This window comes from Mesoplodon densirostris, chromosome 15, assembly GCF_025265405.1.
Source record: "Mesoplodon densirostris isolate mMesDen1 chromosome 15, mMesDen1 primary haplotype, whole genome shotgun sequence".
Classification (NCBI taxonomy): Eukaryota; Metazoa; Chordata; class Mammalia; order Artiodactyla; family Ziphiidae; genus Mesoplodon; species Mesoplodon densirostris.
In genome coordinates, this window is record NC_082675.1 from 24,133,379 (window position 1) to 24,201,227 (window position 67,849).

The following is a 67,849-nucleotide window of genomic DNA, read 5'->3' on the forward strand; positions in this document are numbered from 1 at the left end:
TTTAGGAACTGCTTGCCAGGATCAGAGCAGGCAGATTGCAAGTCCCAGCTCCAGCATCAGCCCAGGCCATCCTCTGCCTTCCTTCAGCCAAGAAGATGAGCCCTTCAAAATAGAGTCCCCTAAGTAGGAATCCAGCAGCATACAGGGCATTCCCTCCAGGGTCCCGAGTAGTTTCCTCCTTGGCAAGTCACAGGCCTGGGTTCCCCAGGACCATCTCCTATCTGAGGAGCAGGCTGCTGTGGGCTGGACTCCTGACCAGCTAGCACCCGAGCAAGAATCGGTAACAGCAGCTCAAGATTGCCGATTTTACTGCCCTCTCCCCAATGGACCCTGGGGGACAACCATACCCTGGAGACCACCAAGGCAGCAGCTCTCCTAGGAACCTTCAGGTTTAAGAGACTGTCCCCACCATTACCCAGTTGATTCCTGTGGCCATGAACCCAAACGATAATGTGCACATGAATCCCCTGAGAATCTTGTTAAAATACAGATCCTGATGCAGTAGGTCTGTAGCAAGGCCTGAGACTCTGCATTTCCAACAAGCTCCTAGAAGATGCCAAAGCTGCTGCTCCGCAGACCACACTTTGAATGCAAAGCTCCAGACCACAGGCTGATCAGAAGGGCCTGGAAACCAGAAAACAATGTTGAGTAAATGGAAACAACATGAGTTGTTGGGTCCCCTCTTTCTACCTTGAAATTTTATAATCTTGATACCCCTTCTGATGGCCTCCCAATAAAGTCCCCATTTAACTCAGGTTAGTCTAGGAGGTTTCTGGTATTTGCAAACAAAAGAACCTTTCCTAATATCCAAAGGTAAATCCTCCAAATAGGAAAGGGTGACTCTTCCTCATTCCATCGTTTATTTTACAGGCCAGTTCTTCCAGACCCACCACCAGAGACTGGCTAGACCCACCTGCTTCTTAAAGGGACCAAGTCCCCTTTTGGGGGGCTTCTGATCATTTAAATCTCCTTCAACAACACAGAAGAGGTTTTCAAACATTACCCCGGGGATTCTTCATTGCCCTCTCTCAATATTTTCCCAGAGACCTGAGGCTCCTTTGTGGGCTTCAGTCCCTTGATTGCCTCCCAGCCCCTAAGCTGTCTTGTGCATTAATTAGCTGGTGACTAAATGCTTCCTAATTGTCAACTGGCTCCCACCCACACTTGCATCAAGGAGTCATGGGCATCCTCCAGGGAAAGGTCTTTTGTGAGTCCAGTGGTTCACTTTTCCACAAATGTGGGCTGAACTTCTTCTGTGGTACCAGGTCACATTTGCAGCCCTTGGGACTCGGTGGTGAGCAAGACAGACTTGGTCCTTGCCTTCAGAGCTCACATCTAGTGGGAGCCAAATAGCAACACAGGGACTTCCCTGGTGGCGCAGTGGTTAAGAATCCGCCTGCCAATGCAGGGGACACGGGTCTGAGCCCCGGTCCAGGAAGATCCCACATGCTGCGGAGCAACTAAGCCCGTGTGCCACAACTATTGAGCCTGAGTTCTAGAGCCCATGAGCCACAACTACTGAGCCCATGTGCCACAAGTACTGAAGCCCACGTGCCTAGAGCCCGAGCTCCGAAACAAGAGAAGCCACTGCAATGAGAAGCCCGTGCACTGCAATGAAAAGTAGCCCCCACTTGGGCTTCCCTGGTGGCACAGTGGTTAAGAATCCTCCTGCCAATGCAGGGGACACGGGTTCGAGCCCTGGTCCAGGAAGATCCCACATGCTGCGGAACAACTAAGCCCGTATGCCACAACTACTGAGCCTGCACTCCAGAGCCCGAGAGCCACAACTCCTGAAGCCTGGGCACCTAGAGCCGTGCTCTGCAACAAGAGAAGCCACCACAATGAGAAGCCCGCGCACCGCAACTTAGACCCAACACAGCCAAAAATAAATAAATAGAATTAAAAAAAAAAAGAGTAGCCCCCACTTATGGCAACTAGAGAAAGCCCAAGCGCAGCAACGAAGACCCAACAATGAAGGCCTGATGCAGCCAAAAATAAATAAATAAATTTATTTTAAAAAAATAAAGAAAAACAAACAGCAACACATAAATTTCAGATAATAACTGCTATGATTTAACAAATAATAAAAATACAAAAGGATAATACAATACAGAGTAATGCCTGAAGCTTCAGATAGGTGCGCTGGGAAGGCCTTTCTAAGGAGGTGACATTTGAGTTGAGACCTGAATGGTACTCAGGAGCCAGCCAGAGTGATGATGAGGAGAAAGAGCTGTCCAAGCAGAAAGCACGGGCAAGATCAAAGGCTGGGTGGGAGGGACCAGCTTGGCCTGTCTGAGGAACACTCACTGCATCCTTTCAGCCCCCAGGGATTCGGGAGTCAACCAGCAGGTTGGAGCTGGTTGTAAGAATTGGAGCAAAACCTTTCCTCTCCTCTTTTGCAGAGGCTGGGGGTGAGGCTTACTCTACATGGCCCCACCTCCAATCATCTGATTGGTCAGATTTCAGGATCCTGATTGGCCTTTGGTGGAAACTAGGGCGCTCTTTCTTCAAGGTTCCAAACTCCACAGTCTTACTTCGGACTTAGGACGGAAGCCCTCGGAGGGTCCAGTTAGGGAGCACGCGGCTTCCCCTGGGGAATCCAGGCCCAGGACTCTACAGAGAAACAACAATGCAGATTGCCATGTGAAATTTCTTGATTTTTAAACGTTAATGATAAGTTGGAAAAGCTTTTTAAAAACTGTGCAGGCCAAACACGTGCCTATAGGCAGGACCCGGCCCCCGCACCCCCACCCCCACCCCCCGCTGCCCGGGGCGGTGCTGTGGGGCGTGGCGAATGCCTCGTGGTAGAGGTGATGGAGAGAAGGAGTCAGGAAGGACACTAACTACATCCTGGATTCTGAAATACCCTGCCCTGGAGGAGGAACTCGCTGCCACAGACACATACTGAGCACCTATTGGTGCAAGTCTCTGTGCTAGGTTGGGGGGTACAAAGCACATTGTGAGGCTGCACCCTCCTCCAGGGCAGGGGGTTGCCTAGCGCAGAAGACCTGGGTTCCGGTCCTGCCTTGGCCTCCTGTAATTACCATGAGTCCTTGGGTTAGTTCATCAGCTCTGGGATTTGGCACATAGCCTTATGTTGATAGCAGGTTAACTAAATCAGGTGTGGGCAGATTATGAAAGGCCTTGAACGTCTAGGTAGGGAGTTTGGGCCGGATCTCATAAGGGGGTGGGAGCCACTGCAGGTTCTTGATCAGGAGAGTGATATTCCAAGTAAAATATTTTAGGAAAATGAATCAGGCCACCTGTGCAGAGAGGAGAGGGTCACATACAATCCAGGTGTGGTATAGTGAGACAGTACCTGGGTTTATGCAAATCAGATCTTACCACCCCTAGCTCAAAAGCTTTCGGTGGCTCCCTGCAGCCCTCACAGCAAACTCCTTCCTTCTTACAATGGTCCAAGTGCAGGACCATCATCCTGGGTGTATGACCTGTGCAGTTGCACAGGGCCCCACGCTTAGTTTAATGATTTACTGTCACCATCTTGAAATTCCTAAAGGGGTCTCATGTTTTTGCTTTGCATCAGGCCCCACAAATTATGTAGCCAGTCCTGCCCACAGGGACTGGCCCCTGCTCCCCTCTCCCTTCTCATTTGCACCCCGCTTCTCCCTAATCCTTCAAACTCCAGTTGCTTTAGTCTTCCATCAGTTCCTGGAGGTTGTTCCTTCCTGCCTCAGGGCATTTGCACAACCTGTTTCTTACCTGGAACACCACTCCTCATCCCAAGACCAACTCTTTCTTCAGCAAATTTCTTCTTATCCTCCAGACCTGAGCATAATTACCTCCTGAGAGACAACTTCTCTGACCTCCCAGGATTATCTCTTCAAATACAAAAGTTTAAAAATAATTTAAAGTAGGCCCCCAGTAGAAGCTCCCATAGTGCCACATGGTTCTCACTTCAAAGAAATGACCGTAATCTGTAATGAAAATTTTATATGGCGCTCTGTTCGCTGAGTCTGTCTCCACCTCCAGACTGTGAGTGCCACGATGCTCACGAACCTGTCTGCCTGGCTTCAAAGGGAGGCTCAGAGATGGGTTAAACGGGGTGAAAGGAGGGGAAGCCATATCTCACCCATCTTGGACCTTTCCTTCGGGTTGCACAGAAATTTTCATAATGCCCACACACACCCAGCCCACACACCCAGCAGGGTCTGCTCTGGTCCGGGCCCTGGCCTTTCCCCAGCTGGAGCCCATTAGCTTCAGACCCTCTTGCCCCGTTCCCAGTGATGGGACAATCCTAGAGGTGGGTTGGGAAGGGGATGCATTTTACAGAGCCAAGCTTTAGTCTAAAGGAAGCAATAATGAAATAATTTCAGACCTCTGACAGCAGAACAGCCATGGGTGTTTGGGGGCTCTGTGCTTGTAAAGGCTTGAGTAAGTAATATCCAATTGGGAGAAATTTTCCTTCTCTTAACCAAGTAAATAAAACCATTCATACCACAAGAGGTAGGAGGAAGGGACAGAATTTGCACAAAACATAAAAATTTGTTGACCCTGGCAAGATGAGAAAGAGCATCATGCCTGCCCAGGTGGCTCACATTTATTAAGTAAGTGCCATGTACCAGGATCTGAGCTAAGCTCTTGACACACGTAAGCTCCTGAATGCTCACCCTAACCCTGTGAAGTTGGAACTATTCCCCTCCCCACTTTGTGGATGAGGAAACTGAAACGCAGAGAAACTGGGTAACTAGCCTAATGTCACACAGCAAGGAAACGACAGAGTTGGGATTTGCACCCAGATCTGTCCAACTCCAGATCTGTTCTGAGCCCTTCACTACCACAAAACAGCTACTCATTTGGCTTGCTGTGTGGTTTTGGGCAAATTTGTCAACCTCTCTGAGCCCCATAATCTTTTTTTTCTTTTTCTTGAACCCATGCCCCCTGCAGTAGAAGCACAGAGTCTTTTTAAAAATAAATTTATTGGGCCTCCCTGGTGGCGCAAGTGGTTGAGAGTCCGCCTGCTGATGCAGGGGATACGGGTTCGTGCCCCGGTCTGGGAGGATCCCATATGCCGCGGAGCGGCTGGGCCCGTGAGCCATGGCCGCTGAGCCTGCGCGTCCGGAGCCTGCGCGTCCGGAGCCTGTGCTCCGCAACGGGGGAGGCCACAACAATGAGAGGCCCGCATACCGCAAAACAAAAAAATAAAAAAATAAATAAATAAATTTATTTATTATATTTACTTATTTTTGGCTGCGTTGGGTCTTCGTTGCTGCGCACAGGCTTTCTCTAGTTGTGGCGAGCGGGGGCTACTCTTTGCGGTGCGTGGCCTTCTCATTGCTGTGGCTTCTCTTGTTGCAGAGCACGGGCTCTAGGGCGCTCGGGCTTCAGTAGTTGCAGCACACAGGCTCAGTAGTTGTGGCTTGCAGACTCTAGAGCGCAGGCTCAGTAGTTGTGGCATATGAGCTTAGTTGCTCCGCAGCATGTGGGATCTTCCGGGACCAGGGCTCGAACCCGTGTCCCCTGCATTGGCAGGCGGATTCTTAACCACTGTGCCACCAGTGGTTAAGAAGCCCGAAGCACGGAGTCTTAACCCCTGGACCGCCAGGGAAGTCCCAAGCCTCAGATTCTTCACCTATAAATTGCCCCTTATTTAAGCCACTCTGTGCTAGGTACTGCCTGACTCCTCACGGTGCCTGGTGAGGGAGGGAATGTGGCAGAGCCAATGATTTGTGTTCTTCAACCTGTTTCCTCTTCCTGGGCCCTACAGTTAGCAGAGTCATGTGACTACATTCTGGCAAGTGAAAATTACATGTCATCCCTGGGCCAAGGCAATTAAGAATGGGTGAGTCTCTTGATTTTTAGTCTCCCTTTCCACATGCAGAGGATTCAGGAATGGATTCCAGGGAGCGCCTCTGGGAGTCACTGCCTGGAAGAGAGCTGCCTTCCAAGGCAGATGGGTTAGGAGACCCCTGACCTATATCAGACTTTGCATGAGTGAGGAATAAAGTATCATTGGGTTAAGCCACTGAGATTTTTGTTTTGTTACAGCAGTTACCATTAATTGCACTGAATGAAAATGTATCAGTTATTAATTTCCATAATAATGCTGCATAACAAATCACCCCAAAACTTAGTGCCTTAAAACAGCAACCAGGGACTTCTGTAGTGGTCCAGTGGTTAGGACTCCATGCTTCCACTGCAGGGGGCACAGGTTCGATCCCTGGTCGGGGAACTAAGATCTCACATGCTGCACAGCGCGGCCAAGAAAAACAAAACAAAAAACCTCACAAAACCCAGCAACCATTTAGTTAGCTCATGATTTCATGGATTGGCAATTTGGTCTGGGCTCAGCTAAAGGTTCTTTTAGTCTTAATTAGCTGATTAGCACAGCCTCAGCCAGGGCAGCTCATTACTGTTCCAGTGGTCTCTCATCCCGGAGCAGGATAGCTCAGGCCTGTTCACATGACAGCTGGGAGGATTCCAAGAGAATGGGCAGAGGCTACAAGACTTCTTACAGTCCAGACTCGGAACAGGCAATGTCACCTCTGCTGTATTCTATTGGCCAAAATAGGTCATATGGCTGAGCCCAGGTTCAAGGAATGAGGAAATAGGCTCTATCTCCTGATGGGAGGAGTTCCAAAGTCACACTGCAAAGGGGCTTGCATACAGGGAAGCAAAGCACTGAAGTTATTTTGCAACCAAACTACTACAGGAGGTATTAGTGCCCCCATTTGAAACTTCCTTCCCAGCTTCAGGAAGATGAAGTGGCTAGTGAATGGAAGAATCAGGATTTAAGCAAAACCCGAAGCTCTCTTCATGCCCCAAGCTTCCCGTATGACTCCGAAGACCGGTCCTCTTTGGCCAGAAGGAACCTCCCCACCTCTGCTAGCTGAACCAGGAATCCAGCACCCTGGCCTCCCAGGGAAGGGGCCCCCAAATCTGGATCTCACTCTGGCCTTTGGAAGAACAGGGCATCTTTTCAGATATTTGAGTCTAGGAAACACCTTGAGCTTCAAGCCTTGAGAAGCTGTGACTGCAGTGACCTGGGGCTGGCAGAAAGGCCTTCCCCTCCTGGCCTTTACACATCGGATGGCCCTAGAGTCCTACTTCACTCTGTGACCCAGGCAGAGCCCACACCCTCTCTGTGCCTCAGTATAAGGATGCAAAGTATAAAAAGAAAAGTGCTCAGCCTCTGGAATCACAGCACTGGGCTCAAATCCTGACTCACTTGTTGTCGATCCTGGGCAAGGCCCTTTCACCCTCTGAGCCTCACATTCTCTTCTATAAAACAGGTGTGAGAGAAGAGGAGTCCCCATCTTGGGGGCTGTTGTGAGAACTGAATGAGAGAATGCACAACATAAATGCATGATGTAAATGACCTACTACCCCCAAGGTGGACTTAATAGCTGGCAGGTGGTGTTAGCATCATGTCAACCAAACCCCCATTTTACAGAGGAGAAAACAGAAGCTCAGGCAGGTGATGTGACTTGCCAAGGCCACACAGCTAAGGAGCAGTGATGTCACCAGTGATGTACTCAGGTCTATCTGATTCCAGAAGCCAAGGTCTTACCCTCTCTAGAGTCCTAGGTTTGAGTTGCCTCTTGCAGCCATGTGACCTTGGGCAAGTCCCTTTTCTCTCTCGGTCTCATTTTTCTCATCATCTAAATAAATGATGATCTGCCTATGATGCCTTGTGCATATTCCTCAAATGGGAAAATACATGGAAAGTGCTTAGCACAGTGCCTGGGACAGACTTGTGTGCTCAGCAATGAGAGGCTGCTATAACAGTCAGGGACAAGTTGCTTAACTCTCTGTGCCTTGGTTTCTCTATCTGTCAGATAGAGCTAATGACAGACTTATCTCATTGGGTTGTTGTGAGGAATAAATGAGTCACTGTGGGCTAACCTCAGCACGATGCCTGGCACATGGATGCACTTCATAAGCACTTGCTATTATTTTAAAAGTTCAGAAACCTGTTCCAAGCTAGCATGAGATGATGGGGATCCCAGCCCCCCACTGGCTGAAGCTCCAGGCACTGCCTTTGCTACCATTCAGCTATTATTAGGCCCAGCGTCCTCATCTCAAATCCAGATGGGGAGCTAGAAGGGCGGGAAGGGCTGGGCCTGGCTGGCGGATGGCTGGGAACACTGCTGGGAGGCCGGTTTGGGTTTGGGCCCCACCCTGCCTGCCCTCCCTCGCCTGCAGTGGGTCCAGCCGCCACGTCTACACTTGGCTCTGAGGTCTGCACCAAACACTCCCTCCCACCGTGGCCGCCTCCTCTGGGAAGGTTCAGAGCATTTCGTGGCCTCAGCACTTTTCTGCCCGCCCCAGGGAGGCCAGGCCTGCGTAGAAACTACGAATTGGACACTGCATGCCTCTGGAGCCTGCAAAGGGGTCAACCACCCTCCTGTCTAAAGGTCTTCATACCTACAATGAGGCCTACTGGGTCCACCAAGGGGAAAGGGTCCACACAGCTGGGTTCAAATCCCAGCCCTACCACCAATATGCAGTGTCAATGTGGACAAGTGACTTCCCCCTGAGCCTCAGTTTTTTTTATCTATAAAATGGGTATAATCTTAGCACCTACCTCACATGGCTATGGTGATGTATAAATGAACGAATGGCACATAGTAGGGACTCAGTATGTGCTAGTTATTGTTATTTCATGCTTGAGTGTGCCAGGCCCTGAGAGGGAAACAAGGATTTGGGGAGGCTGGGGATTTGGGGTACCAAGTGGCTCCACCTCCAATTGCTGTGTGACCTGAAGCCTGTTCCTTGCCCTCTCTGGAACTCAGATTACCACGAGGTGGGCATCTAGGACTCTATGATGCCACAATTCAGCTGCTGTGCTCACAAGTAGTTAAGAAATATGACAAGGCCCCATGTGGGCAGAGATCCCAAATGGCAGGGTACCATGGTTAGGAGCAAGGGTTCTGGGGAATTCCCGGGCAGTCCAGTGGTTAGGACTCCACGCTTTCACTGCTGGAGCCCAGGTTCAATCTCTGGTAGGGGAACTAAGATCCCGCAAGCCACGCCATGCAGCCAAAAAAAAAAAAAAAAAAAAAAAATCAAGGGTTCTGGGTTCTAATCCTGTGTGAGGTGCTGGTGTGGCTTGGCCTTGCTGAGCCTGTCTCCTCTTCTGTATAATGATGGTTCTACCTTACAGCGTTCAAGCTGTGAGGTTCATGATAATAACAAAACTGCCACTCATGTGTTTTTATGGTTCCAAACCACTGGGCAGCAATTATACAGGGCCGCTACCATAAGCCTAGATTACGCCAGGCATCAGGGAACTCCCAGAAGTGATAAGAATTCCAGGCCGGCCCATCCAGAACCCTCTCCTTTTTCCATGAGGCTGGTCTCCTGGGGTTCATCACACCCCATTGGGCATCTCAGATCCCCTTCTCCTTCCCAGGGCTCACTTGCCTCCAAGTTTCCTACATTGAAGAGTCACTCCTTTCCCATCCTTCAGCACCTGGGGCCAGGCCCCCTTCTCCTCTAAGGCCAGAAGTTTATCTGACACTGTCGCTCAGAGAACACAGCAGCTGGATGACATCATGGAGGAGACAGCCTTGCCAAACTGGTTTGCCAAACAGATCCCCAGCCCCACTCCTGTGGCTGCTGACCTTGGGGGCCTCCAGTTCTGCCCACAAGAGAGAGGGTCACAGCCCTTGGATCCAGCCAACCCCAGCAAGAACCAGTTCTCCTCCAGGGTCCCCATGCTCCAGCCTCGCCTACTTGACTTTTCCCCAGCAAAGTCCTCAGAGTCCTACCTGACTTCCTTTGCTCTCATGCTGTGCCCTCTCCAGGTTGCCTTTCCCCACCCCTTTCACATGCCAAACAGCAAGTGAGGGCTTTTTCTTCACAACTTTTAGAGTCCAGATACCATCTCTCCCCCTACCCTCACCAGGCTGTGAGACCCCAACAGCAGGCCCAACTCCAATCTAGCTCTAACCCCTCCACACCTTCCACTGCCCAGCAGGCTCTGGACCCCTCACAGGCCCAAGGTCTTGGCCTTGGCTGGCCTCACAGCCACTTGTGAGCACATCCCAAGGTGGGGTCTCCCTGAAAGTCTTGGAATTTTATGTTGTCTAGTCTGGTGGGGAAAGGGCTTAGAAAGCTCAGGCCACAACTCCCCCATCTTGCAGATGAGGAAACTGAGGCTCCAAGTGGAACAAAATTTTGCCTGGGCTGAAGCCGGACCTAAGACCCATCACTCCTCTTGCCTCCTGACCCCAGGACTGGACTTTCTCTGCAGGACCCCAGGGAGGGGGAGGGGAAGCCAGGGAGATTCAGGGATCTGGCACTGCCAGCTTGGTAAAAATATTTATTCTCAGACTGAGAGACTGGATCAAAATAATACCCTTGGCCCCTGAGCTGCTCCAGCCACTCCCCACTCTGCCAGTCCAGGGTTGGACCTGGAGAAATCTGGACCCTTTCTGGGAGGGCCTGAAGTGAGCCAGTCCAAGTTCCTCATTTTATAAATGGATAGACTGAGGCCCAGGCCACCCCAGTGCCCATAAGACATGTTCACCCTACTCACCTGTCACTCAGGGCCTTTCACAGATGAAAGGTCTTCCATCCCCATTTCCTGCTCCATCCACAGTCCATCTCTCCTCCTTTTCTCACTTACAAACCTCCTGGCCTTTATTCACACTGTCCCCCTGCCACTAATACTCTTTCATGTCTTTCTCCCTCTTCTCTGTGGGATGGATTTCTTTGCACCCTTCCTCAAGGATCAGTTTGCTCCTCCTCTAAGAAGTCTTCCAGGATTTCCTCCATCCTAGAGGCAGCAAGGTGGAAGAAAGGGGCTTTAGTATGGGGCAGAATTCCACTCAAGTTTGAATGCCATTACCAGCCAAGGTGCCTTCACTTCCCTGAGCTTCAGCTTCCACCTCTGTAGAATCCGGGTAATACTTATCTTGCACAGTGCTCAATTTGCAAGGGGGCAAACCCCGTGTCAGACATGCAATTGGTGCTCAGTAAACACCAGGACCCTCCTCATGGGACGTTTACTCCTTCCTGTGCTGTGGCTGCAAACTTCTCCAGAACCGCACCCGGACTGCCCTTTGATATTTGTTTCACCACTATCTCATCCCACCCCTTTCAGATAGGAAGGGAAAGCAAGTAGGTGTGGAGGAGGACCCCAGCCCTGAGGGCTTGATGGAGGGGCAGGACCCATGCTTATCTTCAGTACTACCAGGAACTAGTGAGCACGTGTGTGACACAAAGTCCTCTCTCAGAAACTCACCTGGGCCATTCCTCCCTCCTGGGGGGTGGGGGCAGAGCTAGCACGAAGCAGGCCATTCACTGGAGCCAAGAGACGCCACTCAGGCGGCTTACGTATGTGCCGCCCCAGGGGGCTGTTCCAATGGGCTCGCGAGGTTTGAATAGGACCGAGTTGGCTTTGGAGGGCGCTGAACCTTGTTCTGGAGAATAAGATGACGTCTAAGTTGGGAATTCCCTGGTGGTCCAGTGGTTAGGACTCTGAGCTCTCACTGCCAAGTGCCCAGGTTTAAGCCCTGGTTGGGGAACTAAGATCCCACAAGCCACGTGGCCAAAAATAAAAAATAAAAAAATAAAGTTTATTAAAAAGAAAATGACATCTAGGTTAACCAGAGAGGGCCTACATGGGGCCTGCTCAGGAGAAGGGGACCTCGAACTAAAGCCCCAAATTGGGCTCTGTTTGCTCCTCCTCCCATGTGACCTTAACAAGCCTCTTCCCTCTCAGAGCCGTGGTTTTCCCATGTGTAAAATGGGACCACCTCTCAGGGATGTGGGAATGCAGTAAGACGACACCTTTAAAAGAGTCTCAGAGTGGATACTGGCTCTCACTCTAGATGGGGGCAAGGTGTGGTAGTGGGTGGTCACAGAGGACCTGGACAGTGGGCCTGAGGGGCTCTGCTGGAGCAACAGGCTGAAATCACTTCCACACAACCCCGTATCACAGTGGTTAAAAGCACAGATTCTATACTCAGAAGGTGCTGGTAGGAACCACAGTTCCACTACCTATCAGCTGTTGTCCTCAACTGTAAAATGGGACAGTAATCCTGGGCTCAAATGGTCGTTATAGGGACTATATGCCTGGTACATGGCAAGTACAAAAAAATGAGTCTATATTATTATTGTTATTATTTGACAGACAGGATTCCAGACCCCACCTCCCAGGCTCCAACTCCCTTTGATGTCCATGGAGACCTGTGGGAGGCACCCTGACCTCTATCACAGGGGACAGAGTGGTTTTCTCCAGTGGGTCTGAGCTCTTGGGTCCCCTGGCTGATTCCTTATGTTGTCTTGGGCATGTTGGCTCTCTCTGGGTCTCAGTTTCCTCCATTTGTTGAATTCTGGGCTTCGTGTTCCCTATTTAACTCCACAGCGCTGCAAGAGGCCGACGCTGAGGGGCTTGGAAGCGAGAAGCATGACAGATAAGGTCAATATCTGTGCAAAGGTGTGTCGGCTGGGGAAGGGGAGTTGTGTGATTGACCCTGCTCCATCTGAGGTGATCCCTGAGGTACTTCAACGTAGGGTTAAGGTGCTGCCAGCCACTTAGTCCCTGCTCTGAGGTGACCCGGCCCAGGTGTGCCGAAAGCAGCCTGGGGGCAGCGGCCAAGCCAGGGCACTTGAAGCGAGGAGGGGGCGGAGTCGAGTGAGGGGACAGGGTCTCACGAACAAAGAGGAGGGCGGAGAGGGACAGTCCTGAAGGCTCCGCGAATAGTACGATCCCGGACCACTTACCGCGGCTTTGGGCGCCCTCCCTGACTTTGGCGCAAAGCTGCATCCTCCTGGTGACGCCCACCCGACCAGCGAAGGCCACTTGAACAGTGGCCCCAAGACTGCAAACCCCTACAACCTAGGCCCGTGAGGGGCGGGGCCTCTGCTAGGGGCGTGGCCGTCAAATTGAATTTCCCCAATGGGGCACGAGGGTGGGCGGGATCCTCCCCAGGACTGGTTGGCGCCGTGGCGCGGGGCGGGACCCGCGGGACTGCTGGCGCGGCTGGACGGGCGGCGCTTGCAGAATCCCGGGGACGGTTGCTGAGCGGGCTTGGCATCCCGGTCGCGGCGCCTTCCGCCTGACCGCTCCTAGTCCATCTGTTGGATCCCGAACGACCTAAACTGAGCCCGTACCGGACGGGCGGGCCGGACTAAGAGGTGGGTGTGCGGACCTCCGGGAGACAGCAGGACCCCCGACGGGTTCGAGGGTGGAACCCGGATAGGTGGACTCCCAGGGTTCTGGGACTCCTGAACCTGGGAGCCCCCACCCATCCACAGGGGCTCTAACCCATGCGATAAAGTTCTGAGACTTGGGGGAAGGACGCTCACGGACCTCCAGGAGGCTCTACGACCCCCAGGGGTGCTAGTCTGTGGGGGCAGAAACTCTGAGGAAGCTCCTACGTTCCTCTGAGACCCCTCGCAATCTTCGGGGGCCTCACACTGTGTGACAGGGAGCCATGGAACTGAAGTGGAGCAGCGGTGGGAATCCCTGAGGAGAAAGAGACTTCCCTGGGTGTCCTAGATTCTGCATTAGGGACCCCTGTCCCTCAGAAGACATGGGGGAACTCAGAGTGTCCACAGAACCCAAGTCTGGTGATTGCTAAGTGAAGGACCCCAGCAGAGGGCGGCTGGGAGGTTGCTACCTGTCCGAGCCTACAGGGATGGGAAAAGCAAGCAGCGACTTGAACAGGCAGAGTCCGAAGAACCCCCCAGCTGTGTGGACTAGGACCTCCCCCAGACCCATTCACCGGATGGGATGACTCGACAAGTGACTGTTCTGGAGAAGGGGAAGGGATGACTGAGTGATGAATCAACAGGAGCGGGGGCAATCCAGGGGCCATTTCAGTCACCATACATTAACTAAGCACCTACGGTGTGTCACGCTGTGGGTCCTCAAATTTCAGAAAGACATTAGGGCTGCAGGGGGAAGGAAAGAGCTACACTGGGAGGCTGGGCCAGGATTTAGGGGGCCATTTTGATAGGCAGTGATAGAGCAAGAGGGAGTGTCCTGAGCCCCTGAGGGCACTTTGGAAGGGGACTTCAGAAGCTAGAGGTGGCCAAGATTAAATCCATTCCCTGCCCGCTGGGTCTTTGGGATCCTCCTTCCCCCATGACAATCCTCTGGTCCTCTCCAATCCTGTTTGCCTAAGTCCAGAAGCTGGATGGATCAGTTTCTGAAGGCCCTTCCAGCTGGGGAACTGAATTCTAAGTGTGTGAACTGGCAGGAGGAGCCGGGTGCCTGGTCAGGGCAGTTGGCATCAGGGGGAGGGCGGGAAAGGGAGGAGTGGAGAGGGGTGTGTACAGAGGGGTGTGTACAGAGGGCTGTCCTCAAGAATTAGAAGACAGACTGTTACCTCCAATGGCTTAAGTTACCTGGGGGAATGAGAGTGGCAAAGGCAGCAAGGACTTGGATATGGGTTTAGCCCGTAGCCAGAGGTTGAGCTTTTGGGGTGAGTGGGGGCTGGGGAGGCCCTGGGGATGGGTGGGTGGGGCAGGAAGCTATGGAGTGTGGTAGGCACCCCCTGGTGGTGAGCACAGCTTGGGTGGGCCTTGCTGGGCCCTGGCTTCACAATCCAGGTCCCTACCCTCCCTGTTTGATGCTTAGATATGGCAAGGGCCCAGCTTAGGCCACACAGCAAGCTAGCAGTCCAGCTGGCTGGACTGGAACCAGGGACTCCTACTCTTGGTTTGTTGAGTTTTCCAGCACAGTACCCAAGGGCAGAGGGCACCTCCCAGCCAGGAGTCACATCACAGATAAGGATTAGACACCAATGGATAATCATGGGTTAGAGGGGGAAACTGAGGCACAAAGCCCAAGTGCCTGTGGTTTCTAGAGGCCCCAGAAGGCCTGATTCATGTCTGTCCCCTGCAGAATTCCCTGAGCTGATGTCAGCTGCCAAAGGCACTGGGGAACTCACCAGGAGGGGACGGACGGAGCTAGGGGCCAGCAAGATGGCGGACGAAACGTTAGCTGGGCTGGATGAGGGAGCCTTGCGGAAGCTGGTAAGTGGTTCCATTATCCCTACTATGAGGACAGACAAGACAGGCCAGAGAGGCAGGGCCTGTCCAGGATACCTCTCAGCTGACAAGAGGAGGTGATGGGGGAGGGCGCAGGAGAAGGGCTCCGGGGAACAGGGCTAGGCCTGTTCCGCGTGGCTGATGCAGAGGCCCTGGTGGCATGTGCTTGTCCATGCCAGGTGCTGAGGCCTTGTTCCTCCCAGCCCCCGACTGCCACCACCTGTTAAAATAGTAACTGGTGAGGACTCACCCATGTGCAGTCACAGGTGTGGGGAGGCTGGATTTGCCTCTCTCAAGCAACAGCCTGGGCAGTACCCACCCCTGGAGGCTGGCCCAATGATAACAGTAGCAACAATGATTAATAAGCCAGGGCACAGCAGGGAGCAGTCTGGGCGCTAAGCACACCATCCCACAGAATGGTTACGGTAGCTCCAAGAGCCAGGAGGACACTGTGGCTCAGACAGGTGAAGTCACCTGCCCAAGCGCACCCAGCTCGGAAAAGGGTGTGCCAGGATCCAAACAAACCCCAAAAGGGGTCATGGGGGACCAAGAGACCTGGATAAGTCAAGTCCAGAAGAGCCCATAGAGAGAGACAGGCCTTGGGGACCCTTATGAACACTGTGACTTCTAATCTGTCATTTTTCCCACTCTGAGCCTCAGTTTCTTTATCTGTAAAATGGGAGGTGGGGGGAATGTGTGTGAACATAATATCTAGGTCCTACAGTTGACATGGGGATGGAATGAGGCGTGGGCCCAGATCTTGGCATGGAAGAAGGATGGGCCCACTCTATCCCCTTTCCCCAGCTTCTTCTTGAAGCCCGCCCTCCCCCCCAACACACATACCATGCACAGAGAGGATGTGGGGCAATATAGCAGGGCAGGCATGTGCCCACCAGCAAGGGCAGTGTGCCCTGGAACTGGAAGAGGGGCCAGGGCTCCACCCCCCAGCCCCTGACCCTTGTCCAAGGGGTAAATTAAAGATTTACCTTCCCTGGGAGAAGGCAAATGACCCACCCCACCCCCATACCATTCCTCTGGAGGCAGGGGCTGGAGCCAGCTAGCTCAGCCCAGTCACTGGGCAGTGCCCAGCCACTGCCATCATCTACCCAAGGCACTCGGCCTCTGTGTCCTCGGACAGCACCTTAGACTTTGGGTGTCTGCCACCGCCACAGGCGCTATGTGCAGCCTGAGGGAGATGGGTTTCCAAAGGGTCCCATCACGTCAGCTCGACCTCCCATCAGGAAGTCAGAATCCTAATGTGGGTAGTGGAGAGAAAGCCAGGTCTTTGCTCATCCCCTTCTCTAGGGGTCCACTCTGAAGATCAGGGTTCTCCAGCCGCCACCCACCGCCCCATGTGGGTTTGGGTGCTGGAAAAGGGTTTCAGAGAAGCCGGAGCATTGGCTGTAGTCTGCCCCCCCAACCCCGGCCCCCTCCCTGGGAAAGGACTAGCAAGACCCCGCCCCTCGTCTCGGGACCCCGGAGGTCTTTCCCATTTCGGGACCGGGGTCCTCCACCGCCGGGCGCCCGCCATTACTGCGCCCCAGCGCTGCCGAGGGTCCCGCCCCGTGCGCCGGCCTCCTGGCAGGAACTGGGGCGTCCGGAGCCGGGTTCCTCCCCACGGGGCCGGGCCTTATAAGGGAAAGCTGACCCGAGCCCCAGCGTTCGGCCGACTTGAGGACCCAGGGACCCACTCCCAACCTCGGCTCTTGCACATTCCTGCGAACAGGGAGGGGGGCTGTGCGGGATGGGGACACCTGGGGACACGAGCACCACGTGCTCCTTCGCCACAAATTGGGACGCCCTCCGCCTCGGTCCCGGGTTCGAGATCGGGCTCCGACACTCACTAGCTGGGTGACCTGCGGAATCTGCTTAAGTCTGTGAACCTGGGTTTCCTCTCTGTAGCCGGGGATGTTAAAGCAGGCGGAACCTGGGCGGCTTCCTGTCCTGCTGGCTCCTGGCTGGGCGCCTTGCACGGGGCTGCGTGGGAGAGGCGTGGGCGGTACAGGCGGCTGCGGTCGCGGGGTCCGCGGGCCTTCAGCGCCCCCTGGCTAGGCCACGCTTCACTGCCGGCCGGTCCCCCATCGGTCAACTGGAGGCGCTGGGACTGAGCGAATGCCTGGAAAGTCTCCTACGTAGTGCTGGTGGGGAGTCTGAGGCCCAGGAAGACGCGGGGGCCTGTCAGACGCCTCCAGCAGCGAGGGTACAAAGTATCCGGAGGCCCGGCCCCCCGGGAAGAGGAAGCACCCTCTTTCCTCCCAGGAGAATTTCACTGGGTAATTTCGGAAACCCCCCCATCTCCTTCCCTTTCCCCCAGTGGACAATGGCGCTTTGTACTTCCTTCCCTCCCAACAACAGCCCCCTCCACTCAGGATGGTGGGGCCTGAGAGGACGGGGAACGCAGGACACACATCAGGGACACTGTGGGCGGACCTTTGTCTCCAGGCCTAAAGGGAAGGGTCATGCGGGAGAGTGACCAGTGGGATGAGGTTGTCCATTCCACAACCCTGCCCCACCCACTCGGGGGATCAGACAGAGGCTCCCATTTTCCAGAGGGGGACTCCCAGGGGTTGCAGAAGTGACCAAGTTCCCACATCAGGCTTTTTTCAGGGAGGAGAACCCCATCTCTGGAGCCCAGGGGGTTGGGAAGGGACACACAGGAGACAAAGGGCTAGTCATTGCGTCTCTGAGCCTCTTTACCCTCTGCACAGGAGGGGCTGGACCAGCTGTCCCCTCAAGCCCGGAATCTCCTAGTGTACCACGGAGGGCTCTGGGCCTGAGTCAAGGCCAGGACTGAGGGTGGGAAGGTGAGCCTTCTCCACCCCCCCCTCACATGATAGGCCCCCTTAAGCCCCAGGGCATCTCTAGTCCAGGCTGGAAGGGTCCCCAGTATAGTACAAGGATCTTCAAGGTACCCACCATAGCAGACAGACCCCAGCCACAGAGATATCCTCAGCCCAGGGAAGGCCCCAGAGTCATGGAAACCTGGGTTCAAATCCTGGCTCAGGTCACTTGACCATAAGCAAATCACTTCCCCCTGAGCCTCAGTTTCCTCATCTGTCAAATGGGAGTAATAAATTGCCTAGGGTTTCTGTGAAGTTAGGACAAGTAAGGGGCTCAGCACAGGATCCAGCACATGGTTTCTCAGTAAATGTTACAGATGCCTCTGGGTATCTTGTCCTCACTTGCCCTCACTTCTTTCTCTCCCCTCCTGACTGGCTGGAACCGACAATACATTGCTCTGCAAGGGGGGGGGGGCACCCCAAGTCACTGCCCCCATCCTCATCCACTGCCCTAAAGGGAAGCCATTGTCCCGTCTGACAAATGAGATGTTAACCAAGACCAGGGATGTTAAGGATATGATCCTGACCATGCAGCCAGGACTGGATTGGGGCTGGAGCCAGCTGGGGGTCTGGGCTTGAGCCTTCCAGGGGCCCTCCCATATCTCCTCAGGAATGTGAAGACTGAAGGCTCCCTGGAGGGCTCTGTCACTTGTCTCTACCCTCTTCAGACTGGGACAAGTGAGCTCATGGCTAAGCTGGGTCAGCCCACACTCCCTGCTGAAACCATTCCCCCTCCCACCAGGCTCCCCCGTGGAGCAGGAAGGAATGATGGGAAAAGAGGCTAAAAAGGAAGGGAGTAGAGGGTTCCTGGGCCTACCCCTGGATGATTTGGGGGTGGGGGTGGAGGCGGAGGAAATCACTGCCTATACTTGCTCCCACCTGGCGCACACCCACACTGGAGGCTTATCTCTGCCATTATTTTCCTGGGGGCCCTGGGCCTGTCCTCTCTCCCTTGAGCCACAGAGGCTCTGTAGGGGGTAGAGGAGTGAGAGGGGCAACATGATTGGCTGACTGCCCAGAGGAGGTGCCCTTTCCTGGACCTGGTTAGACCAGCCACCCCCAATTTCCCAGGGAGTGACAGGCTAAGAAGCTGGTGGGAGCACCTGTCCCCCATGGACGCCCTCTCTAGGGCCCTGGGTGGACCCTAGTGCAGCTGCCTTATCTGTCTGGGGTGTTGGCCCTCCCACTCTGAGCCCTGGCCCCTTTGCCCCTTCAGTGGTGGCTAGAGCAGGACCAGTGCAGGGAGAACAATAACCCCCAGCCAGGCAGGGAGCTATGACTCCTGAGGGCCTGCCCCTGCCTCAGTTTCCCCATCTGTCCAATGTGGACGAGGCTGCCACCCATCAGCAGGGCTGTGGTACTTTGGGAGTCTCTCGTGCTGACAGCTAGATTCCAGCAGCCCAATCACCCTTCCCTCCCCAGGGACACTGTAAGGGGCCCATAGGATGGCCTCCCTCCTCCTGCCACGACTCCCTGGTTCTTGGGGGTTTGATGAAGGGCTCTGAGAGGCAGGAGTCGAGTCACAGGAATGAGCGCCTGACTTGGCACCTGGCACAGGTGGGTGGTTGCTGGCTGCCCACTCTGTGAATCTTAGTCCACGGTGGGCTGTCCAGAAGCCCTCGCTGCATGATCTGAGTCTCCCCCTGAGACCAAGTTTGGGTGGGCAGGCAGGCACATGACGGGCTTGGGGCAGAGGGAGTGGAGACAGACCACTCATTGTGCCCCAGGCCGAACCGTGGGCGGCCAGTGCCCGCCCTCCGTCCCTGGCAGCCAAAATGACCTGCCCCTCACCACCCCTTGCCCTGCAGCTGGAGGTCACAGCAGATCTGGCAGAGCGGCGGCACATCCGCTCAGCCATCCGGGAGCTGCAGCGGCAGGAGCTGGAGCGCGAGGAGGAGGCCCTGGCATCCAAGCGCTTCCGTGCTGAGCGGCAGGACAACAAGGAGAACTGGCTGCAGTGAGTGGCGAAGGGTTGGACATGCAGGTGGGGCTGAATGTGCCAGGGCTCAGCTCATGTTGTGCAGGCAGGCATGAGCCAGGTGTCTGCTGCCCATCTGGGTGTGCAAATGGCAGCATAGGCACACATTTGGAGTACACAGGGATGTTGGTGGGCACGGACCACGTGCCGGTCATGGTGTCCTGGCCACGCCCATGTGATATTAGCGCTCAGGTCCATGGGCGTGCATGTGCCAGCGTATAGCCAGAGGGTGTGCACAGCTACCTGCCCCTCTGCCAAGGTTCCAGTTACCCTGTCCTGGCCTGTGCCCTCAGCCCACATCCTCCATGACCTGGCCCTGGCAATGGAGGTTATAGTCATGGTGTCCCTGCAGCTCTCAGCAGCGGGAGGCTGAGCAGCAGGCTGCTCTGGCACGGCTGGCAGGACGGCTGGAGTCCATGAGTGATGTGGAGGAGCTGACCACACTGGTGAGGCCTGGGCCAGGGCAGGGGATGGGGGCAGGGCCGGTGAGAACCAGGACTCCACATACCCGTGGCCCACCCCTCACCTACAGCTGCGAGGCGCTGCTGAGTACGAGGAACGCAAGCTGATCCGAGCCGCCATCCGCCGCGTACGGGCCCAGGAGATTGAGGGTACGTGCCCTGCCCTGGCCCCACCCCTGCCCTGCTGCATGCTGCCCCCAGCAACCCCCCACCCTGACCCTCTGCTACTCACCTGACACTTCTCCCTTTCCCTCCAGCCGCCACATTGGCTGGAAGGTTGTGCAGCGGGCGTCCCAACAGTGGCTCAAGAGAGGACAGCAAGGGGCGGGCAGCACACAGGCTGGACCGGTGTGAGGTAAGGGGTGTGGGCAAGGTCCTGTGCCCATGGACGCCAGCAGCACAGAGCGCCTGTGTGTCTTTGCTAGATGGGTACTTAACTGAGGGGGCCCCCAGCTTGTGTTTGGGGGACAGTGGGACTCTGTCAGGCCTCTGCCCACTCTCCCAGGCAACTTCTGGTCACATGTCTCCCCTCCAGAGTTTGTCTCTACCCAGGCCTCCCCCGCAAAGCCAGCTTGTCTACACTGCTCCCAGGTTCCTGACTGTCTCTCATTACCACCCTGTTGACCTCCCAGCTGGCCTCCCTGCTTCCACGCCTACCTTCCACCCCCACACTGGCCATCCAGCCTCCACTCAGCAGACAGAGGGATCTCCCTGAAATGAAAATCAGACCCTGGTACTTGCCCAGCTTAAACCATCCGAGGCTGCCCCTCCCCCTCCGTACAGCCCACATCCTTACCTTGGCTTATCAGGTCCTGCTGTCAGGGGCCAGTGTCGGCTCTGTTCTCCAGGGAGTGTGGGTGAGAGGTCGGGTCGTGCAGGTTCCGTAAGTGGCCAGCAGAGGCCGCTGGGTCCCTGGTCCTGGCAGGACTACCCACTAACCCCGTAATTAACCAGGCAGAGGCCAGGGGTCAGGGGCCTCCACGCTAGAAATTGATTAAGTCTGGGAGCCCCCAGCAGGTCTCCTGCTGTCCCCAACCCCTGCCATTAGGATCTGGTCATCTCTGAACTGCCCTTGAGTAGGCAGTGCCAAGAGGTTGGGAAGTGGGGATCAAAGATGGCCCATGGTGTGCCAGTGACCGTGCTTGTGCAGATGTGCCTGCAGGAAACCGTGTCCAGCCCCTCTGCTTTGCGTGCCCTGCCCTGGGTGCCTGCCAGCCTGGAGAGCCTTGGCCACATCCTGTGGGTCTCCCACGGGTCTCCCGCAGGTGCCGAAGCCAGAGGAACAGGAGCAGCAGGCAGAGGTCCCAGAGCCAACCCCAGCCCCCAATGGCACCAGCCATGACGCGACCACAGTGACACTACTGCTTCGGGCCCCACCTGGGGGCACACCCAGCTCACCTGCCTCAGCCGACAGTTCACCCACCACTACCTCTCCTGAGCCTCCACTGGAGCCTGCCGAGGCCCCGTGCCCTGCCACTGAGGCTCTGGGCGGCCCCAAGCCACCTCCCAGCCCTCCCAGGGCTGCCAGCCCTGAGCCCCAGGAGCCTCCAGCCACCCCCAGCATGGAGGGGCAGGTGGTCAACAAGGTGAGTCTAGATGAGGGGCAGGGATGCCAGGCAGATGAGCTCCCCAGTCTGGGAGTCAGGCCCTGCCCATGCCGTGTCTCCTCTGCAGCTCCTGCCTGGCCCCACAGAGCCCCCTGCTGCCCATGGCCCTACCAAAGGCCCCTCCGACACAAAGAGAGCAGGTAGGGTTCCAGCAGAGATAGCTAGGGGCATCTGCCTCCCTGGGCCTCCCCTTCCCTGCCTGGAAAATGGGTTCTTGTGTCTAGATGGCTCCAGTGCCCTCAGGTCCAGGCAGGCTCTGACACTCCTCCCACTGCTCCTGAGGTGTCCCCGCCCCTGCCCCCCCATTCCCCCCCGCCATGGCCAGAGGCCTCCCTGCAGCCTTGAAAGGCAACAGGCCTCAGGCACATTCTTTTCCCCAATAAGGGAGTGCACCCATCTCCCAGCTGGAGCCGTGGGCAGTGCTGGCCAGGGGGGTGTCCACCATCCCCATCAGCAGGGAGAATCTGGGCACCCTTCCTCCAGCCCAAGCCTAGCCCCAGCCCCCAGGAGTGTCCAAGTTATCCTGGGGTCGGGGAAGGAGGGGCCTGTAAGAGAGACGCTGCTGAGTGGGGAGGCTAGGAGCTGTGGGAGATGCAGGGTGGGCTGGGGAGGTTGAGGTGTAGGAAGGGGTTGGGAGGCTGAGGAGGTGTGGAAGAGAGGACTATGAGAGGTGGACCCCACCATCCACTCTCCTCTCTCTGCTCCCACATGGCCGCCACCGCCTTCCCATGCTGCCAGACCTGGCTGGCCCTCGCCGCTGCCAACGCTCCCTGTCTGTGCTGAGCCCCCGCCAGCCAGTCCAGAACCGAGGTACTGCCAATTCCCACAACCCCGGGCTCTGGGCAGTCCCTGTCCCATCCAACCACTGACAGCCCTCCTGTCCCTTCTAGAGCCCACTCCCCTTGCCAGCGGACCTTCCCCGTTCCAGCGGGCTGGCTCCGTACGGGACCGTGTGCGCAAGTTCACATCTGATTCTCCTATGGCTGCTGGGCTCCAGGAAGGCCCACTCCGGGCAGCCCTAGGTCCCTCGACCCCTGCAAGGCTCCCAGGCTCCTCCCACATCAGCACCACCCCTGCCTTCTCCTCCAGTGGCCCCTCCTCACGGGGCCGCAGTGACACCTCCTCCCAGTTCAACAAGGATCAGCGAGGAACAGCCCGGCCCCTGGCCCAGCTTCAGAGCTGCCCCAGGGAGGAGGGCCCCAGGGGGCGGGGCTTGGCTGTCAGGCCCCTTGAAAACAGAGCAGGGGGGCCCATGGCCCGCTCAGAGGCGCCCAGTGCCCCGCTAGCCGTGGCCGTGGGCACTGCTGAGCCAGGGGCCAGTATGAAGACCACATTCACCATCGAGATCAAGGATGGCCGGGGCAAGGCCTCCACGGGCCGGGTGCTGCTGCCCACAGGCAACCAGAGGGCAGGTAGGCCTCCCCACTGCCTCCCCACTGCTGGGGATGACTGCCTGCAGCCACCCAGCTCTGCACATAGGACAGGTGCTGTGGTCAGGGCTCAGGGTGTCTCCAAAGGGTGCACTGGGAGCAACGGGCGCCATCAACCTGGACTGGCATTACCCTCACCCCACCTGATCCTGACCGTAGTCCTTCTCCCTATCCAGAACTGACGCTGGGGCTGCGGGCGCCCCCCACCCTCCTTAGCACCAGCAGTGGGGGCAAGAGCACCATCACGCATATCAGCAGCCCTGGGAACCTGGCTCGGCTGGGCAGTGTCACTCACGTCACCAGCTTCAGCCATGCCTCCCCTGGTAGCCGAGGAGGCTGCAGCATTAAGGTGAGCCCTTCCTCACCCCACCAGCCTCACCATCAGCCACCTCATGTAGACTGCTTCAGGGTGCAGGGCTCTCAGGGCTCCTCTGCTCTGCTCTTCCCCTACTGCACACATGGGAAACTGAGGCCCACAGAGAGAAGGTGACCACAGTCCACAGACAGTTGATGGCAGAGCTAAGGCCAGACCCTCGCCTATCAGCCACTAGACATGTCAGAAGCTCACTCTGTACTGGCCTTAAGCTTCCCACATGATGATCTCTGGTCCTTACTCCAGAATTGGTCGGTTCATTCCTCGTGAACAGATGGGAAGACTGAGGCTCAGAGAAGGGTAATAAGGGCTTGCCCCCCTCTTCCTGTAGCAGCCCCAGTGGCCCTGCTCCCAGCCTATACTGAACCTCAGCCCCAAGGTGCAGAGCCGCTCATCTGCTCATCCAAGATCAGCCTGGCCCGTTAGGAGATTGGAGATTAGTGATTACCATCTGCGTCAACATCTCGGGGTGGGGGGGTGCTGGGCAGAGGCACTGAGGGGGGACAGGCAAGGGGGTGCCAGTCAGGTGAGGCAGCAGCCTAGCAGGTGCCACGGGAACGGAATCTGCCGCACCCTCCCTTATTCATTCTGGAGCCCGGGATCAGCTGGCTGGGAGCTCAGCCTGGGAAGGGATCCCCAGCGGGCCGCCCAGCTGCCCAGGTAATGGCCTCTGTGCTGTTCCAGGGGCTGAATGGGACTTTGAGGTGAAATGGCTAGAGCCAGCTTTGGGCTTTCTCAAGGGTGACAGGGAGAGGGTGGGGGCAGGAAAGCACCCTTCCCCTCACAGAGCAGGACCTAACTGCTCTCTGCCAAGGGAGCGAGGAGAGCGTGGCCGAGGCCCTTGGGGTGGATGGGAGGTGCCACAGGGAGCGCCAGGTATGACCACCTACTTGCCTCAGTTTCCCCATCCAGAACCAAGGGGAGGCAGATCGTGTGCCTGTAATGCACTTGCTCAGAGTCTGTGGTTGGATCTGAGCACCAGAGGCAGGCAGAGGACATTTATCTCGGGGACAAGGCACTTGCTACTGCAGATTGCTTAAGTCCCGCCTCTCTGTGCCTCTATTGCCCCCATCGGTTCAAGGCTTTCTAAAACAGCATGGCATGAGGGCAGAGGACGCAGGCTCTGGAGTCTGGCAGACTGGGTCCTCACGGCTAATGCACATGGTGGCCCAGACAGGCCCATGCCTTGCTCCCTGCCTCAGTTTCCCCACCTATGGGGCATGGGGCCCCGGCCTCGGCAGTCCTTCAGAACCTGTGCAGGCTTGCTGTACTGCCAGTCTGTGATCTCTGCAGGGCCAGGGCCAGGCCTGGCGGTCCGCCTGCTTGAGCAGGCCACCCCTCCCCCACTGCCCCCTCCAGAGGGAGCCCAGAATAGGTTTCTATTTGGGCTACAGCCCCAGCTGGCAGGTGGCGGGCTGGGAGGCCAGCAGGGGCGGGGCAGGCCCACTGCCCTTGCCTTCGCCCTCAGGCCAGCTGCAAAGACTGACTCTGCCAGACAGAAGCAGCAGCCCCTACCACTGCCCCCTTCGTCACCCCACCATAGAGCCCCCACCATCACCATGCCGGGGGTACCGGGGCCCAGGTCTGAGCTGGACGCAGCCCTCGAGGAGAGATTGGGCCGGGCGTTGGAGGAGCTGCAGGCAGTGGCGGAGGCAGGCCGGGCGGCAGTGACCCAGGCAGCTGAGGCAGCTGCCTCGGCCGTGGAGCCGGTGGCCCGGGCAGCTGAAGAGCTGCGGGCGGAGACGGCAGCACTGAGCCGGCGGCTGGATGCACTGGGCAGGCAGGTGGAGGTGCTGAGCCTGCGGCTGGGGGTCCCACTTGTGCCTGACCTTGAGCCCGAGCTGGAGCCCAGTGAGCTGCTCCTGGCCGCTGCCGACCCTGAGGCCCTCTTCCAGGCGGCCGAGGATGCTGGGACCCCCGTGGCCCACCCGCCTGCCTTCAGCACCCGCCGCCGCTCCTCTGCAAGCCCTGCCCACAGCGGCAGTCTCGTAAGTCCTTATGGGCTGCAGGGAGGCGGGTGGTTTTGAGCCAGGCTCTGCCTCTGCTCAGTGACCCTAGGTGGCCTACCACCTTCTCTGAGCCTCAGTTTACCTATCTGTACAGGGGACTGGGGCACTAGCGCTCCAAGACTGAGGCGAGATGGTGCCAGGCTTCTGGCCCTGAGGCACACGTGGCGGCTGCCTTGGCAGCCCCTGGCCGGGGCCCAGCCTCCAGCCCCACCCCCACTCCCTGCCCCTGCCAGGCCGAGCCTCCCTGAAGCAGCTGCCACCTCGGCTCTCCTTACCCTTACAGCAAACAGAGAGGCCCTGCCAGGAGGGGAGGGGCTCTGATAGTTGGGCTGGGGGCTTGTCTGCAAGGGGCTGGGAAGATGCCCTGAGAGGGGTGGGGGGCTAGGTTGGGGTTGGAGGCCCCTTAGGGGGTGATTCATGCTAGTGGGTGTGGGGAGCAGGGGCGAGCTTCAGAGAGGACTTGGCTCTGGGCAGACCCGGTCAGACACCTGGTCAGGAGCCTATGGGCCCTGGTCCAGCTCACTTGGTGTGTTGAGGGCGGGCATGTGCTTGCTGCCTGGGCACTGGCCCAGGAGGACCCAGGCTTTGGGAGCAGGCAGACAGAGCACAGCCTGCCTGGGAGGGGGCTGGGAATGAAGCAGCAGAAGGAACTCGGATGCAGGAGTTAGGCTAGCTTCAGCTCAGATCCCAGTCTGCATCACACTTATAGAAGGACAGTGGGCAAGTCATGCAGCTACCCTGAGCCTCAGTTTTCCCTTCTGTTAAATAGGGACAGTAAAATACCTAGTGTTCATACAGTGCTCACCACTGAATGGAAATCACCATTATTGCCTCCCTTAATTATATTAAGACAGTTCCGGGTACATGGGAAGCCCTACAACAAGGCTCTCAGTGCCTCTTCTGTGAGCCTGACATCAACATGGTCATCCTTGGGCAGGCCGTCCAGCTGGCTAGTGGTATTTCAAAGGCCGTGCCAGAAGCCCCAGGGCCTGGCCCCCTGTACTTTGGGGCATGGTTGGGTTCATTTACACCCCTGCTTAAAGTCCATGCCCTCTCCCCACCACACAGATGGAGCCAGAACCAGCAGAGCCCCCCTCTGCAGCAGTGGAGGTGGCCAATGGCGCCGAGCAGACCCGCGTGGACAAAGCACCAGAGAGGCGGAGCCCTCTGAGCACCAAGGAGCTGACGACCATTGAGGATGAGAGTGTCCTGGACAAGATGGTATGGCCAGATCTGGTGGACTGGGGGTTGGCAGGGGCCGGGGCCAGCAGGCACCAGATAGGCAATGACGGGGACTCTGTCTGCAGCTGGATCAGACTACGGACTTTGAGGAGCGGAAGCTCATCCGGGCTGCGCTACGTGAGCTCCGACAAAGGAAGAGAGGTAGAGAGCCCAATGCCCCACCCCTAGATCCAGCTGCTCCCCTCACTGGGGTCCATTCGTGGACACTCCAGCTCAGTAACGCCCTCCCCAGCTTCTTCTCTAGACTCAGCTTCTCCTTTTCTAGACCCAGCTCTTCCCTTGCCTCCTTCCCCCAGATCCAGCTGCTCCGTTCCCTAGCTGCTTCTCTCCCGCTTCCTAGACCCAGAACCAGCTTCTCTTCTTCTTCGTAGACCCAGTTACTCTCTCCCCCAGCTACTCCTCTTTGCTTCTCCAAGTTCTGTCAAGTACTCCTTCCCTGAATCCAGATACTCCTTCTCCCAGCTGCTTCTCTCTCCTCAAGGTCCACTGATGACCACCTTAGCCTCTGCTTCCTCCCTGCTTCCCCTTCCCTGAACACAGCTACTTCCTCCCCAGACCCAGCTATTCCTTCTTCCAGATTCTAGATTCATGTGCTTCTCCAGATACTCTCAATTACTCCCTCTATGGATCTAGCTGCTTCCTGCAGGGCCCACGGATGGCCACCCAGCCTCTATGCCCACCCACCTGCTTCTTCTTTAGGCCCAGTTACCCACTTTGTCCGCTTCTCTTCCAACTACCCTTTCCCTGGATCGAATTGCTTCTCAGATACCTACAATCACTCCATCCGTGGATTTAGATATTTCTTCCTCTAGCTGCTCTTCTCCCTGCTAAGACCTATTTGAAGGCCCGCTCAGCTACTGCCCTCACTCAGCTTCTCCTTCCCTGGCCTCTGCTGCTTCCTCCTTAGATGGAGATACTCCCTCTGGACTCAGCTATTCATTCCCACAGAAACTCCCTTCTTGGATCCAAATACTTTCCCTTTGAGTTCAGCTATTCCATGTCCCCTTGTTTCTGAGTGCACCACACCCCGCCATTCCCTCCCAAGTTATAGCTACCCCCTCACCCCCAGCTACTTCTAGAGAGGGCCGTTGTCCCCTGTGTCTTCAGTATTGCTAACAAGTTGCCCTCCATCCCATCTGTGTGCCCTGTGTGCCCGTGCATATGTGCTTTGTGGGCGATGGTGGCCTTCTGGGCATGCGTGGGGCATTCCCCGCCCAGACCAGCGGGACAAGGAACGGGAACGGCGGCTGCAAGAGACACGGGCCCGGCCAGGGGAGGGCCGTGGCAACACGGCCACCATGACCACCACGCGACACAGCCAACAGACAGCTGACGGCTCAGCCGTCAGCACTGTCACCAAGACCGAGCGGCTCGTCCACTCCAGTAAGGGGCCGAGCAGGGCTCAGGGCTCAGGGTGGGAACATATCTACCTTGCTGGGCCCTGTGCCCCTCACACCCTTCCTCTCATCCCTGCCCCCGCAGATGATGGCAGACGGACGGCCCACACCACCACGATGGAGTCGAGTTTTGTGAGGCGCTCAGAGAGTAAGGCCGCCCGGCGTCTTCTCATGCCTGCCTGCCAGCCCACCTTCCTCAAACTCTCTCTCCGAACTTCCGTCTGTGTGTCTCTCTGTCCAGCCATCACTTTCTCTTCTCTGCCTGTGGCTACCTCCATCCCTCTACCAGCCTCCCGCCCCATCTCCCACATCCAGCCCAGGACCTCACCCTGCTCCCCTTCCCCTTTCTTGCAGATGGTGGTGGCCGCACCATGATGCAAACTAAGACCTTTTCCTCTTCGTCATCCAAGAAGATGGGCAGGTGAGCACAGGTACCCACTCCCAGACCACGGAGGAGTCAGTGTCTCAGGGGACCTCACTGCACACCCATTCTACAAGAGGGGACACAGCCAGGGAGGGGCAGAGTGGGAGTCAAACCACTTCTGCTTGCCTTGCCATCTCACCTAATTCTCAACCGCACCATGGGGGAGGCCAGAGATTTGCTCGGGGTCTTAGAGAAGCCTCCCCACCACACTGAGCTGCTGGTGGCACTGCCATTTCCCAGTGTCTGCAGACCATGTCCCATGTCACAGAGCATCTTTACATCTTAGCCCCATGAAGGTGGGATACACCCTATGTTATAGAGCATTTTGGGGCAGGTAGGATCAGAATTCAGGCTGGGAACCAGAGGGGTCCAGGAACTCTGAGTCAGAGACTTATGTTCAAGTACTTGCACTGCCCCTCATGCTCTCTGAAATCTAAGGCCAAAGGCCTCTGTTTCCTCATCTTCAGTGGAAGTGGTAAGAGTCCCTCCATACTCTTGTGAAGTTTAAAATGACACATAGAAAAGGTTCAACAGACACTAGCTATTATTATTATTACCATTACTGTTATCACATTGGTTGTCATTATTAGTTGATAGGGCCCAGAATCTAAGCTCACCTGTAACCTGACGATACAATGAGCCTTCGCAGAAAACTCCCCAGGGTCCAAGTCTGTTGAAAAGAGCTTGGCTCCCATTTTCTTGTCGTTTGAGCCTCAGTCTGCTCTTCTGTAAAATGGGTATGATAAGAGCACCTCCCTTGCTGGCCGGCGTTGCCGGTGGTGAAGATACCACAAGAGTGTAGGGTCTGGAGTGTGACAAGGCCCCTCCCTTCACTCGTGGGGATCGAGGCTCAGGAGCGGCCCTCCCCGGCCCTAACAGTGGCATACCCACCCCTTAGTATCTTCGACCGAGAGGATGAGGCCAGCCCGCGGCCCGGCAGTCTAGCGGCGCTGGAGAAACTCCAGGCGGAGAAGAAGAAAGAGCTGATGAAGGCGCAGAGCCTGCCCAAGACCTCGGCCTCCCAGGCGCGCAAGGCCATGATTGAGAAGCTGGAGAAGGAAGGCACTGCGTGGTGAGCAGCAGTGGGTGGGGCGGGGCCTTGGCTGTGGTGGGCGGGGCCAGAGACGAGAAGGGAGCGGCTGGAGCTGTGGGGGGCGGGGCCTGAAGGTAAAGAAGGCGGGGCGGGGGCCTACTCGGTGGGCCAATGGAAGAGGCGCCCCTTGTAACCCCGCTCCCGACACCGCCCCCGCAGCAGCTCTGGCGGACCCCGCGCAGCTGTGCAGCGCTCCACCAGCTTTGGTGTCCCCAGTGCCAACAGCATCAAGCAGATGTTGCTGGACTGGTGCCGAGCCAAGACGCGTGGCTACGAGGTGAGCTCTGTGAGACCAGGTGGCCAGGCGAGGGCCTCCTCACCCTCACAAGGCCCCAACTGCAGCTGTACCCTTCACAGCCACCATGTCTGGCAGGGAAGATGGGAATTCCTCTTCTGGAATGAAACAGGCTCAAAGAGGACACATAACATGCCCTAGATTCCAGGATAAGTGATTAAGTGGCAGGGCCTAATGAGGGCCCTTGGATGGTGGGCACGGTTCAGGGCCAGACCCCACCCTTAGAGTCCCCACCTCATTGCTCTGTCGGAGGCACTGGGTAAATTTCTGTACATGAGGGAAGGAGTGATGAGGGCATGACCATGGCCTTAGCTGGGTGGTGCTGGGCCTCTTGGTCACTCTGTCCCCCTAAGCAACAGACATGGGAGTTAACAAACTGAGTTGGAGGAGGCTACCTACTGTGCAACCTTGAGCAAGCTACAGGGCCTCTCTGAGCTCAGTTGCCCTAGATCTGGATTACCAAAACACTGGGGGGTGAGGACTTCCCCAGTCGTCCAGTGGTTAAGACTCCATACTTCCTCTGCAGGGGGCATGGGTTTGATCCCTGATTGGGGAAGTTCTGCATGCATGCCTCATGGTGTGGTTAAAAAACAAAACAAAACAAACAAAACACTGGAAGGTGGAGGACATAGGGAGCTGACCAGTCTTCCCACTACCCGTAGCATGTGGACATCCAGAACTTCTCCTCGAGTTGGAGTGACGGGATGGCCTTCTGTGCCCTGGTGCACAACTTCTTCCCTGAAGCCTTCGATTATGGGCAGCTCAGCCCGCAGAACCGGCGCCAGAACTTCGAGGTGGCCTTCTCATCTGCTGAGTAAGTGTGGGTCCCAGCCCTGCTGGTGTCAGCTGGGCGTCTGGGGCTGGGCATCTGGGCCGGGCCCAGCTGCCCCGAGGCCCCCTGGAGCTGGTCAGCTGCACTGTCATTCAGCGGCTGAGACCCCCTTCCCCAGAAAGCCCCCATCCTCTTCCACCCCACCCACCTGTTGCTGAGCGTGCCAGGTGCCCGCCGGAACGAAGGAGCCAGAGGCCCGCCTACCAGCCTGGGCCAAGGCCCATCAGGTGGCCCTGTCCATATCCCCTCCATCCTCCCTCTGTCCCCTTCTCCTTCTATCTCTCCCTTTCTCTGTCCTGCTCTCCTCCCACTATCACCAGAGCTTCCTGCTCCCACGGGATCCCGGCTGGAGATTCCAAAAGGAGGATCCTGGCCCGGGCACCGTGCCCGCCCAGCCTATATAGGTGTTGCCAGAGGCTTATATAGGACATCAGCAAGCCCTCCACTTTGGAATCGTTGCCCCATCTGCTCACCTCACCCTCAGCACCCTCCTCCGTCTGTCTTTCTCTATCTTTCTCTTTCTGGTTTCCCCCCCGATATCTTCCTCTTTCTCCTCCCTCCACCTCCTCTCACGCCTCCCTCACCCCCCCCTCCCTGGGGCACAGCCCTCCTCTCCAACCTCAGCGCCAACGCCATCGCCCCCACCCCTTGTTCCCTCCCGCTTGCCCCGAGAGTTCTCTGCACCTGTGACTGATCTGGCCCCCCACCCCTGTCTGCATTGCACACCATTAGTGATGGGTAGTGAGCGGCACGTCCACAATGGGGAGGGGGCATGCGGGGGGCTGGCAGACTGCAGCACTGAGAACGTAACTGAACTCATGTCTCTGTGTGTTTATGTGTGTGTCTCTCTGTTCTCCTCCCCTCTCTCTTCTCTGCCTCTTCCCCTGCTGCCCCGCTCGGGCCCCGCCCCCCTGCCCCTTCCCGGCCCCCTACCCTCCCCAGGACCCATGCGGACTGCCCGCAGCTCCTGGACACAGAGGACATGGTGCGGCTTCGAGAGCCTGACTGGAAGTGCGTGTACACGTACATCCAGGAGTTCTACCGCTGTCTGGTCCAGAAGGGGCTGGTAAAAACCAAAAAGTCCTAACCCCTGCTGGGGTCCCACGGTGAGGAATGCCGCCTTACTCCCCTGTCCCATTACGCTGCCCCGCTGGAATCTGCTCAGTGGGGCACAAAGAAAAGCCAGGGAAATGGCGGGAGTGGGGGTGGGGAAGCAGGGGGACCCTGAGAAGAGCCAGAAGGAGCCAGGCACGGCCTTATCTTCTGTTCAGGACCTCACAGGCAAGACTATTCTCCTCAATGGGCAGTGATGAGCCAGGTGGGCAGGACTGAGATGGAGGAAGCCCAGGAGGCCATGGGATCCCCGGGGAGACACCCGACCCAGCTGGCAGGTCCAGGACAGCTCTCAAAAAAGTGCAAACTAAGCTGGCATCTGAATGACAAGTTCAGGCTAAAGGAGGGAGAGGGAGTCCCGGGCAGAGGGATCAGCCAGTGCACAGGGGTGGGGTCGAGGGAGGTGGAGGGCATGGCACACCCAGGAAGGGAAGGAAGTTTATTTAGTCTGGATGTGAGGGGGAGGAAGGGGTCACAGTCAGGAGTCTGAACTTCCTTCTGAGGACAACAAGAGTTATAAAAGGTTTTCAAACAGAGAAGGGATGTATGTGGTCTAGTAGCATTGAAGAACAATCCTTGAGTGAGGCCTGGATGAGGGATGGGGAGGGAGGGGACGGACTAGACAGCTAGAGAAGCTTAAGCAGAGGGATGGGCTTTTTGATGGACCCACTGGGGAGGGAGAAGGAGGGTCAGGGAAGCCTCCCAGGCCTCCAGTTTGTGCACTGGGAAGTTGGGGGTGCCATGCTCCAAGTTGAGGAGCTCAGGAGCGAGGCCAGTTTAACAGGAAGTTATTTCTGGTGGGGGTCCTGGATCCCCAAGCCAGCTGTGGCACTTCCTGTCTGGTCATCTCACCTCAGGGCCACAGTAGAGAATTCAGATCCTGAGCTAACTGCCCATTACAGACCAGGAGCTCAGAGGAGAGAGGTGGGCTCAGAGCATGCCAGGGGTTGTTAGGTCAGAGCTAGGGCCAAAAACTGGAACTCCAGACTCCCCACCTTGTGGCTGTCTTCCTTGCGCCATCACTTTTCCCACCCATTTTGTAGGGAGAAGAAAAGACCAAGGCCCAGAGGGAGAAGGGGGATTGCCTAAAGTAATGTGAATCAGGGACAGAGCTAGCAGTGCACTCAGATGCCCCTTGGGGCCTGCAGCCATTGTGGGGGGCAGCCCACATGTGCACACATATACTCAGAGAAGCTGTGCAGGTGAGGGAAAGATGGGCATGGTGCTGTCTCCAGGTCATATATGGACTTAGGAGCTGCTGCCCAGCAGGCCAGCCTGGAGGGAGAGGGGCCCAGTCCGGCCCTGTTCCAGTTGGAAAGTGTGACTCAGCCGTGCTGTTGCTCGAATTGCCTGGTGTTTGGCCTGTCACTGGGGCAGCTGGAGCCCTGAGCCGTGAGCCCCGGTGTAAACAATGGCTTTATAAGGTCTCCAGGGAAGACACCAGAGATGGGAGGGAGCTCCACTTTGGGAGAGGCCAGGATCCCTGGGGAGATAGCCACAGCTGGAAGAAGCTGCAGAGAGAGGCCGCCTCTTCACCGTAGTACAGCTGAAACAAGCTGGGGCAGAGACGACCTCAAGGGCACATAGCACCTCAACAAGAGAGTCAGAAACCTCTCACTCATCCTAGGTGCTTCCAAGGACTCAAATGAAGCAAAGAATGACTATACTATTGCAGAAAAATGGGGAAACTGAGTCACGGGGCAGGGTTTTCTCTAGCTTCCACAGCTGGCCAGTAGAGCCTTGACAGAAACAGGTCTCCTGCTTCCCAGGCTTCTTCCCCAAAGGAGTCCTGGTGAGCTGAGAGTAGGCCCCAGCCCTTACATTGTTTGACCTTGAAGGTCTGACCTTGAAGGCACAAGATGGGAGGTAGTCCTGGGCCCTTGGGTGTCTTGGGAACAGGAGCAATTCCTGCCCTCATGCCTTCCCTGCCAAAGGAAACTCACTTAACAACATTGACAGTGCTAACTATATGCCAGGCATGGCACATGGGAGGGAGCAAGTCCTGCCCCTGAATGTGATGTAGTTGGTCCAGTCTGTATTGATTGGGACACTCATCTGCTTCCCCTGCTCTACCCAAGTGGGTAATAAGGGTTAGAGAACTGTCTCTCAGACATACACACACACCTCCCTGGCCACCATCTCACACAGCAGGGATGTCCGTTGAGGCAGATGGGGGTTCTCAGGCTGCTCTACAGGAGGTACCAAGCCATGGAGCTGGCAGATAATCCTGGGCCCAGAGGGTCACTGGAGTGGGTCCTGGGTGCAGGGAAAGATTTGAGGCCCCTTGGGTACAACGGCCCAACTGAGAGGCTTGTGCCAGCTGGAGTGTGCCTTTGAGGGTGAGAAGGAGGCGGCCCTCCAGAGAGAAGTGGGCGGGGTCTGGAGTGAGGCCCTCCCCAGGGCTAGGGGTTGAGACCCCAACCCTGCACTGGGTCTGCTGCGCCTGGGCGCTGGGATGGGGCAAGGATCTCCTCCTTCACCTCCACATGCCTTGGCCTTGCTCCCCACAGAGGTGCCTCCAGGCTTGGGTGGCTGGGGCCTGGGGCTTCTGCCTTCCTAGAAGGCTTTTCCCCCATTCAGTCAATCAGGAGTCGAGTTTATGGAAGACCAGCGGGCTGCGGCGTTGTAAAGACCTCTGGGTAGAGGGTCGCCGCAAGAGTCGGGGCCGGCACTGACAACCACCCCCGTGCCCCCCTCCCCGCAGGATGCTGGTGGACTGCGTACCCCTCGTGGAGGTGGAGGACATGATGATCATGGGCAAGAAGCCAGACCCCAAGTGCGTTTTCACCTACGTGCAGTCGCTCTACAACCACCTGCGGCGCCACGAGCTGCGCCTGCGCGGCAAGAATGTCTAGCTTCCCCGCCGCCCGCAAGGCCGCAGCGGCAAGCTGCCCCCACCATCCAGGCACCGTCCCCTCCCTGTGCGCCTGCCCACAGCTGCCCTGTCTGTCGCGACACCTTCCCACGCATACACACGCAGCGTTTTGATAAATTATTGGGTTTCAACGACCCTGATTCCTCTCTCCCTCCCTTGGGGGGCTGAATGGAGGGCAGCTGGGCAAGGTGTGCCCATGTCCCCACTCTGGCAGCCAAGCAGCTGGGGACGCGGGGTCTCCCATGGGTATTCGGGGAGCTCTTATTCCTCACCCGCCCGCAGCAAAGAAGGAGTCGAGTCTCGCTGAAGGCGGAAGGGGATTTAGTGGAGCTGGGAAGGGAAGAAAGAGGGTTAGGAGGGACCCCCCCCAACTCCATCCCTGCTGGCTCGGGGACTGGGCGTCGGCCCTCAGCGAGGGTGGTGCTCCCGGGCCGCTGAGCGCTTCATTCTGTCCCCAGGGCTCAGGCAGGGTGGTGCCGCGCCCCTAGACCTACAGGTCAGCGCGGTCAGGAGCGCCTTCGGCGGGCCTAGCGGGCGCCCGCAGGTAGTCTGGGGGCACAGCCTCGTCGGGCGACGCCTTGCGGTAGAAGCCGAGCTCCTGCACCAGCGCGTTGATCTCCTCGCGGGTCATGTCGCTGAGTGGGATTCGCTGAAGCAGAAGAGGGGCGGGGTCAGCGCGCCGGACCCCGCCTCTCGCCCCTCCTCCCCCCTGTCAACCTCCCCAGGCCTCACCTCCAGTTCCTCAAAGCGTTGGCCCAACAGCACAAGCTCCGGGTCGGCCCCCGGGAGGTGTTTCATTACCAGGTTGTGGCTGGAGATGGTGTTAAGGTGGGTAGTGGTGGGCGGAGGCAGGTGGGGTTTCCCGGGGACTTGTCGATGTGAACACTACCTCGTCTGCCCAAGCAGGGCAGGGATACCCATTTACACGTGAGGAAATTAGGGTTCGAAGTAAGGGGGCCTCCTCTCTGTGCCGGTGTCTGTGGCAGTCATCACTAGTCAATTTCTCTTGCCAATCCAAGACCACCTCAGAATCCGCTGGGCAGCCACTATCAATCAATCCCATTTGTCAGTTGAAGACCGTTGGTCATCCCTATCTGTGAAGTTAAGTGGAAGGAGATTCTTGCAGATACCCTCCCCTTTCTCCCTCCCCCAGAACAGGAGGATACTAGAGTGGGATGTCCTGGGTGACGAAGGCCTTCACCTGGGGAGGAACCAGAGCATCAGACCCCAACCATCTTCAGGTACCAACAGGAAACTGAAGCCCAGTGAGGTCACACAGCAAGTCATGTGCAGGCTCCTGATTCCCAGCCCAGGGAACCTCCCCCACCCGGTCATTGGGACCATGTTGCCCAAGAGGCTCAGGGGGGACAAAACTGGGGATCCCTTCCTTCAAACTCACCTCCTTCAGGCGATTAAGCTGTCATCCCCCACATGTCTGGAGGGGAACAAAATGGCATAGGTCAGGAGTAACACATCTACCCTCACCCTCATTCCCCAGCTGGGCATTGGATCGAGCTGTGAATTACTCCCTGGAACAGCAGTTCCTAAGATGTGGAAATGGAGGCCCCTTGTGGGTAGAAGGAGGAACTCTGTACAGATGGGGAAGCCGAGGCCCACCCACACCAGAGGAAAAGAGGAGCAAGACCAGAAACCCAAAGGGCACTTACCAGCCTTGGGGCTCTTGCCTGCACAACTTACTGACTGTTGACCCACGCCCAATGCCCAAGAGAAATGATCACCCTACCCCCTCAGGCCATAGAGACCTGGACCTGGTCTTTGGCCCCTAGAACCTCAGGGTGGAGGCAGACCAGAAGGAAACAGCTCAGAACTTCCCTGAGAGGCCCTATTAGAGACACCTACCATCTGGTCCCTACCTCATCCGGTGCAGAGCTGGCTCTCCCTGCCACCTGCAGCCTAGCCCTACAGACCATCTGGTTGCTTCCCCAACAAAGGAGGCTGGGAGGGCCCCTCCCTGTACTCCCTGAAGGGGAGTCCAGACCCCAGCATTACCCATTCTAGTCCTCCCTCCTCCCCGCCCCCGCCCCCCACCCAACTTTTTTCAGGCAGAAAACTAAGGCCCAGAGAGGGTCTGTGATGATCCAAGTCACACAGGGACTTTGGTGGGGCATTTCATGGCAGGGGAGGGTGGGGGGATTGTTGCGGAGTAAGAGTTGGTAAGGCAGTTCCCAGCCAGGTGGCAGGGAGGCTCCCAGAAAGTCTTCTGTCCCCCAGGCAAAGGGAGTGAGACCAACCGGAACTGGGGTGTGGAGGAATTCCAGGAAAAAGAGAAGTGATGGGGGGATGGGAGGTTGGGCTCCAGAGGACAGATTTGGGAAAGTCATAGGCCAGAAGAAGGGGACAGGGCCAACGTGTCTGGGGCCCGATGTCCGGCCGGATGGGGAACTGGGGAGGGGTTCAGATTTCCAGGCCTCAAGATGGGTTGTCTCGGGCTTCCACGGTGGGTGCTGGGGCGTTCTGGGGCTGAGGAGTGGAAGGGACAGTCCTGGTGCCGAGGGGGACATGGGAGTCAGGAGGGTCCTGGGTCAGAACGGGCGGTGATTCCAAAGCCAAGGGGCCACGGGGTTAGGGGTCGGTGGTTCCTAGCCTGGGGGCCGCCGCACTCACCTCTACCCGGCCTCGGGCCAGGCCGTGTAGACGGTTCCAGTCGGGCCGGAAGGTGGAGGTGGCGGCCGCGACTGCCGCGAGGAGCAGCAGCAGGGGCGGCGAAAGCAGCAGGAGGCGCATTGAAACCCGGCCGAAGATGATCCGCAAGCTAGAGGTGAACCGTCCGGCCACTGCGCCACGTCTGGGCCCGCGAGCTGGCCAGGTCCCTGCTTGAGGTCCCACCCCGCTAGGGACCACGCCCCCAGCTTTCGGTCTCCGCCCAGGGCCTGCGTAGGGGCCGCCCGCGGTCTCCCGGCGGGGTTTGGGCTCCTCTCCGGCCCTCAGCCCTTTACTTTCCCAGCCCCGAGAGTGTCCACCCTCCCTCTGCTGACCGAGAGCATGGACGCTCCGACAGGATGCGGCCAGGCAGTGCCCCCTCATGCCGGCAGGGGGCGCGGGCGGGAGGCGGACGGACACGCGAGTTTCTGGGTCAGACACCCGATTTGAAGATAGGGAAACTGAGGCCTGGGGAATCCTTTTTTGTGTTTTTTATTTCTCTGGATGAAATTCCGATCTGGATTTCAATTTCCTGAGCACACGTGTGGCGATGGGAATATTACATCGGGGCTGGGAGGATAAAAGGGTTAATACACATTAGAAAGCTCTTTAGAACAGTACCTCAGAAAGGCCCCATGAACTCCGTTTTACAAGTTAGGTAACAGACTCAAGAAGGTAAAACAATTAAGTTGTGGATCTGGGATTTGAACCTAAAGCATGCCTGTGTTCATCTCACCAAGACAAAGATGACTAGATCAGGATGCTACTTCCCCTCTTCAAGCCTAAGGCAGACACAGCACATTGATCACAATGCTCTTTCCCACTGAATCTAGCCTGGGACTCAGAATCCTCCTCAACATCAAACCAAGGCTGCATTATGACCAGTTTTGCCTTCCTGGGCCCCTTCTTTTATTAAAAAACATATATTAAATATTGGATTTTACAACTGCCTTGATTTAAAAAATGAATGTAATCCAGGCTGGATTCATGATTACTTATTCATTTTTTTCTTCCGATTTTAAAAGAAGTTAAAATATTTTTGTGGACCTCTAAAAGTATGATGGGCCCTAGACGCTGAGCCTAGTGGAAAAGTCAGTTCTGCCCTTTGTTCATATCCTGCTACCTCCCATTCACTGACTTGATTGTGAAGATATAATAATAATAGGCTTAGGGCTGTTATTTAATATCCATTCTCTATAAATGCATGAGGACACAGTAAATATAATTGGTTCTATCCAGATTATTGAAATGACAGGCTATGTCTAACACCCTATTTACTGCTGTGGAAGTGGGAATTCATCCAAGCTTTCTGAAAGGCAATTTGACACAATAAATCAAAACCCTAAAAATATTTCTTCTACCCAGTATTCCACTTCTCAGAATTTGACCCAAAGTAATCTTCAGAGAGGGAATCAATTGTTAGGTCAAGATGTTTATCAAGACACTGTTTATCATGGTGAAAAACTGGAGAGAAGACAGAAGCCTGTCACAGCAGAGGATGAGTTAAATAAATGGTGATACCTCCTTAGGGTAGAGAACCAAGCAATTGTTTAAAATGATGCAGCATACTGTTGAATGACATGGAGAATGTTCATAGTTGTAGTATCAAATTTTTTTAAAAAGCTATGAAACAGTAATATCAGCTGGGAGTTGCAATGTGCTGGGCTACAAGTCACAGAAACCTCAAGTTTAACTGGCTTAAACAATTAAAGGAATCTGTTGGCTCAAATAACAAAATAGTCCAGGCAGGGAGGGCTTCAGGTGAGGTTTGATCTGGTTGGTAAAGTCACCAAGACCTTATCTCTTTCCATTCTACTTCCATAACATCAGCTTATCATTAGCCCAATTACCTGCATGGTGTCAAGATGGCTGCCAGTAGTAACCAGTACCACCACAGACTTCTTCATTCATATCTAACTAAGGGGAAATCTTTTTTTTTTTTTTTTTTTTTGTAAACTTCTCAGGAGAGAAAAAAAACTTTCTTTCCCAAAACCCCCAGCAAAAGTCTCCTTATATCTCACTAGGTCCATCCATGATCTAATCAAGTGGCTGGGGAAATGCAAATGCTCCCTGGCTTAACCAGTTGGGACCCATTCCTGAAGATTGTCAAGGATATGAGCTGCAGTGGATGTGTGGCAGCAACAGAATAGCCAATGGATTTTATAAAATATGTATATATAAATACATATGCCTTCACCAAAAACCATAATCTAAAGGAAACAACCCAAGAAGTCAAAATGGTCATCTCTTGGTAGATGAAATTATAGGTGCATTTTTTTTCTCCTTTACAATATTTTTCTGTGTTTTCTATAATAAACATGTATTACCTAAACACAAACAGTAACATTTGTTTACAAAAAGAATGGGTCATATGCCATGGGTTCCCTCTACCCCACCTCACACCCCAGCAAGGGCCTCAGATTGGCTGAAGCCAGAGGCCCCGTGGAGCCCGTGGCTTTTCTGCTGACAGAGCCAAACCTCAGCACCCCATGGGCCCACGCTGTTCACTGGACAGGTGCCACCAAACCACCCTCATTGCATTAACCTGGACTCTGTGTCCTGGAGGGGCCATAGCCTAGGCTGCTGAGTGTTGACTAGCCAGCTAGTGGAACTGATGGTAGAGACTGGCCACAACAGTACCGGGAACATTCCAGCATCAGCAGTCATGGGAGGCCCAGGATCTCCCAGAACAGAGCTCTGCTCGTAATCCATGCCTTTATGGAGCAGTTTGTAATCTAGGCCAGCAGCCCTCCTCAGGTGGGGCTGGGTTTGGGGTTTAGTCTGTGATAAAACCAGGCTCAGACAAGGTCAGTGTCAGTCCTTAGCCTATGATCAGATTCAGAACTGAGTCTGGGGCTGGAGTCAGGGTTCAGTTAGTGATTGGGATTTGGTCTCCATCTGTGACTATGTTCAGGGCTCAGCCTTTGACCAGATTCAGTGCACAGTCTGAGGTCAGGGACTAGTATGTGACCAGAGTTGTGTGACCCAGGGTCAGAGCTCAGTTTGAGACCTGCGTTCAGTCAATGATTAGATTCAGGGCTCAGTCTGTGACCAAGATCAGGGCTCAGTCTGCCACCAGGTTCAGTTAATGACCAGACTTGGATCTCAGTCTAGACCTGGGCTTGGGGCTCAGTCTAAAATCAAGGGTTAGTCCAAACCAGGGTTAAAGTTCAGTCTGTGACTGTGGCTCAGTCTTAAGCTAGGATCAGGGCTCGATCTGGGTCCAGAATTGAGGTCTCCAGTTGGAATCAGGCTAGGTCAGGCTTGGATCAGGCTCAGTACTTGACCAGAACCAAGGCTCAATCTAGAGCTGGGGTAGAGGCTCAGTCTTAGTGTGGGATCGGGGCTCAGTTAACACCAAGATTAGGGCTCAAGTTGGATCTGGGATCAGGGCTAGGGTTTAGTCTGGCTCTGTGTTCTGTTCTGAGCTCCAATATAGAAGTTTCTGGAGACCTGGGCGCCAAGGGCAGGTCAGCATGCAAGAAAGGAGAGCCCCCAGGCAAGCTTCTGTCCCTGCAGTAAACCTCTCTTTGCCTGCTGAAGCCAGTTGTCCTAGAGCCTTCTAACCTACATGTCTCTGCTGCCCGAGATCCCCTCAAACCAGAATAAAAATAGCCATTCACTTCAGAGCAGCTGACAGCGGGTGCCAGGCTGCCTGGGAGGAGGGGGAGCTGAGGAGAGGAAGGAAGGATGTTTGAGCTCAGGCCCCAGCTGTGTGACCTTGGGAAAGTCACTCCTCCTCCTTGAACCCATTCCTGAGGAGCAGAATGGGAGGTGAGGATGACGCCTGCTCCAGAGGGTGAGAACAAGGGGAGAGTGATATAACATGTGGCAGTTGGTACCAATAAGGAACTCTGGAGTAAAACCTTGGGAGGAGAAATGCTCCTCCAGGTCCTGTATACTTTCTTCTCCAGGAAGCCCTCCCTGATGCTTACCTCTTCCACCTTCCCACACTACCCTGTAGCACCCTCTATGTCTCAAAACATTTCTCAACTAGTGGCCACAGTGTGACCTCCCTCACAGGGGACCAGCGAGCAAAACGAAGAGGACAGACCCTTCTGTACCATTACCATCCTCAGGTGCCCCTGGGCGGTGGATCGAGGAAGAGGAAGAGGAAAGAGGAAGAAGCACGTCTCTCTCTCCCTTCCCTACTTCTGGGGGATTTACTCTGAGCCAAAGGGCCATGAGGGCACGTGTCCAGAGGTTGCATCCTTTCACAGCCGGAACCTTTCATACTCCATACCTTTGCACCTGCTGCTCCCTCTGCTTCCCGGGGTGTTTCTTCTCTTTTCAGTTTGGCAATACAGATTCTCCTTCAAAGAACAGGTTCAACAGGAACCTCTGTGGGGGAGAATTATCCACCATCTCCCTGGGAACCCCATGCTCTGTCCCCTGCTGGCTGTGTAATCCCTAGGCCTCAGTTTCTTCCTCTGTCAAATGGGGATCTTATTACCAACATCACAGGGTTACTATGGAGAGTAACTGAGATAATCCATCAACCACCTCCTTTCCTATCCCTGACCCAAACAGCCTTGAGGGTAGCACTAAGATTTCTAGGATGGGGCAGGACAAGATGTACTCTCTGCCTCAGTACACCACCCCCTACCCCCAGGAGCGAGGGAAGGGAGGAAGCCAGAGGTGTCTCCAGAGACAGCCATCTCCAGGGGGGTGGTTCTCCCTGGCAGCTGCCCCCAGCCTGCCACCCTGAGCCCCAGAGCCTGTTATCAACCTCCTTAGTCATCACACCAGGAGCTCAAATATAGCTCTTACCCTGTTCTCTTCTCAGCCGAGGTCCGCCCCCTGCCCCCTTCCCCTAGCAAGGCCATGTCTGGGTCTCAGAGCCCCTTTTCCTTCCCCCCGACCCAGGAATGCAACTATGCTGGGCCTCAGTTTCAGCATCCTCCAAATGGGCAGGTTGGAATAGATGATGATGGTGGGGATGATGATGATGATGATGATTGTGGTGGTGGTGATGGTGGTGATGGTGGTAACTCCAGGGCAGTTGCCCTTACTGAGAGCTTGCTTGTGCCAGGCTCTGTGCTAAACTCCTCAGATGTATTATCTTGTTGAATTCTCACAGCAATCTTAGGAGGTATCTACTGATTTTATCTGCCTTACACAGACCAGGAATCTGAGTGACTCTCCAAGTAAGTCAGTGGCAGAGACAGAAACAAAGTCCCCTGCAGGATCTGAGCTCAGGGAGGGGACATGGTGGAGATCCTGGCTGCCCCACTGGGGCAGAGGAGCCCTTTGCATACTTATTTGCATGACATTTGCCTGGTTTCTCAAGGACATTGATGCCCTTGTCTCAGCCCAGATGGTTGAGCCCTAGGACTGGTTCCAGGGACCTGGATCTGTCTCCCATCACTTCCAGGATTGCAACAGAAGCCAAGTACTCTTGGGAGCCTCAGTTTTCTCATCTGTAAAATAGGAGTCAGAGGGCTAGGCAGGGTAAGTTCAAAATTTCCTTCCATCTCTGGTGGCCTGAGCACCACCACCCTGTTCACACTCACTTCCTCCCTCACCACCACCCGCATCTTCACCTCCAACTCCACCACCACCTCTTCTTCCGTCAACATAACACCCTCACCACCTCATCTGCCCCCATCTCTCCTCCACTGTTACTATAACCCCCATCTCTTTATTCTACCACCTCCACCATCACCAACCTTTGTTATCATCTCTTCTATTGCCATCACCATTACCTCCACTACCTCCTCTATCATATCCATCCCACCACTATCACCTCCACTTTGCCAGCACTGTCACCTCACCACCACCACCAGCACCGTCAGTCCTCACTTCCATTATCATAACTACATACATTATCATCTCCACCCCTTCGATCACCACTGTCATCACCTCCCCGATCACCAACGTCATCACTTCCACCATCACAACATTTCTACCCCAGAACCCTAATATGGCCTGGGTCTCTGCCCCTGCAAATTCCAGCCTCACAGAGGTGCTAGCCCAGAAACACAGACTAGACCCAGAGACAGTCAAGCAGAGGTGGGAAGCCCATCCAGGAGAGGGAATGAGGTATCTGTCCACGTGACTTTCATGCAGGGGACCACACCGGTCCATGAGGATACAGAGGTGACTTGATCAGCAGGGAGCTCTGGGCACAAAATTCTGATCATTTTCTGCCTAAACTGAGTGAGATCACTCCTCTGTAAGCAATCAAGCAGCTCTGGAGGAATCAGGCTTTCAGGGGCTGCTTAGCAGATGAGAGTGAGAGTGGAGTAGAGGCAGAAGCAGAGCCCACAGCTATCTCCGGCCGTATCTGAACATGTCACTCATTCACTCTTCTCACTGATTGGTTGATTCATTCAACAAACACTTCCCTAGGTCTGTTGGAGACCAGGCCCTATGCTGGGTCCTGGCCAAAGAAGTTCCCAGACCTGTTTTTGACCCTCCTGCCAGTCTGTTCCCCCACTGCTGGGCATTTCTCCACCCCAGCTCCCTTCCCCCAGACATCCCAATTGACTCTTGTGGTTCCTGGGTCACTGAGGCAGCTCCCTTTCCTCACTGAGACTCAGGGGACCTCCCCAGCTCACCAGGTGACCTTGAGCAAGTCCCTCTCCCAAGCCACACCCAGTGAGTCTTGGAGGAGGAAAGCTGAGAGGAGCTGGGCTGGGCCTGGCTGTGGGGACATCCAAGGGCAGGCGCAAGGTGTCTGCAGAAGAGGAGGGGTCAGTGCTGAGGTTGAGATGGGAAAGACTCCAGTTGCTGGAGCCTGAGTGTCTGGCTCTGGGATGGGAAGGATAGAGCCAGGCGAGGGGCGGGCACCAAGGCCTGAAAATGGGGCAAGGGTGGGGGCCAAGGCAAGCCCTGAGCTGGCAGGGAGTCAAGAAGGTCACAGGATCAGAGCAGGGACTCAGGTGTCTCTGAAGCCTTGGAGAGGGGGCTGACCTTTGAGCTACCTTACCCTCAGGTGTGTCAATGCCCCTCCCTTGAGCAAGGGCTGGCCAGGCCTACCGGCTGGAGGGTAAGAACAGAGAGACAGCTTCCACTATGCTGCCAGCTGGGACCTGTGCCGGGCCAATGGACCCACTTCCCCCGCTTCCTCCCCCACCATGACCATTCCAGGCTCAGCAGCCAGTCCCCAGGGGTAGGCCACCTTGCCCTGGCCACTTCTATGTTGGGAAGTTGGTGCCTGTGTCTTTAAATTCTCAGCAGGTTGAAACGGCTGATGACATCACTGGTTCCCGGGAGCTAGCGGAGGAGCTGGAGCCCAAGGGAACCCGGGCTGCCAGGGGCTGCAGACATGGAGGGCCAGGGCATCAGTGGCAGCGTGAGGCTGGGGACCCGGGCTGGCCTGGGCCCCCTGCCCATGCCCCATGGGATTTCCCAAACTGGGGCACCCTCCAAGGTAAGACCCCCTAAATCCTAGTTCCCCCATTCCTGATCCTTAGTCCCACCCCACCCCCCCACATAGTGCAGGCACCCTGGTGCCCCAGCTGAGGGGCTGGCACTCTTCTCTGCCCACCAAGCAGGGACTGGGCAAACAGGGTACCCTAGGGGCTGAGGGGGTAGTGATGGGACACTCAGAGAGAGATGGAGTTAGCTGTCTCCAGGACCTCCTGGGAAAGCCCTGGACCAGGTATCAGGGGACCCAGCTGTGCTCCAGCTTTGCTATGTGACCTTGGGCAAGTTGCTTGTCCTCTCTGAGCTAATGCAAAATGAGGAGGCTTGTCCCTGAAGACTGAAACTGTGACATCTGGGATGTCTAAGTTGTTAGTGCTGGAGGCGGTGTGGTGTTTGGGGTGGGGGTTTGGAGTGGGACACTAGGAACCAAGGAGGATGCCCAAAATGCAAGCCTCAAAGAGCTGAGTTTGGGGACAGAGGTGGAGGCAGAGTTTCAGATTCTCTGAACCAAGCAGGACACGGGATGCAGACAGAACTGCATCTCTGGAGGCAGGGATGGGGCCACCCCAGGGTGAGTGTAAACCTCCTTCTACCCTCCCTGGCCAGGGACACTTTATCCTGACTTCTGGAGACAGGGACATCAGACAGGGACAGATGGGAAAGGAAGAGGAGGTCCCTGCTGTGCCCCACCCGCCCTGCCACTCCACCTGCTGGACATAAAGAGGATACTTGCTTGCCTGTCCTCACAGGTGGGGTGACAAGGGTAAGAGGGTACAACTTGTGCACAGTGGTGCGGTGCCAGGATCAACAGAATCCTGGACTTGCTCTGGGTGTTAGAATCACACTTGGGAGGATGGACTATTCCATGGAGCTCAAATAGAAGCCTAGCAAATGTTGGGCTTATACATGCAGAGGATATGAGACTTAGGCTTCCCAGGATAAGGTGTGGCCAGGGATTCTTCACCAGGTTCCTTCATTTTAAGACAGGGAAACTGAGGCCCTGGGCAGGGAAGTGCTTGCCTAAGGTCACACAGAGCTGGGCTGGGAATCGACATGGCCAGTCCTAACCCAGGCTCTTGCTCCTGCACGGAGCTCTGGGAATGGGTGACGAGGACAGAGAGGGCTGTGACCAAGGAACTGGGGACGTTTGGCAGGGGGAACCTGAGGGTTCCTGTGTACTGTGGAGGAAAGGGGGTGGTGTTTAACAGGCTGGCCCCAGGGTGTCCTGAGTGGGAAGATCTGGGGGGGTGTCAGATCAGTAGCCCTTGGCTAGGGGAGCAGCAGGGACTGCAGGGGTGGGTGGTGCTCAGGGAAGCTGACTCCAGCCACCCAACACTCCAGGGTGGCCAGGGAGTGGGTGTCAGCCAGGAAGGCGAGGAGAGCCCTCAGGTCCAGGCTCACACTCTGCCTCCTTTGAGTTGGGGGTCTTAGTTTCCCCATCTATGAAAGAGGTGTCACAGGTGAGGGAGGGGATAGGTTTCCATGTCCTGTTTCCTCCAGAAGAGAAGCTGATTCACAGCAGAATGGATTGAGGTGAGAAATTAGGAAGAACTTCCTCAGAAAGATGGGCCTTTCTTAGCTAGACAGAGTCTGCTGGGGTCTATATGGAAGTGGAGGCCTGGTTAGGGTTGACTCTGAGGCTCTGACTTGTCCTATATCCAAGATGGACTCATGTTTTCAGCTCCCAGCGAAGGAGAACGCAGCACCAGTACGCTCGGAACCAAGGTTGGCTCTGACGCCTGTGGGGCCACCAGCAGCAATGCCACCTTCCTCAAAGGGGCCAAGGCTGGCTCTGGCATCTCCCGGACCCATCCTGGCTCCAATGTCTACCCCTGGAGGGCAGAAAACAGCTCCTGCCCACCGCAGCTCCAGCCTGGCTCCAACATCTATGGGCCAGTTGGTGATGTCTGCCTCGGCTGGGCCGAAGCCTCCTCCAGCTACCCTGGGGCCCAGGCTGGCTCCACTGTCCAGGGACCAGAAGCAGGTGCCACCTGCCTCCATGGGACCCAAGCCAGCCCTGGCTGCTTCAGGCCTGAGCCTGGCTGTGGCATCTGAGAAACAGCCCCCACAGCCCCCTTCCAGCTCTTCCCCAGTGCCCAGTCCAGTTCTGTCACTCTCTCAGGAACAGGCCCTGACTCCAGCATCCATGACATCAGCCCCGGCCTCTGTGGGATGGACACCAGCTAAACAGAGGGATGCCCCAGACCCTAGACCTCTCTCCACTTCAGAAGGGCATCTCCAGCCCCCGACTCAGACATCTGGTCCTGTGGGCTCCCCATCCTTGATTCAAGCCCCCCCAGACCCTTGGATCTCCCCCTCCTTCAGAGCCCGGCCTGAGGCCCCCCGCAGCAGCCCTGAGGATCCTGTCTCGTCCTGGCCACCACAGACTCTGCCCCTGGATGTGGGCCAGGGTCCTCCAGAGCCTGGCACTCGCTCCCCCGGACTTCTCTACCCCACCTTCCGGCCAGGGGCCCCCTTAGCCCAGACTGTGCCCCCACCTCTGCCCAAGCCACCCCGATCTCCCAGCCGCTCCCCCAGCCGCTCTCCAAACCACTCCCCGTGTGTCCCCCCAGCTCCTGAGATGGCCCTCCCCAGGCCTGGCACCCAGGGTGCCGGGCCTGGTGGGCATCTGAGCCCCAATCTTCAGCCCAGAGAAACCCCAGCCCCTCTTACCACCTCCTCTTCTACATCCACCTCGTCATCCTCCTCTTGGTCAGCTCAGCCCACCTGCAAGAGCGACCCTGGCTTCTGGTGAGGGGCCCTCTCCCAAGACATTGCTGGGGCTTGAACTCTAAGACTAGCCATCCTTCTAGGGTGGCTTACCCTACTCCACCCCAGCTGACCTCCCTGAGGAAGACTCCCTGTGGGTGTTAGGCCCACTCTGGGGCCCTCGGAAGACAGCATCCTCTCCTAAGGGACTTGCCTACCCCGCCTCAGTTGATCTCCCCTGGAAGAGTCTGGTGGAAGGGACCCTGGGCCCACTGTGGGTCCTTCTGAGGGCTGATAGTCAAGCTTATTTCCCCAGAAAAAGCCCTGTGGGAGGGAGGTTGAGGGTAAGAGAGTGGTCCCCAGTAGTAACCCCTTCTGTACCCCCACATCCCCAGGATCACTGTGGTCACATGGAACGTGGGCACCGCCATGCCCCCCGATGATGTCACATCCCTCCTTCACCTGGGCAGCAGCAGCGATGACAGTGACAGGGCAGACATGATCGCCATAGGGTGAGGGGACAGGGCGAGTAGACTCCCTCCTGAGCCCCTCCTGCCTCCCAGACCCTCTCCCGCGGGAGGGGTTTCTAGGGCGCCCCCCCCATCCGAAGGCCGCCTCACAGTCCCCCACAGGTTGCAGGAAGTGAACTCTATGATCAACAAGCGGCTCAAGGACGCGCTCTTCACCGACCAGTGGAGCGAGCTCTTCATGGACGCACTGGGGCCCTTCAACTTCGTGCTGGTAACTCCTCCCTCAACCCCCGGGCAGGTGGAGACCCCTGGATTCTCAGCCCTAGCTCTGCCTTGATTCACCGTGGGGCCCGCTGGGCCTCGGTGGCCGGGTCCATGAAATGGGAGGATGGAGGAGCAGACCTTTAAGAACCGGAAAAGGCGAGGGCGGGGGCGGGGGAGTTGTGTCCCGTCTCTCAGCCTCCTCACGCCTCTGCTGCAGGTAAGTACTGTGCGGATGCAGGGCGTCATCCTGCTGCTGTTCGCCAAGTACTACCATCTGCCCTTCCTGAGGGATGTGCAGACTGATTGCACGCGCACTGGCCTGGGTGGCTATTGGGTGAGCGTGGAAGCGGCCTGGGAGGGTACAGGGCCCTAAGGGATCCGTAGATTAGTCCCCGGACCCCCGCGTACTGGCAATATCCCCACCCCAAGCTACACCCCTTACTCTGAGGCCCGCCTCTCCCCACCCACCCCCACCCCTTGTTTTCTAGACCCCGCCTCTCCTAGTGTTCCACTCGCATCCCTAGAACCCACCCCTCTCCACACCTCCACGGGTCCTGGGCCTCACCCGCTGACCCCGCCCACCTAAGCCCCGCGGGCCTCACCTCCTAGCCTAGGCCCCGCCCATGACCCACCCAACCTTGTTTCCCAAGGGCAACAAGGGTGGAGTGAGTGTGCGACTGGCCGCCTTCGGGCACATGCTGTGCTTCCTGAACTGCCACCTGCCGGCCCACATGGACAAAGCGGAGCAGCGCAAGGACAACTTCCAGACCATCCTCAGCCTCCAGCAGTTCCAGGGGCCTGGAGCTCAAGGGATCTTGGATCACGAGTATGGGCAGGGGCGGGACCTAATGGGGCTTGGGCTGGGCTAGTGAAGGAGGGGTGGGCCTCAGGGGCGAGGCCGGTGCGCCTTGTGGGGAGAGGCGGGGCCTATGGGGGTGGAGACCACCCACACTATAGCTAGGAACAAGAAAGCTGGTAAGTTTGATAGGGAGGTGGAGCCTGCAGGGTGGAGCTTTGCCGAGGGGCAAGGCCTTGCTGGGGGTCGGAACCTAACTTCTAGGTCTACACCCCCTGCTGCTCCGTGGTGGGCTGGAGGCTCTGCAGCAACCCACCCACCCTCTGCGTCATCACTAGGAGCAGCTGTCGGGTTGGATGGGGGCAGAGAAGGATCTGGGTTGGGCTCTTCACCCCATGGACCCCGCTGACCCCCACCTCCGAACAGCCTCGTGTTCTGGTTCGGGGACCTGAACTTCCGCATCGAGAGCTACGACCTGCACTTCGTCAAATTTGCCATCGACAGCGAGCAGCTCCACCAGCTCTGGGAGAAAGACCAGGTGGGGAATCCCAGCCTGGACCCCAAAACCCTAAGCACACAGAACATGCCCTAGGACCACCTGTACCCTAGGCTATGGTCCTTGCCCTCATCTGCGCTGCCCAAGCTCTTGTCCAATTCTGTGCTTCTGAACCCTCACAGCTCAACATGGCCAAGAACACCTGGCCCATCCTGAGGGGCTTCCAGGAGGGGCCCCTCAACTTTGCGCCCACCTTCAAGTTTGACGTGGGTACTAACAAATATGATACCAGGTGAGCTCAGAACTGGGATGAGAGGTGGGGATGTGGGCTGAGGTCTTCTGGATAAGGGAGACAGGAAAGAGAGACAGGAGGCAGATGTGCCTTGACCCCCAACCCCTGATACTCAGCCTACCCTTGCCCACCGCAGTGCCAAGAAGCGGAAGCCAGCCTGGACAGACCGTATCCTGTGGAAGGTCAAGGCTCCAGGTGGAGGTCCCAGCCCCTCGGGACGGGAGAGCCACCGGCTCCAGGTGACCCAGCACAGCTACCACAGCCACATGGAATACACTGTCAGCGACCACAAGCCCGTGGCTGCCCAGTTCGTCCTGCACGTGAGTCCTGGCCTCATGCTCCCCGCATGACATCCCCAGGCCCAGCTCAGCATCCCACTGCCCCCCGGTAACCCCTTACACCTGCCCTCAGTAGCATCCACTTGTCACAGCAGACTGGGAGTGGGATTATGATCTCCATTATTTATTTATTTATTTATTTATTTACTTACTTACTTACTTACTTATTCTTGGCCATACCACATGGCATGTGGGATCTTAGTTCCCGGACCACGGATCAAACCCATGCCCCCTGCACTGGGAGCTCAGAGTCTTAACCACTGGACTGCCAGGGAAGTCCTATGATCTCCATTTTCAGGTGAAAAAACTGAGGCCCAGAGACACAGCACCCCTTGCCCCAGGTCACATGGCTACTAAAGGGAAGGTTTTGAACCCTGGCTAGTCTGATTTCAAAGGGTATACCTTTTCCATTAATCTCTAATTCCCCTTTTCTGAGAAAGGCTTAGGGCAACTTATGTTAAAATTCACATATATAATAAGACCAGCCACCAAAATATTTACTCAAATCCCATGTAGCATTCATTCACATTCATTTATTATTTATTTACCATCTTACCATATGTGATGGGGAGGGGGAGTAGAGATACAAAAAAATACAAAGCTAAACTCTAAATAGTTACTATAAAATTTAGCATTGTGTTTAGGATTTTTTATTATAAATTTTTATTGATTTATGTATTTATTTTTGGTTGCATTGGGTCTTCCTTGCTGCGCGCAGGCTTTCTCTAGTTGCAGTGAGTGGGGGCTACTCTTCGTTGTGGTGCGCGGGTTTCTTAACTGCAGTGGCTTCTCTTGTTGCGGAGCTCGGGCTCTAGGCGCACAGGCTTCAGTAGTTGTGGCGCATGGACTTGGTTGCTCCACGGCATGTGGGATCTTCCCAGACCAGGGCTCGAACCCTGTGTCGCCTGCATTGGCAGGTGGATTCTTAATCACTGCACCACCAGGGAAGCCCCTGTGTTTAGGATTGGGGCTCCTAGCTGCCAAAGGAAAAAGGGGAAATCCAAGAATGTCAGAACTGGATCTTAGAGACCACGTAGTCCAACTTTCTGTTAGTGGAGTAGGCATGCGCCCCAAGTCGCACACAGGCTCAGCAGCAGAGTGGGGTAGAGCCCAATTTCCAGTCCTGAAACCCAACTCTGGGCTCTCCGATTCTCTTGATCTGATAAGAGGGAGCCCAGCAGACCAGAGAATGTTTTCCCTGCTAACTTTGTCATATGGTCAGTCAGAGGGACAGTGGCCAATGTCCTCAGCTGGGAATGGAAATCTGCCCATGTCTGGCCTCCCATGACCTTTGGTAAAAGCCTTGGGTGGGAGGTTTAACCCCCAATCAGGGACCTCACCTTGAGAACCACTCCTTTTGGGTGCCCTGTCCTTCCCTCCTTATCTAGAACCCTGTCCCTTGTAAAACATTACCTGTTGAGCACCTACTATATGCCAGAGCCTGTGTAGCCTACTTCATGTATGTCATCCCTTTGAATACTGTGGTAGGCCCTGAGGATATCCAAATTCTTCTTTCAGTTTTACTGATGAGAGAAACAGAGGCTCAGAGAACTTAAATCTCTTATCCAAAGCAACACAGCAGAGGGCTCAGCAGGAGTTTTGACCCCACAAGGCCCTAAAGGGTATTTCCAAGAGCGCAACCTGGCCAGACCTGCTGTTAGGAACCCACGGCAGGGAGAGGATGTGCTGGTTTCTTCAAAGCAGCTTGGCTTAGAAGCTGAGGAGGGAGAGAAAGTTGAAACCAGATAAACAGGGGAGCAGACAAAGCCGGAGGCTGGCACCACTGAGTCTTTTCCTGAGGGACAGAGGTGAAGCCAATACCCTGGCCACCTGCCACCCCAGCAACCCCATCCACATGGTGACCCCCTGCTCAGCCTGGGGTGACCCTGGGAAGAGAAGATTCTTTTGTCTCCATGGACTGATGACAAACAAGGTTAATAGTGGTTCCTTAATACAGGTGGGGAAACTGAGTCTTACTTAGCCTGATGAGGGGCTTACCTGAGGTCATGAAGCAGGTTAGTAGCAGAGCCTGGACGGTCTCCAGCCACCTACCCAGAGCTCTTCTTGCCTGCTCATGGGTGTTAACTTTACTCCAGAATATCCAGTGCATCATGGGACTCCTTTGTTAGCTTATAGGCAAGTCATTCATTGAGCACCTACTGTATACTGAGAAGTTTATAGGACGCTTTATATGGTATCTCATTGAATCTGCAGAGCAACCCCAAGAGTTAAATAAGATCATCAGAGTTTAAGGACAGGAGCCCTTCTATTCAGCGAGGTCAAGAAACTCACCTTGGGTCACACTGCATAACAATGGCAGAGCCAGGGACAAACCCACGGTCTACTAAGCTTCAAAGCTGTGTTCTCACTCACTCCCTAAGGAGGCTAAGGACAAAAAGAGCCCTGAGCTGGGAGGCAGGAAACCTGGCATTCATCCTGGACCTGTTCTTCCTCAGTTTCCCAGTCTGTGCAGTGGCTTCAAAGGCCCTTCATCTCAGCCAATTTGTGCCCACGCAGGCCCAAGGGCTCTAGGTGCATAGAATACTAGAGGGTCTCGCCTGATGTTGCCCCCTGCCCCTGGGCAGTTTGCCTTCAGAGACGACGTGCCGCTTGTGCGGCTGGATGTGGCAGACGAGTGGGTGCGGCCGGAGCAGGCTGTGGTGAGGTACCGCATAGAGACGGTGTTTGCCCGCAGCTCCTGGGACTGGATCGGCTTGTACCGGGTGAGACGGGCAGGGGTGGTCGGTACATCGGGGAAGGAAGGGCCTGAAGGGGCAGCCAAGGACCCACGTGTTTGAGGCTGCTGGGGTCAGACCTTAGGGGTCACGACCCTGATTGCTCTCACCCCAGGTGGGTTTCCGCCACTGCAAGGACTACGTGGCTTATGTCTGGGCCAAACACGAGGATGTGGATGGGAACATCTACCAGGTACTTAAGGGGAGGGGGAGAGTGGGAGGAAGTCCCCATTGCCCTTGGGGGCTCAGGATTCAGCTTGAAGGGTCCTGAGGCTGCCTCCCTCATCCCAACCTGGGCCTAAACCCCCCGGCCCACCAGGTGACATTCAGTGAGGAGTCACTGCCCAAGGGTCACGGAGACTTCATCCTGGGCTATTATAGCCACACCCACAGCATCCTTATCGGGGTCACTGAGCCCTTCCAGGTAAGTAGGCCAGGCTGCAGGGTCAGGGGCACCAAAGGAGTATTCAAATGCCTCTACAGCTTCTACATTCTGTTCTGTGACCTCCTACAAGTATCCTGACCTTCCTGGGTCTGCCAAGGGGGAGGGTGGGAGTGGTTCCCAGAGGCCTCAGTGGCCAGCTGGGGAGAGCAGCACCCCAGTGACCAGCCTTCCCCCCAGATCTCACTGCCTACCTCGGAGCTGGCCAGCAGCAGCACAGACAGCTCGGGTGCCAGCTCGGAGGATGAGGATGACAGCACCCTGGAGCTGCTTGCATCCACGTCCCGCAGCCCAAGCCCTGGCAAGTCCAAGCGGCACCGTAGCCGAAGCCCAGGTCTGGCCCGCTTTCCCGGCCTCGCCCTGCGGCCCTCATCCTGTGAACGCCGTGGCACCAGCCGAAGCCCCTCGCCCCAGAGCCGCCGCCTGCCTCGGGTAGCCCCCAACAGGGGCAGTGATGGTGGCAGCCAGGGCAACAGTGAGGAGGGCTCCCCTGGGCTGCCTGGGTCCTGGGCATTCCCACCATCTGTGCCTCAAAGCCTGGGGTTGCTGCCTGCCTTGCGCCTAGAGACCGTAGACCCTGGCGGTGGAAGCTCCTGGGGACCCGATCAGGAGGCCCCGGCCCCCGACAGCCTGTCTCCCAGCCCCCAGGGTCAGCAGGGCCTGGAGGAAGGGGGCCTGGGGCCCTGAGGGTGAGGTGGGCAGGCAGGCCTACGTGGCCCCCACTCTGCCTCAATCTTCTGCAAACCCACCTGCCTCCCTCCTGCTGCTGCTCCAGCTTTATGTGCACCTGCCACTCTATTCTGGCCAAGGGTGGCCAACTGGGGTCCCCCAAACTTGGTCCTGGCACCTCAACTGTGACAATCAGCAAACCCCTATCCCAGCCCCCATCTGGGATGGGGGAGCAAACCTAGAGGTCATCAATTAGGAATTAAATTCTCCAGCCTCACTCCTGACTTCTTCCTAACTTGTTAGCAGTCTGGGATTGGGGGCAGTCAGAGGAAGGGACTAAAGAGATGAGAGGATGACAGATCTGACAATTACCAGGCACCAGCTGTATACATTACACATGCCATGTCCTTTAAGCTGCACCACAAGTTGTGGTGTTGAGTTCAGTGTAGTTCTTAGCTCCATTTCACAGGTGAGCAAACTGAGGCCTCCAAGAGGTTATGTGAACCTTTAAAAATCAGACGCCTAGGGCTTCCCTGGTGGCGCAGTGGTTGAGAGTCCGCCTGCCGATGCAGGGGACACGGGTTCGTGCCCTGGTCCGGGAAGATCCCACATGCCGCGGAGCGGCTAGGCCCGTGAGCCATGGCCGCTGAGCCTGCGCGTCTGGAGCCTGTGCTCCACAGCGGGAGAGGCCACAACAGAGAGGCCCACGTACCGAAAAAAAAAAAAAAATTAGACGCCTAAGCACAGTTTGGCTGTGTGCTGGAGGGAGGGAACATTTACTAGGTGGTGAGTGCTGTTTGTGAGTTGGTTCGCTTAATCCTCAACAACCCTATGAGGTAGGTCCTATTTACACTCCCCTTTTTCAGACGAGGAAACTAAGGCTCAGAATGAAGGAGGTCTCTTGCTTAAGGGCACAGGGGAGATCTGAATTTAAGTCTAGGCCAGAAAGAATGGGCCAGGGCTGGGCCAGGAAGAGCATAGCAGCTGTTAAGAGAAGGGGTCCCCTGGGGAGGTGAGTTGGGAAGCCCCTTTCTAGCTTCTGCCACCCTGGATTCAGACACAGGCACTTCTGTGACATCCCTCATTCCCCACCTGCTGCCCTAGACCTCAGCAGGCAGACACTGGGGCTTCCCTGGGCAAGTTCTTGAGACATGCATTAATTTCACAACATAGACATATATGTACCTCCTCCTGGTACCTCCTGGGGCTGCTGCAATGTTACCTTCTCCCCATTCCCATCTGGATGTTAATTTCTCTGGGAAGGCCCAAGCCTGGGGCTGCAGAATGAGCTTCCTGAATACCACATCCAAGCACAGAGGGGTTGTGTCACCAGCCCAAGATCACCCAGCAGAGCAAGAGACGTGGTCCAGCATTTGGGCCTTGGCCCCCCCACCCTACCCATGCAGCCCTCTGGCTATCCACAAGAGCCTGTCCATGCTTCACTCTAACACGTGGAGGGGAAGCTGAGACCCCCCAAGGCCTAGCAAAGCCAGGGACGAGGTCCAGTCTTGTGCCCAGGAGAGCTGGAACTGAGGTCACTGGTTCCAGGATTTCTGCTGTCCTTCAGGTCCTCCAGCTCCCTGGGTCAGCTGCAGGCACCGGTCATAGAATGACATGGGGGCCTTTGGGTGCTCTGAAGTCCATGCCTGCCTGTTGTCTGTGCTTGTCCCCTGGAGCTGGAGTTGCCTCTGCTGAAGTCGCCGCAGGTGCCGAGCTGACACCTTGATAGCCCTGGGGTCTCTGGAACAGCTGTGAGGAGAGAAAAGTGGGGCAGGCGGTCATAACTGCCAAGAATCCCACCCTAATCTGCAGAGAGGGTGACCAAGGCCCAGAGAGGAGCAGGGCTGGGGCCGGGAGGGTGGGTGGCTCTTACACCTAGCAGGGGGCAGAATAAACCTGGGTTGGCACCCAAAGGCCCAGGTTCTGCCACTAGCTGGCTGCAGAAACCTGGGTCAGTCTGGGCCTCAGTTTCCCTACCTGTGAAATAGGAAAAGTAACAGAGTTAGTTTTGAGAATCAGAATTGAAATTGTGGATTATGGGGTAAGAGTTAAGCAGGTGTTTTACTATGTGTCCTGCAGGTCTTGGCCTATGTACGTCACACACGCCACTTCCTTGGCTTCTACCTCCATTTTATAGGTAAGGAAACAGAGGTGTGCAGAGGTTATTCAGCTTGCAAGGTCACAAAGGAAGTAAATGACAGAGTTGAGATGCAACCTACATGGACCACCTGCAGAGCCGAACACAGGGATGATGACAGTGGAGCTCAGGGGTCCCCTGACCCCCTCCATCACCCTCTCAGCCCAGGTGCACAAAGGCAGCAGAGGCAATCCACCCCTTGGGAAGTCCCCCATCCCTCCCGGCCCTGATGTCACTTACCCTTTGCCCTCAGCACAGTCCAGTGGAGGGGCCAGTTTGAAGCAGGTCATGCCCAGCAGCTCCCAAAGTATGTTGGCACCCACAGGTGCACTGTGGAGCCTCAGGAAGCGTGCCAGACTGAGGGCAGAGGCAGGCTCAGGCTGGGGCAGGGCCTCGTCAGCCAGGTGTCCCTCTCCAGTGCCTGACAACAGGCAGCCCACCCCCAAGGGTCCAAGCAGGCCTCACCGGCGCGTGCAGTTGCAGTGGAAGAGGGGATCACGGGCATTGTTGAACAGCTGGAACTTGGTCTTCTGGGGCCCGATCTGGTGCTCACACTGGTCCAGGCGGCGGAAGCTGCGGCAGGCGTGGCGGGCACCTGAGGGCAGGTGTGGTGGTGAGAGGAGCCCTGTCCGATGCCCACTGCCATCCGGCACACATGCTCTGTCCCCCACACACAGTGTCACTTCCATCTCATGCCCTTTGTGCCTTCAGAGTGCCTCACACATAGGAGACGCGTGTGCATGCACACACACACGCAGAGCAGTGCTGCCATGGGGAAGCCCAGAGAGTCGAGAGTGGTCAGAAAAGGTTTCCTGGAGGCAGAGGCTTCTAAGCTGAGGCTGGAAGAGGGGAAGAGTCAGGGAGAATTCTCCAGGCAGCAAGAACAGCATGTGCAAAAGCCCAGCAGTGGGAGAGAGCAAGTGGCTTTAGAAGAACCAAATGAAGTTTGTGGAACTGGAGTTTCGACTGGGGAGTAGGATCTGCAGGACCAGACTCGACAACCCCTGGGTGTTGGGACATCATGGTGGGGCCTCAGCGAGGAGTGCCATGGACAAGTTTGGAGCTTACAAAAATCCCTCTGGCTGCAGCAGGAGAGAGGTTGGGAGACCCCAGAAGGAGTTCAGAGCAGGAAAGGAAGCAACATAGGGGGCCCCCACCCTGAACAGAGTCAGGGACACCTCCTTACATCAGGAGCCCCCAAGGTTAGGTTCTGAGCTCACCTTGAGGTTTTAGGCCATGCCATAGTCCCTGGAGGCCTGAATCAGTGACCTCCAGCTGGACTATGGAGGCCACATCAGGCCCAGGGGAGGCCACAGGGGCCTGGAGGGCTGTGGCGTTGGCTTGGCTGGGGTACTTGGACTCTTTCTGCTGTGCTGGCCACTTCTGAGGGTGCTGAATCCACCGAGGCTTGCTGGGTGCTGGGTTCTGAGGACTGGGAGTCAGGGGGATGGCAAGGGAGCTCCAAGAGGCATTGTAGAAGGTCCTGGGCTGGAGACGGGCGAGGGATACAGAGCCATATGTTCTACACCTGGGAGGTAGCACATGGTGGCAATTGGTAACCCAGAATCCCCCCTCCCAGAAGTCTCCAGGTTCATCTCCATGGAGATCAGGGCTCTGCCAGTCCCACCCCTCATCCCACATCCCACTGGGTCCTGCAGGGCACCCAGGGAGCGTCTGCATCCTGGGCCCCACCCTGAGGAGAAGACAGGGAGGGCGAGGCATCATTCCCTGGAGGACAGACATACAGAAAGGCTTCCCTCCCAGGCTTGGAGCCCGAGCTCCCAACTGGCTGGGAAGGGGCTCGAAAGGGGCAGCCACATACCCGCCCCACCAGTACCACTCCACACAGGCCTCCTGGTCCTCCAGCACGAAACAGGGGATCGCCAGCACGTTGAAGAAGACCACGCCCACGATGTCGGAGATGGAATCCCGTTGGTTATGCAGGCACTGCTGGAACCTGTCCCAGAGCCAGCACTCAGGTCCCTGGACCACAGAGAGCTACCTGGCTCCTCTCCCAGACCACCTGGTCACTACCAGCCAGGTGATTTGGGGTCCAAGTGTCCCCTCTCCTGTTAGGCCTCAGCTTTCCCACTGCACAGTGGACTCTGGCTGGCTGATCCTTTAGGATTCTCTGGAATCCTAGACTCTGCACCAGGTAATCCCGGTGGATAATCCCACCCTGAGCTCCCAGCCCTCCCTGCTCACCACCAACCTGGCATCACAGTTGCAGTGGGAGATGGTGTGGAGTCGGTAGTTTCGGATGCCATAGCTGTACTGGAAGGGTGAGACGGTCTGTGGGCAGCGGTCATGTTCCTGGCAGCAGAGATCGGGGCCCTGGAAGACCCCTGCAGGAAGCGGAGGGGGCACCAGCTCAGCAGGGTCGTGGGTACCACATGCCGGCTATGCCCGCGTGGTGCTGGGAGCAGAGACCTGGTTCTCATCCCAGCCCTGATACAGATGACCTGGGTGGCCTCGGGCCTCCCCCTGTGGGACTCACAGTTCCAAAGCTTGAAGAGAACACCCAGGTACAGCCTCTGTTGGGCAACTCCAAGTGCCAGGCAGCCCACACATGAACCCTTGCCCACAGAAAGATCTTCCTCAGGTGAACTGGTGTCTGCCTCCAGAGTTCTCGGGCTCACACCCCAAGTGAAACTCCAAAGTTATGAATATGTGTGGAATGGAATGGTAAACAGCAGGGTGCGATCTCGCTGGCACAATGAGGCATTGTCAGGATGCCAACCTGCTCCAACTCAAGTGCCAAGTCCTCCTCCCAGCCCTCCACGCGTACGCACTGACAGCTGTACCGAGAGTGCAAAAAAGCCATGCATGTTTTTCACCACCTGAGCAATGATGCCCTTTACTGAGCATCTCCCAAATGCCTGGCACTTCCCACACCCAAGCACACAGCAGCCCTGGGAAGGAGGTGTCACATTTATTGTACAGGTGAGGAAACAGGTTCAGAGAGGGGAGGTGACTCGTTCAGCTCGGAAGGGCTGAGCTGGGATTTGAACCCAGGCCTTTGGGTCTCGGCGCCCCCTCCACTGGGCACCCTGTACCCATAAAGCCTCCTCTTGGGTAATGGTTTCTTGGCTCAGCTGACCCTGGATCCATCCCAGCCAGCCTCCTTCCTCAGATGGTAATTAATGAGGCCTCCCAGGTGTGAGTAGGACCTTTCCCATCTATAACCACATTTAAGCATCCCATGATGAGATTTATGGTCACCCCATTTTACAGATAAGGAAATTGAGAGTCAGAGTGGCTAAGTCACTTCCTCAGGGCACACAGCCTGGGAGAGTGGGTACCAGGGCTAAAGGCTGCATTCCCCCCCCACCAGCCCCCCTGTCCACACACCGATGGCTCACCCAGCTCCGAGGAGTTCCCGGCAGAATCCCCGACTCCACACCACAGTGTGCCAGGCATGGTCCAGCCTCTCTTCACCCGCTGGTTCCCCATGCTAGGCGCTCCACTCTGCCCTGCTGCTCGCTTCTCCCTGGTCCCTGCTGGACTCTCGGCAGGCCCTCTGCAGGCCTCCCACTGACTCTTAAGGGTGGCCAGGGCTCTCTGCAGCTCAGGTCCAGGGGTGTGGATGAAGGAGTCCCGGGTGATCTCACCAGCACAGAGGGTACTGAAGGCTGTAGTGAGCTCTGGCTCATCCTGCCGGCTGCACACCTGCAGCCTCCCGTGCGCATCCCAGTGGGCATGGAACAGGGCTAATCCCTGGGCATCCTTGCCCAAGAAGCTAAGGAACCCCAAAGGGCTGCCAGAGATGGGTCTGGCCAAGTGGCAGGAGGTGCTGTGCAAGTGGAGGGCAGGGGAGCCCCCCAGAGCTGCCCCCAGGAAGTTCAGCACCCCAAAGAGCACCACCAGAACCCCCATTCTGCCCTGGCCCAGCCCAGTCAGACAAAGCCCCCGGGAATCCTACCCTGGTGGGCCCACGAGGCAGCAGCTCTGTAGCTGAGCGGAAACGAGCCCAGCCGACCCGGTGCTGCGGGGCCAATGAATGGAGCTTTGGGAGGAGTAGGAAGGAGGTTGGAGTATGGGGTGATCTGGGGCTTGTAACTGAATCCACCGGCTGGGCAGGCCACTGATTGGCTGAGGAGTACACTGGCCGGGGCCCACGCCCCCACTTGGCCTGCCTTTCTCCACGCCTTCCAGTCACCTGCCACCAGCCTTGCCTGGATGGGGACGGTAGGAGCCAAAGCCCTGGGGGCAGGGGCCAGAAGGGGGATCTGTATCTCCCTGGGGAGGGAAGAGGGTTTGGGGGCTCAGAGGAGGCTCCTAGAACTGGTCATCCCCCCATCCCAGGGATGGCCGCCAAGCCCACCTCCATGAAGCTGGCAGAGAGCCATGGGTTTCTGCCAAAGCTGGGTAAAGGAGGTAAAGGCAGGGCTGGGGCTCTGTGGCCACACCCCTCCCCCGGGAGGCTCTGAGGCTTCTGGGAAAGGGAGCATCCATGCCCCACCCCACCCCCGCCACCTGGGTGCTCTCCCTTCCCAGTCCTGGTTCTAAGAAAGGCACTCAGCATATTCAGCTCCCCACTTCCTGGGACTCCAAGCACAGGCATGGCCCGGCAGCAGCCCTCCTGGTCTGATAGATGGTGTAGACACAACCAGAGCAGACTTTGAAGGCAACACTGGGGCTTCCCTGGTGGTGCAGTGGTTAAGAATCTGCCTGCCGGGCTTCCCTGGTGGCACAGTGGTTAAGAATCCACCTGCCAATGCAGGAGACATGGGTTCAAGCCCTGGACCGGGAAGATCCCACGTGCCACAGAGCAACTAAGCCCGTGCGGCACAACTGCTGAAGCCCGCGCGCCTAGAGCCCGTGCTCTGCAACAAGAGAAGCCACGACAATGGGAGGCCTGTGTACCGCAACGAAGAGTGGTGCTCACTACAACTAGAGAAAGCCCGTGCAGCAATGAAGACCCAATGCGACCAAAAATAAATAAATAAATAAATTAATTAATTAAAAAAAAAAAGAATCTGCCTGCCAATGCAGAGGACACGGGTTTGATCCCTGGTCCAGGAAGATCCCACATGCCGTGGAGCAACTAAGCCCATGTGCCACAACTACTGAGCCTGCGCTCTGGAGCCCGCGTGCTGCAACTACTGAACCTGCGTGCTGCAGGTACTGAAGCCTGTGCACCTAGAGCCTGTGCTCCGCAACAAGAGAAGCCACTGCAATGAGAAGCCTGCGCACTGCAACGAAGAGTAGCCCCCGCTAGCCACAACTAGAGAAAGCCCACGCACAGCAATGAAGACCCAACACAGCCAAAAATAAAAATAATTAATTAATTAAGTAATTTTAAAAAAAGAAAGCAACACTGGGCAGGGCTGGTGCTCTGGGAGTGAAGGAACTGTGGTCCCCAGAGGAACAGAGGTGGCCTAGGGGGCTGTGTCTGCAGCCATCTCCATCCTTGGACTGCAGTCACCTAGGGAACACAGCAGGCATCGTGTGTACCTCAAGAGACAGGGGTAGGGCCTCCCTGGTGGCGCAAGTGGTTGGGAGTCCGCCTGCCGATGCAGGGGATACGGGTTCGTGCCCCGGTCTGGGAGGATCCCATATGCCGCGGAGCGGCTGGGCCCGTGAGCCATGGCCGCTGAGCCTGCGCGTCCGGAGCCTGCGCGTCCGGAGCCTGTGCTCCGCGACGGGGGAGGCCACAACAGTGAGAGGCCCGCATACCGCAAAAAAAAAAAAAAAAAAAAAGAGACAGGGGTGGTCTGTCCAACAGGGAGGGGTTACACCCAGCAGATGCTCCTGTGTCTCAAAGCTGATGTATTATTCAACTTCCAACCATCTGGGGAAGCTGGGTACTTACAGCTCAACTTCCCACCTCTGCCCTCCTTTTCCATATTACAGGGTCCTTTCCTGCTGGTGAACAACCCAGGGAGGCTGGGAGGTGCCACAGCAGGGACCCAACTTTCAAGGTCAGATGGACCTAGCTTGGGTCATGACACAGTGTGGCTTCAGGCTTAGAAGTCTCAACTTCTCTGAGCCTCAGTCTCTTCATCTGTATGATGGGCATACTCACAGCAGCCATTTCACAGGACTCTCAGCACAGTGCCTGGCATTCGAAATACTGTTACTGATGGCTCAGGACACCCCTGGGCAGGAAGCAGTTTACGCAGAAGAAAGCAAGTCTCAAAGGTTTGGGGGCCACAGCATCTGTGACAGCGAGTCCTGGTTAGGCCACTGCCTGGCTAAGTGACTGCAGGTTTGTCCCTGCCTTTCTCGGAGCACGGTTTCCTCCTCTGTACAGTGCGGGGTACAGTGGAGCTGACCTTTGAGGTCTCTTGCTGCCTGGGCCCCAAAGGGAGGCAGGCTGGGGCCTGCCTGGGCCTCAGGGGAGGGTGTCACTGGGTTTTCCCTTCAGATTAACCAGTGGCCACGTCAGTGAGCCTAAAGGACAGGCTCCAGAGCCCTGCATCCCAGTGGGGTGCCCCTCAGCGGCCTGGGAACGGAGGATGTTGGGAGCCAAACCAGCAGGACAGGACAGGGCCAGCTGAGCCCTACAGACAGAGGGGCCAAGGCTTTTCTCTGGGTCCCCACCCATCTGGGGTGGGGCAGGGTGCACAGTGGGTGACAGTGGGGAGTGCAGGGTGGGGAGTGCAGGGTGGGTGTCCGTGGGAGAAGGCGTTCCCTCCTCCCGCCCTCCCTGTCAGACTGTTTCTCCCTGTCTGTCTCCATCCATCCCCATAACCCTTTGTCTCCTGGCTCCTCACCCATCCCTCTCTGGCTGTTAGTCGCTTTCCCTCTCTGACTCTGATTCTCATAATTTCTTTCTGTCTCCTCCATCCCCCCTTCCATCTTTCTCTCTGTCTCTAACTCCCCATCTTATTTTCTCTCTCCATTTCTTTCTGTCTTTCTCTCCTGTCTCTCTTCACAGTTTTTCACTGAAGCCTCCCTTTTATCGTCTCTCTCTCTCTCTCTCACTCATTCCCTCTTTCTCTGTCTCTTGCATTTTTCTGTTCTTTGTTCCCCTGTGTGTGTGTGTGTGTGTGCGTGCGTGTGTCTCCCTCTCTCCTAATCTTTTCTCTTCCTCCCTTCTCTGTCCCTCTCCCCCTCCACATCCTGACCCCAGGCCCAGGACCCAGCAAATACCACTCTTTCCTGTTCACATTTTCCCAGCCATAATCTCATCTGATGCTCACAACCCCTGCCCCTCCCTGGGGAGACAGGCAGGGCAGGGCTTCTCATCCCATTGTCGAGATGGATGGAGTGAAGCCCCAAAAGAGAGGTGACTTGTCGATAGTCACACAGTGGATTGGGGAGAAGCCAGGTTAGATGTCCCCTAGCCTGTGGGGAGGGCCTCCCCTGGCTCTGGGAGATTCCCAGCTCTCCAAGAGCCTCTCCACCTCAGGGCCTTCCTCCCCACTGCCTGGAGGGCACCCTCCCTCTGCCCAGTGGAGCTAGCCTCCTGGCCCCACCTGGAGGGCTCTCTGCAGCTCTCTGTGCCAGGAGAATGGTGCAGGCAGTGCCTAGCTCCAGAGCATTCTGTATTCATTCAAAAACAAATAGTAACTGAGAGTCTACTATGTGCCAGACACAGGGCAAGACCCTGGTCAGAGAGAGGAGGGGAGGGGGCACAGAGGATGCTAGTGTCACGGGATGGAGATGGAAGGCATCCCTGGGGGTAAGGGGTCTGGCAGTTCGGAGGAACCAGGGCCTGGGTGTCGGTTGTGTCCTCTAGGAAGCTGCCACCATGACGGAGTTAGAAGTGCAAGGGATTTATGTCCATGGACATTTAGGTTGCTTCCATGTCTTGGCTATTGTAAATATTGCTGCTATGAACATTGGGGTACATATATCTTTTTGAGTTAGAGTTCCCTCCAGATATAAGCCCAGGAGTGGAATTGCTGGATCATATGGCAACTCTATTTTTAGTTTTTTAATCAAAAACTTAGTAAAATATGAATAAAAGAGAGAGGGGAGAGATGGGGACTCAGAGACACTATGGAAGCCATTCTACCTATGTTGAGCAACATTGGAAGCTGTGGTGGTTTGAAGATGTGCACAGTTTCTTTGATACTCTTCCCTTCACATGGTGGAGCCTACCACCCCACCCCTCCAGTGTGAGCTGTACCTAGTCACTTGCCTCTAACAAAATGTGGCAGAAGTGACACTACTTCCTAGACTAAGTCACAAAAGGCATTATGGCTCCCTCCTTGCTCTCTCCTGGACCACTCTCTCTGGGGAAGTGGGTGACATATCATGAGGACATTAATGAAGAGGCCTACATGGTGAGGAACTGAGGCCTCTTGTCAATAGCCATATGAGCAAATCACTTGGAAGCAGATCCTTAAGCCCTAGTTAAGCCTTAGGATGAGTACACCCCCACCTGACCTTTTTTTTTTTTTTTGGTAGCAGTTTATTGAGATATAATTCACATGCCATATAATCCACCCATTTAAAGCATACAATTTAATGGCTTTAAATACATTCATAGTTGTACAACCATCACCACTACCTAATTCTAAACATTTTGATCATTCCAAAAAGAGATCCTATAACCAGTTACAGTCATTCCATCTTCCTCCCTCCCCCAGCCCCAAGTAGCCACTCATCTACTCTATGTCTCTATAGAGTTGTCTATTCTGTACATTTCATATAAATGGGATCATGCAATATATGGTTGTTTGTGACTAGCTTCTTTCTCTTAGCATAATGTTTTCAAGGTTCATCTGTGTTGTAGCATGTATCAGCACTTCATTCCTTTTTATGACTGGATAATATTCCATTGTATGGATAGACCACATTTTGTTTATCCACTGTTCAAGCTGATGGACATTTGTATTGTTTCCACTTTTTAGCTATGATGAATAATGCTTCTATAAACATTCATGTAAAAGTTTTTCTGTGGACATATGTTTTCATTTCTCTTGGGCACATACCTAGGAGTGGAATTGCTGGGTCATGTGACGACTCTAACCATTTGAGGAACTGCCAGACTGTTTCCAAAGTGGCTGCACCATTTCACATTCTCACCAGCAGGGTATGAGAATTCTGATTTCTCCACATCCTTGCCATCCTAGTAGGTGTGAAGTGGTACCACATTGCAGTTTTTGTTTGCATTTCCCTGATGGCTAATGATGTTGAACATCTTTTCATGTGCTTATTGGCCATTTGCATATTTTCTTTGAAGAAATTGGCAGATATTTTTGCTGTAACCTGGTGAGACCCTGAGCCAGAACCACTCAATTAATAAGCTACTCTTGAACTTCTAACCTTCAGAAATTATGTGAGATAATAAATATTTGTTGTTTTGAGACACTAATTTTGGGGATATTTATTACAGCAATACATAACTAACACAGAAGCACTCAGGAACATGCCATGAGTGATTACTATTAATGCTACTGAAAGTCCCAGACAATGCAATAACACAAGAAAAAGAAATACAAATTGTCAAGTTTGGAAAGGAAGAAACAAAACTGTCATTGTTTGTAGATTGATTTTTCTACCTAGAGATTCCAGGTGTATCCAATACCTGGGGAAAGCAGTGTAGTGGAATATAATAAGCCCAAGACAGACCCAGATTGGAGTCCTAGCTTTTCCCTTACTTTCTCTGTCATCTTGGGTAAGTCCTTTTGCCTCTTTTGGCCTCATTGGTAAAATGGAGATAAGAATAGTACCTATGCCATGAGGATTAATGTGAGTGTATATAAAGTGTTTAGGGACTGACATATAATAGCCTTTGACAAGTGAGACCTCCACTTAGGAGGGCATTTGAAGGCAGGAGCCAGGCAGAATTGCAATGCGATTGATTTGATGCCCAGTTCTTAAGCTGCAGAATGTGGGTTCTTTCCATTCCCCAAACTGATCCAGCCTGTTAGTAGGTCCTAAGAACCTCAGCAGATCCTTATCCATACCCTGGGTTCAACCCCTGGCTCCACTTCCCCTCACTGGGCAGCTTTGGGCAAATCACTTACCTTGGCTGAATACCCATGACATCATCTACTGATTGGAATGCTCATGCATCCCTACTTACTCACCTTTCTTACTTCTCAGGGGGTGTGGTGAGGATCAGAGAATGGAAAAGGAGCTCACTGAGGGGAAAACCTCACAATAGGGTGCAAATAGCCCAAATGAGTCCTTCATGCAGCATGAGACCCCATCTCCAGAACTGTAGGGAAACCCAACAACAACAAGGGGGCAGAATGGGCCCTGAAAGCCCTGTCTAGCTAGACATGGAGGCCACAACAGGCCTTGGGGTATGAGAGAATGATGCTGAGTGCAAGATTCACACCCATCCCGTTCAGAAGGCACTTGACACTTACATTCTCACCAAGCCCAAGTGGTAGAATTGCCTAATAAAATGTAGATGCCCAGTTAAATATGAATTTCAGAAATCAGGGAATCATTTTTAGTGTAAGTATGTGCCCCAAACACTGCAGTTATTTTTTTTTTTTTTTGGTTATCTGACATTCTAATTTAACTGGGTGTCTTGTGTTTTTACTCACTATACCTGGTAACCGTACCCAGCAGTGGGGTGAGGAGAAGCAGGGCAGCAACTCTTCACCCCACTTCACACTGGAGACACAAGGAGGCTCTGCTGATTACCCATCCCACCCAGGGCTCTTTGGCTGAGGTTGAAGCCTGGGTTGTTTGTTGGCTGTAACTCAGAGAACTTAGCTCACATCCCCTCCTTCCGTTTTGGGACTGGCCTGAGCCTTGGGGCCTGGGGAGGCCCTGGGAGTCTAACTTACTCAACAGGATGAAGAGGGCAGGTCAAGAGGCCCAGAGGGAGGTCTGACAGAAGAATTTGGCCCCTGGTAGACTAAGTAATAAATCTCCATTTCTCCAGCCAAGAACCCAAGTTCTCAAGCACTGTTTTATTTATTTACTTAAAATTTTTGGCTGTGTTGAGTCTCTGTTGCTGCATGCGGGCTTTCTCTAGCTGCGGTGAGCGGGGGCTGCTCTTTGTTGAGGTGCGTGGGCTTCTCATTGTGGTGGCTTCTCTTGTTGCAGAGCACAGGCTCTAGGCACGTGGGCTTCAGCAGTTGTGGCACGCAGGCTCAGTAGTTGTGACTTGCGGGCTCTAGAGTGCAGGCTCAGTACTTGTGGCTCATGGGCTTAGTTGCTTCGCAGCATGTGCGATCCTCCCGGACCAGGACTCGAACCCGTGTGCCCTGCATTGGCAGGCGGGTTCCCAACCACTGCGCCACCAGGGAAGCCCTCAAGCACTGTTTTATATGTGAATTTGCCCAAAGACAGCAGCAGAGGGGAATTAGAGCTAGGACCAGACCTTGAGCTTCTTGACACCCAGGCTCTCCTTGTTGGTCTGGGATCTGGACGAGAGGGCCCAGGGAGGAGCCCTCTCACTCCCAGACCAGAGAGATGGGAGCAGAAAGGCCTGTAGGACAGCAGGGAGGGACCTCCCAGAAGCCCCCCGATTTTGGTCCCTCCTCTGCTGTCACCTAGTGGGCATCTAAAGCCAGCGCCTCCTAGGGAAACTCCTCAACAAGGAAGGCTGTCTTTTTGCCTTTCCCGTCCCTTCTGGTACCTGCCTGGTCACACTCACTGTGTGACGCTGAAA

The 67,849-nt window shown here is 55.8% G+C and overlaps 4 protein-coding genes and 1 long non-coding RNA gene across 11 annotated transcripts; 2 read left to right on the plus strand and 3 right to left on the minus strand.

The window, feature by feature from the left end:
* Positions 1–2,072: 2,072 nt before the first annotated feature.
* Positions 2,073–12,784, minus strand: LOC132503184 (uncharacterized). Its single transcript, XR_009534562.1, has 4 exons — positions 12,694–12,784; positions 11,210–11,387; positions 10,502–10,741; positions 2,073–2,613 (listed from the first exon to the last, which is right to left on the minus strand). It is a non-coding gene; the product is annotated as an uncharacterized LOC132503184 (long non-coding RNA).
* Positions 12,785–12,972: 188 nt separating this feature from the next.
* On the plus strand, positions 12,973–35,070 carry SMTN (smoothelin). Of its 3 annotated transcripts, XM_060119599.1 has the most exons (21): positions 12,973–13,107; positions 14,822–14,952; positions 19,616–19,764; positions 20,138–20,231; positions 20,318–20,396; positions 20,504–20,601; positions 21,512–21,832; positions 21,921–21,993; positions 22,592–22,663; positions 22,744–23,265; positions 23,460–23,632; positions 26,734–26,886; positions 26,973–27,048; positions 28,126–28,290; positions 28,390–28,452; positions 28,659–28,725; positions 29,627–29,800; positions 29,981–30,098; positions 30,779–30,930; positions 31,891–32,054; positions 34,766–34,855. In XM_060119599.1, exons 2-20 carry the CDS (start codon positions 14,836–14,838, stop codon positions 32,033–32,035), a joined length of 2,811 nt encoding a protein of 936 aa, XP_059975582.1. In that variant the 5' UTR covers positions 12,973–13,107; positions 14,822–14,835; the 3' UTR covers positions 32,036–32,054; positions 34,766–34,855. The 3 variants fall into 3 exon arrangements, with proteins under 3 accessions (XP_059975582.1, XP_059975580.1, XP_059975581.1); XM_060119597.1 differs by lacking the exon at positions 31,891–32,054 and having other exon boundaries at positions 34,766–35,070; XM_060119598.1 differs by lacking the exon at positions 31,891–32,054 and having other exon boundaries at positions 29,984–30,098; positions 34,766–35,070.
* Positions 35,071–35,240: 170 nt separating this feature from the next.
* On the minus strand, positions 35,241–37,905 carry SELENOM (selenoprotein M). The gene is made up of 5 exons (XM_060119600.1): positions 37,562–37,905; positions 36,336–36,371; positions 36,103–36,137; positions 35,669–35,747; positions 35,241–35,585 (listed from the first exon to the last, which is right to left on the minus strand). The coding sequence occupies exons 1-5, from the start codon at positions 37,679–37,681 to the stop codon at positions 35,427–35,429; spliced, it is 429 nt and encodes a 142-aa protein (XP_059975583.1). The 5' UTR covers positions 37,682–37,905; the 3' UTR covers positions 35,241–35,426.
* A 6,962-nt stretch (positions 37,906–44,867) lies between these two features.
* On the plus strand, positions 44,868–54,197 carry INPP5J (inositol polyphosphate-5-phosphatase J). 5 transcript variants are annotated; one of them, XM_060118939.1, is made up of 13 exons: positions 44,868–44,972; positions 46,632–47,719; positions 48,073–48,189; positions 48,310–48,418; positions 48,629–48,745; positions 49,062–49,237; positions 49,634–49,745; positions 49,886–49,995; positions 50,132–50,315; positions 52,919–53,056; positions 53,184–53,261; positions 53,388–53,492; positions 53,691–54,197. In XM_060118939.1, the coding sequence occupies exons 1-13, from the start codon at positions 44,868–44,870 to the stop codon at positions 54,195–54,197; spliced, it is 2,946 nt and encodes a 981-aa protein (XP_059974922.1). The 5 variants fall into 5 exon arrangements, with proteins under 5 accessions (XP_059974922.1, XP_059974924.1, XP_059974923.1 ...); XM_060118941.1 differs by having other exon boundaries at positions 46,632–46,693; XM_060118940.1 differs by lacking the exon at positions 48,629–48,745.
* Positions 54,198–55,714: 1,517 nt separating this feature from the next.
* PLA2G3 (phospholipase A2 group III) lies at positions 55,715–60,192 on the minus strand. The gene is made up of 7 exons (XM_060119588.1): positions 59,679–60,192; positions 58,529–58,661; positions 58,139–58,273; positions 57,537–57,844; positions 56,782–56,911; positions 56,557–56,673; positions 55,715–55,928 (listed from the first exon to the last, which is right to left on the minus strand). The coding sequence occupies exons 1-7, from the start codon at positions 60,190–60,192 to the stop codon at positions 55,715–55,717; spliced, it is 1,551 nt and encodes a 516-aa protein (XP_059975571.1).
* Between the last annotated feature and the right edge of the window lie 7,657 nt (positions 60,193–67,849).

Coding starts and splice junctions, on each gene's coding strand:
- INPP5J (XM_060118939.1), top strand. CDS start 44,868: ATGGAGGGCCAGGGCATCAGTGGCAGCGTGAGGCTGGGGACCCGGGCT. Junction 48,190..48,309: donor GCAGACATGATCGCCATAGG/GTGAGGGGACAG, acceptor AGTCCCCCACAG/GTTGCAGGAAGTGAACTCTA. Junction 50,316..52,918: donor CTGCCCAGTTCGTCCTGCAC/GTGAGTCCTGGC, acceptor GCCCCTGGGCAG/TTTGCCTTCAGAGACGACGT.
- SMTN (XM_060119597.1), top strand. CDS start 14,836: ATGTCAGCTGCCAAAGGCACTGGGGAACTCACCAGGAGGGGACGGACG. Junction 19,765..20,137: donor AACAAGGAGAACTGGCTGCA/GTGAGTGGCGAA, acceptor GTGTCCCTGCAG/CTCTCAGCAGCGGGAGGCTG. Junction 23,633..26,733: donor GAGGAGGCTGCAGCATTAAG/GTGAGCCCTTCC, acceptor CCCACCACACAG/ATGGAGCCAGAACCAGCAGA.
- PLA2G3 (XM_060119588.1), bottom strand. CDS start 60,192: ATGGGGGTTCTGGTGGTGCTCTTTGGGGTGCTGAACTTCCTGGGGGCA. Junction 58,662..59,678: donor CGGGAACTCCTCGGAGCTGG/GTGAGCCATCGG, acceptor CGCTTCCTGCAG/GGGTCTTCCAGGGCCCCGAT. Junction 55,929..56,556: donor GACTGTGCTGAGGGCAAAGG/GTAAGTGACATC, acceptor CTCTCCTCACAG/CTGTTCCAGAGACCCCAGGG.